Genomic DNA, 72,089 nt, shown 5'->3' with positions numbered 1-72,089 from the left:
AATCAAATCCGAAAGAACTCTCTCGGTTTTCAAGTCTGAACGAACACATTCGGACATGACTCAAATATAATAAAATTTGAAGGAACTCTCTCGGTTCTCAAGTCCGAACGAACCCATTCGGCTTTGATTCCAAAGCACTCAATTCCGAAGGAATTCTTTTAGCTTTAATTCAAGCAGCAATCAAGTCCGTGTAGGTCCATTCGACCTTGTTTCAAAGGACAAATAATTCCGAATGAGTCCATTCGGTCTTCTACTTTAACTTATTTCACAGGACCTTATTCGGTTTTAATAAAAAAAACAACTTCAGCTTGGTTCTTATTAAGAAGATTGTATTCAACTTAAAGGGTTTACGTAAACTATGGATTCAGCAACTCGAAAATACGCAACATGGTTACGGAATGCAAGCAAAAAATTACTTTTCATTACTCAAAGCAAAAGATACAAAAAAGGCTCTATCGGCCTATTAAACCCTACACTATTCAAATTCTACGAAATATACATAAAGGCTATCATTCATCAGGGTGAGTGGGGGCATCCTTTTGAGTTTCCGGCTCGTCCTCTTGCTCGTGGGTAGGCCCTTCATGATCATCCTCGGCTTCGTCATCCGAGGCACCTTGAGTCTCTTCTCCCTCAGGAGCATCATCCGGTTCATCACTATCTGGAAAAGCTCCTGCAGGCATTTCGGAAAACGACATGAAAGACCCTTGGTAAAAGTCTTTGGTCATGTCGAACTCAAAGTCCTCGCGAAAACGACCGAAGTACTTTGCTTGCCGAAGAGCGTGGCGAAATCCGGCCTCATGCTGCGCCACAATGTGCTCTTTAGCCTCCTCTTTGACCCTATCCAGTTCGACCTGAGCCTCTTCTGCTCGGGGGTTCTCTTCGTTTATTGCCTTTTGAAAGTCCAGCCGAAGTGTGTCATTGTTGCGCCTTTGCACATCTAGTTCGACGGCAAGCTGGCGGTTCCTAGCTAGAGCTTCCTCGACCGTTGTCATGGCCTCGGTTGGTTCCTTATCGACCTCTTCGAGTCTTTGCCGCAGTTGCATTAACTCACCGAGAGGCCCCATGGCAAGTTGCTGAACCAACGCCAGCGAATGAGATTGCAACTCGCAATAGTACTTCCATTTGGACACCGCATCGACCTTGCTCAAAAACTCTCGTCCCTGCTCCGAAATAGCTTCCGGACGAACCAGTGAGTCGGATGACACACCCTCACTCCAAAAATTCCGAGACGTTAGCCCAGGGGGTACACAAATCACCGTTCCCCCTGGTGAAGTCACAGTATGTTTCGACTTCTTTGTCTTTTCGGGCCTCTCCTCAGCATTCTTCCTTTTGTGGCTCCCCTCGGCCGCCCCCTTTCCTTTCTTCCCCTTCTTATGCTTGCGAGTCGGCAAAGGAGGACTCCGATTATCCTGTTCGGGCCGAGGAGATGGAGCAACGGATGAACTACCCATAACCCTGGAAGCCTTCACCTGTTGCACCCGACTGGCAAGGAGGTCACGGATGTTGAACTCGTTCGCACCACTCTTCACCATGATTCCTGCATGAATAACCAAGTGAACATCAATATGAATTTAGCTTAAGGCCGAAACTAGAAAGTCACTCACCTATCAAATCATAATCCCATCGGGATGAATCGACCAAGTTAATCAGCGACCTCGTCGGCAAACGTCGAGGAAGTTGAAGCAAAAATTGGACGTTTTGTTGCTCTTCGGCTGTGAGAAGCTCGTCCGGCACGTCATCGTATGGCCGAGGGGCACGTGTCCAGTACAACGGAAACAAACTCCTGTCGTCAACACCAAAGAAGAAACGTCATCCGTTCGACCGAACGGTCACTCGGAAGAACCCAGCCTTGAAGTTCTTATAGGACGAAGTAAAGCTATCCAAAAGTTGCCGAGTCCCCGCTCGGTTAAGAGATACCCACTTCGCCAAATCCGACGGCCGAGACGAATAAAAGTAAAGAAAAAGCAAGGGAGAGGGCCTAATATTTACACATCGGCATAGATGTTTGAACCCCTGAAGCTGGGCCCAGCTATTCGGATGAAGCTGGGTCGGCGCCACATTCAAAACCTGAAGAACTCCCATCGTAAACTCATCAAATGGTAGTGTCACTTTCAAGTCTCTCAAAAGGCAGTCATACATATAGAAAGACGCCATTCTCTCGGCTTGCTTGTCTAAGCAGACCATGTCGGGATCAGGGAAAGCGTTGTTTCGGCACGCTCGAACCCCGATTGGGTACGGCTCCTCTTTCGCGTCAAAACGTAAACATTTCGTGTACTCCAGTAGGTTGGTAATCATTGTGGTATCTCGGTAACGCGAGTAATATGAAGTCACCTCTCCGTTCACCCATTCATACTCCGGCACTTCGGAAGGCCCATATCTTTGCCGATTTGAGACACGCCTAATCCTAATCGGCACCCCCTCACTTCTGCTGGTCGAGGCCTTTTCGGATGCGCTCATGCTCTCGGTAGATCGTCCATCTTCACTCGGCGAATGCCCCGAATCACTGGATGATGACCCCTCGGATGATGACGACCGAACCTCACTAGCCGAAGAGCTTTCACATGAAGTAGCCATAGAAGTAGACTTACCAACAATACGAATTCACAATGGTCACTCGGCGCGCGCAATTCAATCTTCAAACTTGCTCGGGAAACACGATTTGGCTGAGAGCGATATGCGTGAAAGACCCCACCACTCATCGCTATATATAGTAGAGGAAAAAAGGCGGGAAAAATTCAAAAATTTGAAAAGTGTAACTGCCTAATCTTCAAGATCCAACGATAGAGATCGCCCCAACCTTTCGACCACCCCATCACTTAACCTCACATCTATACCCTTGCAAAAGGTCTCCCTTCCACAAGGCTAGGGGGCAAGTGTACTAGCAAGGTTATTCGGCCACTCGGCCACCTGGTAGCCGACACCCAATCGACACCCGAATGGCCGAACCAGGTGGCCGAATAGCTACTAGATGATCCATAGATCCAGATTCCCACTAATAAAGAGTTAAGGACTCCCCCTAATCAAGGATTAAGAGTTAATCACACTAATAAGCCGATTAGAGGCGTATTACCTAATCTGGTAATCCTGTTGCGGGGCCCATGGGAATCCGGGCCCATAAATGTCAGTATAAATAGCTCATGTCACGAGGTAACGTCACTATTCATTAATTACCCTAGATATTCGTGCTTTTCCTGACTTGAGCGTTGGAGTGCCTTTTGCAGGTACCAACCCCTTTACCGGAATATTTGATCGGAGTACTCGTTCGGCCCTCAGACTACGAGAAGACTACTGATATATCCTTTCGACATGTACAAATATTATATAGACTAATGAATGAATTTATTTAATAAAATATTTATATCTTTTAGCATCCAAACTGATTAGAAAAACAATCAAACAAGTATAAAAAGGTCGACATTTGAATATTTTAAGATATTTAAGATGACTATACTAGTATATGTTAAGTTATTTGATTTATCATTTTCAGACCTTTTTGTTCTGGCTATAGTATTAATTTGATTTATTAATAGTTTTGGGAATCCTTTTTGCTTTGGCAAAAGGTGGACATTTGAATATTTTAATATATTTAGGATGAGTATACTAGTATATCATAATTTTTTTGTTTTGACGTGGGAAAGAAAAAGCATTTCATTCCACCAAAGAAAGAGGCAATAGCCTGTGTCAGGTAGTAGCAAATTAGAAATTTCATGAGGGTGCTCCTCAATCCAAACTTTCTCGTCTTCAAAACTGAAAGCTTACTGTGCAAGTATATATATGCGTGCAACAGTATTGGCACTTCGCCAAAGCAAAAGAAGTGTTGGTGTAACCACCGCATGGTGGGTCCTTAGATTGTACAGTTTAATAACTACGAACAAAAAATATAAATTTATTATCTAGGGTTAACATATAAATACTATCACTACAATAAAATTGTCATATAGTGACACACACCTAATAGTGACATTATACATATCACTAAAAATTTCTTTTACCCACACAATATAACTATAATATATGCTGGTATATTATTAAAAAGTGTGGGTATATAAACTATAGTGACACACAAAATATGTTGTTAAATCTTATTTAAAATCAACACTAAAATTATGTGTAACTATATGTCAAATAAACATATACCTACATATATTATATCTATAGTGATACTTTTTGTATGTCACTATATGTAACATTTTTTGTAGTATCTAAATATATATACAATAATATATATATATATATATATATATATATATATATATATATATATTATCAACAACTAAAAATTTCTTAATTGGATTACAATTATAAATATACAAGCATATATAGATATAATAATTCAATAATGTAAGTATAAATTTAGGTTATCGATTAAGTAACAACTACAAAAAATATGTTACATAGGATAGTTTAAAAATCGATATTGGCATCCTCTATCATGGCCCACAAGACGAACTTCTCTTTCGGCCTATACTTGTCTTGCTCCTATGTCAAGTTTAATCATCATAATTCAACCATAAGAAAACATGCATGCAAGCATAAGCTAGCATTCAAAAATAATTGACAAGTATAAAAAGAATTAAACTAACTATATTATAACTCCATTAATTCAACATTCAACCACATGCTTACAACTCAACAAGATGGTAACACACTCAATTTATGGCACAACTACACAACCTATTAACTTAGCGTATGAGTACCACAACATGTTGGAATTTAAGTGTGAAGTGAGTCTCACATCGATTAGAGTTAGGCATGTTAAATAGTATATAAGTGAAAGGGACTCACATACCTAATACCTTAAGATTTTGAGTTATGCTGTGGTGTCAAGCTCACTTATGTGGTCTACTTACTACCTATTGGCATGGTATCCAACGTAAAACACCCCAACACACAATTATTTAATGCAACATATTAATCAACATAGTAGTACGCAACACAACTCATTTGACAACTTAGCAACTATATCAACATAGCACAAGAACAACACAACATATAAATCATTGAGTGCACAATATAACAACTGTGTTATCACGCATTCAACTAAGAAATTATAACACATGTGAGCATTCTAAGTGGTTTGATCATACCAAACCAACTTAACAACACAATTTTTTACAATTTGATATAAATCACAACATAACATAGTTTCTCAGATTTTGCTAGCTAAACTAGGAAAGTCTAATATTTTTGTCAAGGTAGAACGATTTAGGTGTGAGTCTACCATGACCTTAGCATGTATAACTAAATCTTATATGGGATTAGCTCGTTGACTACCCTTCAAATACTACACCCCTTCCATTACTTAGTTAGAAATTTTGGCCCCTGACCTTGTACTTTACTCAGCTTGGTCACCTTGCATATGTATGGTTAAACCTTGCCCCACATAGATTTATCTTGGTCGCTTTATACATATATGACTTAACATATCCCTCAAACAGGTCAACGTTTGGTTGCTTATAGATAATAGGGCCCAACCTCGACTCCATACCACATTAACTAAGGTCTTAGAGGAGACTTAACACTCCACTTCATAAGTCAACTTCTTAAGAATAGTTTTTAACAACTAGGTTCATAGAACACCACAATTTCATATCCTCATAATGAGATATTAAACTTTTAAAACAGCATATCCTCTAGTCTTTTAGTTAATCAACACAACCCAACACCATGCATTAAGCATTTTCAATACAATTATTCTCTACACTACCAAGATTCAACTTCACTACATTTCAACAACTTACAACTTTGCACAATTTAATCATCAATATACATCATCCTAAATCAATTTATAAAGAATTACAATCATAAAACAACATTAAACATGTGAGCATTTCTGCAACACTTAGCCAATTTATCAATACATTTTTCATTTAGCATCTCGCGTCTGGCACCTGGTGTCATTGAGGCAAAAAGCCTCTAACTCGACCATGCCCAATGCCAAACTATTGACACTCGATGTGAATAAAGTAGAGAGTCTTAGTGTCAATCACAGTAACGTGACTAAACCCACATCCAACCTTATTTTAGGTAGAAACCCTTTGCTTGACTCGCATTCAAAGTCATAACACTAGCACTTGGCAATGTAAGCAGAGAGCTTTTGTTTTGATCACACCTTGTGTCACTCAATTGAAGCATCCACACCCAATGTCACTCAACCCACACATAATGTGATCAAGTTAGAGAATTCTCCTCTAATTCGTGCTCAATGCTACCAATTGTGCCTAACAAGAGTGAGGCAGAGAACCTCTCTAGCTTGCATCACAACTGGCACCTTGAAGTTGTGCTCGATATGATGGTGATTCCTACACTTGATAGAATCACGAATTTGGCTCTTCACACCTGAAAATCAGGAGAATCAACCATGCAATGCCATATTCTACAACTACACAACACAACCATCTCATTTCCAACCAAAAGCACAACATGCAACCAATAATTAATCAAAATCGTCAATTCACTTCAACATGCTATAAGAACCACAAAACCCTAGCCTAAACATTCAATCTCAAAATACAACCAATACAGCCACAATTTAGAGAAATTCAGGTAGTATAAAACATCATAAATTGTCAATGAGTTAAGTTTTATCTTCCCTTACCTCTAAAATTAGCTAGAAAAGAGGTAGAAGAGAAAAATGAGATCCATCGGGAAAACTCCGCACCACCACGCTACAAATTCGAATTCTCAACTCCATAAGCCTTGAATCATTACTATGCTCTTCATTGAATTTGGGGAAGGATTCTAGCTGTTTATAAAAGTCCATAAGAGGAAAGGGATCTCTCTATCTCTAGAGTTCTTCTCTCTAGATTTTCTCTCTAATCTTTCTAAGAATTGAACTTATGAAATCCACTTCTTAAGAAAGACCTATATACCTTTCCCCAACAGGTCAAACTTGATACATTATGTCACTAAATATCACATCATTTAAGTGATTACAGATCATCAAACAACATTTAAATTTAACGATCAACAAATATCAAATATATGAAAAATAACCAAAATTTTATATTTTAAAAAATAGGACGACTAAATGTCTCTATTTTAAAGTAGAGAAAGTAAAACTACGAATCAACGAAAATAAAGGAACTAAAAATATAATTTAATCCTTTTTTTTTTCTTCGAGTAGGTCGAAAACCTGCAAATAACACCTATTAAGCCAAAAAATATATTATGAATGCTTTTCTTCTTTTTGTATTTCTTATTTTCATTAAGTATTATATTTTTAATTTTTACTATTTTTATTATTATGTAATTTATGTTGTATTTTTATTTTTATTCCCCAACATAGTATAGCCAGGAATAGACCTCTGTTAAGTCTCAATTATACTTCTTTTTAGATAGGACTTATTGAACAATTCCACTCATCCCATCCACTCTTGCAATATAATTGTTCTCTTTTGATTAATTTTTATGCAGATATAGCTAACCCAAAAATCATCGGACAATACCCTTATACACCTCATTTTTTGTGCAGGTATTGAGTTAAAGAGTTGAGGTTGAAGATCCATTGGATTGGAAATTGAAAGAGCTAAGGAGCAGGAGAAGCATCATTGTGCCGAGCACAGATTACCCGTGCCGGACTTGAGAAACACAGAGAGCATCACCTCTACACTTCAACATTGCGCTAGGCGCAAGAGCATTCGCCCCGAGCATGCTTCAAAACAGAGAGCATTCAAAACTCTCTAGAAGATATTGCACCGGGCATGATTCGAGACAAAGAGTAATTACCTCTCTTGAAGACCCTGCACCGGGCGCGAAGTATAACGCGTTGGGCGTGTAAACCCTATCCTGTCTCACCTAGCTCGTATTTGATCAAATCTTCGAGGCTCATTCCCTCATTCACACATTGGGCGACTTCTAGGAGTTGTGGAAGGGATTCCCGGTGCTTGGGACTGTTCGTGTGTGGGTCTTTCCTTCGGTTCTTCCATCTCTCTTCCATCTCTATTTTTGTTTCACCCTCATTGTTTTGAGCGATTTTATCCATTATTTTGTAGGGTTAGATGTAACCAACTTAACTCTTATGTAATCTTCACGAATGATATATATATATATATATATATGTTGTTTCATTCATTGTTGTGTTATGTTTCTATTTTTCATGCTTGCTTTGGATTAATTCTCCTTTGCTTGATATAGAGTCCATTGGGTATTGGAAAATAACCTTTGAAACTAGCTCTGAAACAAATGCCTAGTAGGAAATGTATCTAGGAATGGAGCTTGCACTAGTAGAAAAATAGTCTTTTACGTCACTATTTTCTCGTCGGTCAAAACAAAATACGACGTAAAAAAGACGCGGTGGCATTTTTGTAGTTTTTGTGAACTTTTTTATGTCGGACTTAATAAGGTCGGACGTAAAATGTAAAATCTACGTCGGAACTACTTGATGTGCGATGTAAATTTTACATTTTACGTCAGACTTGATTATACCCGACGTAAAAAAGGTTTCACCTTCTTTAAATAACATGCTAAGCTGGTAGCTAGGATTCTCTCCGCTGAAGCGTTCGAAAAAATTTTCAGATCTACGCCTTTTGGAGCTCTGGTAGCTACGTTTGTGAGAACGTACGTTTCCTTTTCCCTTTTTTTTATGTATTTTTCGTTTCCTTTTCCTGTTTCCATCTTCACGTTCTTTTCTTCATTTTTTTAATATTATTATTTTAAATTTGCTGGTGGTGAGTTAAATGTGATTTCATAGATGGAGAGAACCAACCTACCCGCGTTACCTAAATGTCAGTAGCATGTTGGCGTGGAGCTGGCTCGATTTGCACTCTCTCCTTTCTTCTGCACCTGGAATGGCCCTTTTTGCAAGCAGAACGGCCTGTTCTCCTTGCAGAACGGTCTGTTCTCCTTGCAGAACGGGTCGTTCTGCTTGGAGAACGGGCCGTTCTCCTTGCAGAACGGCCCGTGCTCCTTGCAGAACGGGTCGTTCTGCTGCACTCGTTATTTTTTTTTTAATTTTTTTGCTACTTTTTTACGTTGGACTTTACAATGCCGACGTAAATTTACGTCGAACCTTATAATGCCGACGTAAATTTACGTCACCCGTTTCAACGTCGGTAACTTTTCCGACGTAAAAAGCTCAAAATAACCGACGTGGAATACCTCTTTTGTACTAGTGTTGGCCCATTAGTAGTCTTAAACCCTAACTCGTAATGTAGGTGTATGTATTGGATACTCAAGGAATTGATATTCATTACTTGCACCTAGGCTCTTGCTCTAAGGGATTAGGTTTGAGTAAACTTATAGGTTAACTAGGCAATGAATGTAACAAGAGAATAATGATTCATCAGTGTGAAGTTTGGTGATATCTGGCCCCACAATCTTACAAACTCACAACACCTTTTCTGTACCTTCCACACACACAATTTATATTGTAGTTTTGAAATTCCAATAGTCATAATCTTAATTTCAAATGCATGACAAACTATGAAAAAATGGAATTATTCTTTAGTCTTAAATAGTCATTAAATGCTTGTTTTACCTAACTAGTCCCTGTGGATATGATTTAAATTTACTACTTGAACGGTTGGTATACTTGCCGTGTTTGAGTCCGTTGTTAGAGTTAAAACGATTTATGATGAGAACAAAAGTTAATTTCAACAAAAATCTCAACAAGTTTTTGGCGCCGTTGTTGGGGACTAGCTAGTAAGACAATTTAGTATTTATAGCTATTTGTGACTTTTACTTTAGCAATTCATTCTTCGAGCTGACTTGTGCACTCTAGCCTTCTATTTCTTTGTATGCAAGACACTATTTGAACTAGAGGGATCAAATCTCTCGAGTCATTGCGAGTGATCCAATGGCTTTAGGGTTTAGGCGCATAGGGTAATACAACAAAATTAATCAAAGTTGGCGCATAGGGTAGGTGTGTTTTGTGTGTTTTCTGGCACTGTCCGCATGTAGGGAGCGGGCTTGAACGTGTAGGGAGCATGTTGCAAACAAAATGCATGGGGTACGTGCATTTTGTGGAAAACTGACATGCAGAGATTGAGGCACGTAGATTGACATGTAGAGATTGAGACACTGACCCTAAACTGGCACGCAGCAGGTGGTGCAAGGGGCCCCTGCGACTTTTGTATATGCAGGTGGCGCCCATGGCCCCTACGCCTTGCGTTCACCAGGCTCCATAAATAGGGGTCTCGCCCTCCCCTACACTCTCCCTTTATTCCCTACCCCTTCGGCTGCCTCCCCGTTGAGGTTCTCTCTCCCTAATGGTAAGGTTATAACGTATATATTAATTTTAAAGATGTAAATAGTTATTAAATAATATATATATATATATATATGTTTATTATGATTATTGTGTTTTATTTTGCAGGTTGTTGGAAAATATTTATTCAAGTAAGTGTATACTTTTATTTAATTTTAATACATTGTATATTTGAAATTTAAGTAATATGTATATTTAAAGTAAATATAAATTGGTAGAATAAAAAAGTTAATAAAGTAAATTTAAAAATACATATGTTGTTAATTTAATAAATTTCATATTTTTAAATTTTAATAATTATTTCAAAATTTATAGGTTATTATCTATACATATTTTAAACAAATATTAATTATTATTTTTTATTACAATATACAATAAAATTTAAACAATATAAATTTAAAACTTACTTGATACCAAATTACAAAATAATATACACAAATAATATATCTGTTTTTTAACTTGCATAATAACAAACAAATTAATCTAAAACATAATTAAATAAATAACAAATTGTATACTACAAATTTTAAGTACTTACCAACAACAAAAATTAAAACCAATTTTACAATGAAACACAGAATACCATATGAATTTATAGAGGGAAACCACATAGAAGAATGAAAGAAGGGCTAAGAGAACGAGGACGAAGTGTGCAAGAAAAAACCTGTTGTGAAATGATGGTTTATCAAAACTCAAGGGCCCACTATGTCATTTATTCACTTCCGGTCAAGGGCGCTTGTACAATTTATTCACTTCGGGTCAAAGGCTGCCAAAAAGCCACTAAAAAGGGGATATAGATGGCGCATAGGGGGGATGCGTCATCTCATTCCACAACTCAAATAAACATGGTGCATGGGTGGGGGAGTCATCTTCACCTATTTTGTCTTATTAGAGAACTCCTTCCCCCATGCTCCTTCTTCACACTAAGTATGGTAATCTAACCCGACCTCGTGGGTATTCACCTAAACTCGCCCTGATTTGGACGGGAAAACCCGTGTTTATCAGGTTTGAGTTTTTTCCGATTGATAAAATTGGGGGCGAAGGCGGGGACGTGGATGTTAATACCTGCCCCTGCCCTCGTACCCGCCCTCGTCCTCCTTAATAATATAATTAAAAAATTATTTATATATATAAACCAAAATTAGAAACTTTTATATGTAAAAATTTGTATTATCTTACTTTTCTTTTATTTTTTTTAAATTTTTTTCATATTTATTAGAAGAAAAAAACAAGAAAAAAAAAGGAGCAGGGGTGGGGGCAGGGCGAGGAAACCCAAACCTTGTCGGGGACGAGGATGGGTACCCAAATTTTATCCCTAGTGAGTATCGAGGGCGAGGATGGGTGCAGTTTAAATCTGCGAGGGCGAGGGCGGGGAACATAAAATCTACCCCCGTCCCGCCCCTTTGTCATGCCTACTTCACACTTTCATTCCACAAAACACACACGTGGCGCATGGGTGGGAGGAGCCATCTTTACCTATTTTGTTCTATTAAAAAACTCCTCCCCCCATGCTCCATATGGCAGAAAAAACCTATATCGATAATTTTTTTTTTTTATTTTGTGTATTTTTTTTATTTATTTATGCGAAAAAGCCCTCTTCCCCTTATACAATCCTCTTCACTACCTTCTCCCCTACTTCCCATGTAATTGTATCCATTTTAGAATCTGTTAACACCGATCCAACCCTTTTTTTTTAAGTCCAACAACTACCCCAATTTGACGGACCTCAGTCACCGACCATGGGAACCCTTCTAATCACTGCTTCCAGCTTTGAATTTCATCCATAATGCGTCATAAATGCTCCAATTGCATCATTTCAAGAATTAACGCTTAAGGCGCCACCCTATTATGATTAGTCCCTTACCTTCCATCCTCTTCTCAAATCCATCATGCACCATTCCTCTCCATCTTGTTTGTTTTTCCTCACCAGCAAGATAAATTCTTGCCTAGAAGCCTCAAGAGTCAAGACCCATATCAAGTTCTCTAAGTTAAAAATTAGGGAACTTTGGCTCACTTCCAAAGCATTTGTAAGCAACTGAAATTGAGTTGCTTTGTCTCAAGCCACTTCAAGCACTCATGCTCATCAATAGATGCCTTTTTTTTTCTCTATTTTCTTTCTCTTTTGTGTTGTTGTTGCAAAGAGATAAGGGCTAATGTGTCATGTTTTTCTTCATGGCACATTTTCTTATGTTGAGATAAAAACAAAATCTCACATTATTAAAACAGAAAAAGAGCATGAATTTATAAACATTACAATATTTCCATCCATATGAAGTCATTATAGTAAATGTTACAAGTAAATTCATAAAAATTTAAATCGAAAATATCATATTAATGTATAGATGTGTATAAATTCCTAGTAAACAACTAAAAATTATGTTCCTCTTAAAAAGTATATCTCTACAAAAACAAATATAAAACATTCCAACCCATCACCCTTAAATGATCAGCATACACCTTCTCAAGTTCGTAGAAGCTATATTAACAACCACCCCATAGCTCCTCAACTCTAATTTCGTTGCTTCTGCCATCAATTTGGCTAGGCATGTTGGCTCTTTACTCTTGTTAAAGGAGGCATATGCATCCATGTCATCGTAATCTCACCTGGAAGATTAGGAATTCCAAATTCGACAGCAGAATTAGTTACCCATGGGATGAAAGCATCAACAACAACAAAATGTGGACGTTGGTTGAGGAATAGTTGCTCAAGTGGGTGTTGTAGCAAAGCAGATGCCATGCAGAAGGGTTGAAACAAATGTACGGGGAAGGGATTGAGTCAGTATTTTCACAGCCATGAGGTAAACCAACTTGTGCGCAAGGGGACTCGATGACTTGGATGTGGATTCTATTCACTTTTCCAATGGTTTTGGAGATGAACGGTGCGTTGATGGGTGTGGTGATTACAGTGGCCTTCAGACCCCTTTCAACAAATAATTTCGCGATGTCTACCAATAGTATCATGTGACCCTGAGCAAAGAAGGGGAAGGAAAATATGTGCAAACTCCCATATCCACTACTCTTTTTCTCTTTACTGGAATAAGGAGGAAATTAAATAGTAACACAGACACACAGAAAGGCTTAAACATGGGGTTTCTCCACACAATAGTTTTGTTATTTTATCTATAAACAATAAAGGAAATTTGCTTAAAATTGATATTAAAAAAATTAACTTTTGCGCATTAGAGTTTTCACACACATATCTTCACATTAATATGATATTATTATTCACTTTAGACATAAGTTCTCATATATTATTTTTAATCATCATTCAAACGATCCTTTATTAATTGAGACATTTGTATATTTATAAATGCATGTTTCTCTTCTTATTTTAACGGACCTCGTCTTATTCTAAGAATGAGAGATTCTTATTGTATTTATATAACAAAATCTATTCAAATTTTTATCTATTTTTACATGATTTAACTATATGTTAGCATGTGTAATATAGATTAAATATTTCTTATATATGATTAAAAATAAATATTATACTTGAATATATAAATAATATTTAAAATTTTCATAAATACATATTTTAATGGTATAAATTAAATTTTAAATTTTTAATAAATAATTTATATTATAGTATAAGATTATTTTTTTACTTATTAATAATTTATTTTAAAATATTAATATTTAATTTATAAATAATAATAATAAATAACGTTTGTATTTAATATATAAGAGTTAATCATAGATATTATTCATTACATATAATTCATTAAATATGAAATTATGTGCAATATATTAGGTGTTTCTGGTACTGTTTTAAAAATTAAAAAAAAAATGAAATTTACTTTATTAATTCACATAATATAAAATTTTACTGATTATTGAAATGAAATTTAAATTTAAATTTAGAAAAATATCAATATTTAAAATCATTTTCTTTAAGTGTAACATCTAAGATATTAGACCTATATTTTCTTCTGAAGTTTGTTATACTTTTTGAGAGGAAAGCATGTGTGAAACACGATGGAATGTTTTTTGTGTTGGAAGTGTTTGTAATAATTAATTGAATTGAATGGATAAAATGGAATGATAAGAAATAAGCCAATGGTCCTCCAATCTAAACCCTCAAAACATCACAAACATCGAACAGCTAATTAATTGTTGGGGACACGTCTGAAGTGAATCAACAAGCGTGTTGTCTTTTTGTTATCTACAAAAATACTATATGATTATTAGACTAACATAATTCTTCTTTTCCCATTCAACAAAGTGTTTTCTATAATTGAATGGACCCACCATTGCTGACAATACAAAAAAATTAGAATATTTATCTATCACATTTCTAATTTCTTCATTCAGCTTAGCAAAATCTCCATTTACCGCTAGTTTAGTTCTATTTTACTGTTCATGGCCACTCTGATTCAACATTATTAGGCTAACATGATTCTTATTTTCGTATACAACAAAGTGTTTTATTAAATAAATATATATTTATATATATTATATTTATAATTAGTGACACTTTTTTATATTACTGTAAATAATATTTTTTTAATGATGAAAATAAATATTTTTATTTTTATATTTTTGAGAATAAAAAAAATTACTTAAAACTGTTAGTCAAGTAGCCTTGTATAACTTAAGAGGGGGTGAATTAAGTTATCTAATTTTTCTTCTCTTTATAAGTTTTTCTAACTTCTTTTTTATAAAAGCAATATCATAAACAAATTGTATGTAATGATGCAAAAACTTCACAACAAAATTAAAAGTATAGGGAAAGAGAATTGCAAACTTGATTTTATACTGGTTCGGCCAACCTTGCCTACATCCAGTCCTCAAATCTCCCACTTGAGATTTTTCACTAAGCTTGTAACCTTTACAAGACTCAAATTCTACAATACCTAGGAATTCCCTTTCCTCGTGTTGAGAATCACAAACTGCCAAGGAGAACAACACTTTCTCCTTTACAAATCAATAGATGAGATGAATGAAGTAGAACAACTCTCTTTGAAGAGTGGATTTTACACTTGTTGATCTAGTAGAACTCTTTAGATAATATTTGCAAATGATTTTGGCCAAGTGATTGTAAAGATAATTTTTCACAATTGAGTTTGTAACCTTTTTCTAAAAAATTATTGGTATTTATAGATGATTGTTTCATAGGTCATGACTTTTCATGAAGAGTTGTGACTTTCTAAAATTTTTCAGAAAATAGGCTCTGGTAATCGATTACAAGACTTGGTAATCGATTACAACGGTTTAATTTCAAAATGTTTGAAACGTTGTAAAATTTAAATTCAAATTTCATATTTTTTATCTTATGGCAATCGATTACATGGAATTGGTAATCGATTACCAGAGCACGTTTTAATAAGTAAATTTTGAATCATATGAGTTTCATTCTCTGGTAATCGATTACATGTACTGGTAATCGATTACCAGACTGTTAAAAACAATAATTACCTTATTAAAACTTAAAATATAGAAAATCTTTATTTTCAAAACCTTATTAATATAAAAGATTATATTTGGGTTTTCTTGAAATTCTTTATTTTAAATGGCCAAGAATCTTATGCAATATTTCTAAAGATTTATTTTTACATATAAAGCTAGGTTGACAAGACTTATCTAAAATACTTTGAGATTTTTGTTTCTTGATCACCTTGCTTTAACTTGACCTCTTGTTTTCTACAACTTCTTTGGCATCATCAAAATCCTTTACATACGTTCTTCTACATTCTCCCCTTTTTTGATGATGACAACATACTGTAGATGGAAAGAAACATAAAACAATGTATATCGATCACTCTCCCTTAGTCTCCCACTTAATAAATCATTGTTTGATGTTAAATTTTATATTATAAAAAATTTTGACTTTAAATAGACACTTGTAGTGATCAGGTTAAATTGTTCAATTCAAAATATCCAATATTTGATCAGGACCCTTTTTCTTCTTTCCTTTCCTCTCCCCCTTTGGCAACATCAAAAGGAATGAGACAATATATAAAAAAGAAATAGAATAAGATAAACAAACACCATTCAGAACAGAAGTGAAATATGTCCCAATAGCTAAATAATCAGAGTCAAAGGTGCATAATTATCCTAGATTAGCAAAATATGTCCTAATCAAAAAGTTCAGAAATTGATTAAAAATAGTTCAAAACATAAGATAAACTAAAAGAGCAACTAACAGAATCACAGTCAACTAGCTACTCGGAAGGGCGCCTAAGAGATTTTACTTCCTCCTCAAGATGAGTCATGCGAGTGTCAAGAGAATCAAAACGTTCACCGACATAAAAACGAAGATCTCGAATTTCATTGAGAACATCCGAGAGAAGTGCTGATGAAGGATCTTGAGGAGGTGGTGACGGAGTTCGATTATCAGTGTCAACTGCTTGAAAATCCCGCTTGCGGACCCAGGTGTTTTCTAGTGTTTTCTTGTACCCAAAAGAAGCAATTGCAGATGCCCCAATCTCAAAGAACCTCTTAATTGGAACCCATGTTTCATCTTCCAAAGGAACATTAAAATGTTTCAAAATAGTAGTTACAAAATGTGGGTATGGAAGAGAAGCATTAACCCGCAAGGCCTTTTTCATACGACTCCTAATCAGATGAGCCCAGCTAAACTCCCGGCCAGTGATTAGAGCACATATCAAGATTAAGTCCTCCTCTGAAGCCTGTGCAAGGTTAGTCGTGCGGGGAAGCAGGACCCGAACAATTATATAATGCATGATGCGATAATCAAATTTCATTGATCCAGCCAATAATCGTCCAGTCATGTCAGCATCATCCACACAAATCATACTTCGGGCATTGGGGTGGGAATATTCTGGTTTCCATGTATCCGAAATTGTTCCCTCAAACAGAGTACCCTGATCTTTTAATTTTGATAAATCACGGAACAGAGACTGATTTATCACTATTGGAATTTTTTTAACCTCGCTGTGAAGAACCCCATTCTTGATTTTCAAATTACTGTAAAAAGACCCTGACTAATTCTAGATAAACCGGGTTCTTCATAGACATAAAATCCACCAACCCAGAATTTTTAAAAATCATATAACACTCAAATGATTCACCCTCAAAAAAATCAATATTGATATACTTGGGATCAACAATATGTCGCTCAAAAAATAACTGGTAGTACCTATCTCGTTGTTCGTCTGAGGAGAACAGAGCGAGAGCACGTCCAGTGTATGGAGTTGGATTTGTAGGAGTAGGGGCATCGTCGGAGGGAGGCTGTTGATGGCGGCCGGCGGTGGTTGAACGAAAAGAATCCTTACGACGTTTGGATGATTCCGCCATTTGAGTGATTGTTTTGTAAAATCGAATCGGTAGAATTGAAGAGAGTTGAAAATGATGAAGAATGGAACAAACGGGACTCGATTTGGTTAAGATTTGAGGAAGATATGGTGATTTGGAAATGGTTAGGGCGCGGAGGTTTTGGGAGGTTTTACGTGAGGAAGAAGATGAACTGCACACTTTTAAGTGCAGATGTGTCATGTAATCGATTACATGTATATGGTAATCGATTACATGTTTCCAGATTTGTGCATTTTTGCTACTAGTAATCGATTACATTTCATGGTAATCGATTACCTTTTTCCCAGAAAGTGAATCACGCTCTGGTAATCGATTACACAACGTTGTAATGGATTACACGTGTGCCAGAACAAGCAAATACGCTCTGATAATCGATTACTTGACCATGTAATCGATTACAATTGTTCAAATTTTCAAAAATTTATATATTCCCTCTGGTAATCGATTACCTGACCCTGTAATCGATTACAATTCTTAAAATTGTGTCTATTTACTATAGAGTCAAAAAGTAATGTGAAAATAGTCTAGAATCCCCAATTCTTGTCTAATTGAAAAGAAGTTTTCTTTTGGTAAGGGCTTTGTGAATATATCATCTAATTGATTCTTGGTTTCAACAAATTCTAGAACACAATCTCCTTTTTGAACATGATCCCTAAGAAAATGATGTCTTATCTCAATATGCTTTGTTCTAGAATGAAGAACTGGATTTTTAGAGAGATTGATAGCACTAGTATTATCACACTTAATTGGAATATGATCTAATGATAAACCATAATCAGATAGTTGTTGTTTCATCCATAGTATTTGTGCACAACAACTTTCAGCAGCAATATATTCTACTTCAGCAGTAGATAAAGCAACACTATTTTTCTTTTTACTATGCCATGATACTAAAGCGGATCCAATAAAATGCCATGTTCCACTAGTACTCTTTCTATCAGTTTTACACCCAACAAAATTAGAATCGGAGTAGCCTACTAGATTGAAAGGCATGTTTTTAGGATACCATAGACCTAGATTTGTGGTTCCTAACAGATATCTCATAATTCTTTTAACAGCACTCAAATGAGATTCTTTAGGGTTAGATTGGTATCTAGCACATAAACAAACACTGAACATAATATCAGGTCTACTTGCAGATAAATATAAGAGATATCCAATCATACCTCTATATTTCTTTACGTCTATGGATTTTCCCACTTCATCTTTGTCAAGGTAGCAAGTAGTGCTCATTGGTGTTGCCATTGATTTAGCATTCTTCATTCCAAACCTTTTGAGCAATTCTTTACAGTATTTTCTTTGATTAATAAAAATTCCATTTTTGGTTTGCCTTATTTGTAGTCCAAGAAAAAAATTTAGTTCTCCCATCATGGACATTTCAAATTCACTTTGCATATCATTTGAAAATTCCTTACACAAGTAGTCATTAGTAGCTCCAAAAATAATATCATCAACATAGATTTGCACTAAAAGGATGTCATTCATTTTTCTTTTGATAAAAAGTGTAGTATCAACTTTTCCCCTTGTAAATTCTTTCTCCAAAATAAATTTACTAAGTCTTTCATACCATGCCCTAGGAGCTTGTTTTAATCCATAAAGAGCCTTTTTCAATTTAAAGACATGGTTTGGAAATTCCGAGTTCTCAAAACCGGGGGGTTGTTCTACATAAACTTCTTCTTGAATAAAACCATTTAGAAAAGCACTTTTAACATCCATTTGGTATAATTTGAAGTCCATTATTGATGCATAGGCAAGTAACATCCTAATGGCTTCTAGTCTTGCTACTGGTGCATATGTTTCTTCATAATCTATACCTTCTTCTTGATTATAACCTTTAGCAACTAATCTAGCTTTATTTCTTATGACTAAACCATGTTCATCAAGTTTGTTTCTAAAAATCCATTTTATTCCTATAATGGGATGATTAGTGGGTCTATTTACCAAATCCCATACTTGATTTCTCTCAAATTGATTTAATTCTTCTTGCATAGCATTAATCCAATGTTCATCATTTAAAGCTTCATCAATATTTTTAACTTCTATTTCAGAAACAAAAGACATATTGTTGCATGCTTCTTTTAGAGAGTTTCTAGTAATTACCCCTTTTGTTATATCTCCAATGATATTTTCCAGAGGATGATTTCTTGAAATTCTCCACTCTCTTTGAGAATTGATGATTGTTTGACCTTCTTGGATTGTTGAATCCTTTTTTTCTTTATCTTTGTCATCCTTGTGAGTTTGCTCATTAATATGAGTATCTTCAAAGCTTTCTACAATTTCATCAATAACATCTCTTCTTGGACAAACAAGGTTAGTTTCATCAAATACAACATGTATTGATTCCTCAATAGTCATAGTTCTTTTGTTGTATATTCTAAATGATTTGCTATTTAGAGAGTATCCAAGAAATATCCCCTCATCAGATTTAGCATCAAATTTTCCTAGGTTATCTTTTCCATTATTAAGTACAAAACATTTGCATCCAAAAATATGAAGATGTGAAATATTAGGTTTTCTTCCATTGAATAACTCATAAGGAGTTTTCTTAAGAATAGGTCTAATCAAGGCTCTATTCATAGTATAGCATGCAGTGTTGACAGCTTCAGCCCAAAAATATTTGGGAAGTTTTGAATCATTAAGCATTGTTCTTGCTAATTCTTCTAATGATCTATTCTTTCTTTCTACTACTCCATTTTGTTGTGGAGTTCTAGGTGCAGAAAAGTTATGTTCAATTCCATTTTCTTCACAAAATAAATCAAAATCTTTATTTTCAAACTCTTTTCCATGATCACTTCTAATGGATACAATCTTAAGGTTTTTCTTATTTTGAATTAGTTTAGCAAATTTTCTAAAGACACCAAATGTATCACTTTTATTAGCAAGAAATAAGGTCCAAGTGTACCTAGAGAAATCATCTACTAAGACAAGGCCATAGTAACTTCCACCAAAGCTCATAGTTCTAGAAGGTCCAAATAAGTCCATATGCAAGAGTTCTAAGGGTCTTGTGGTTGTAACAATATTCTTTGGTTTGAAAGATACTTTTACTTGTTTTCCTTTTTGGCAAGCATCACATAATTTATTTTTCTCAAATTTAATTTTTGGTAATCCTATTACTAAATCTTTTGAGATTAATTTATTTAAGTGTTTCATGTTTATGTGAGCAATCCTTTTATGCCATAACCAAGATTCATCATTTTTACTCATGAGGCATTGAGAATGATTAGGATTATTTTCTATTTTTATTTTATAAACATTGTTAATTCTAAATCCCACTATCTTAACTTTTTTATCAGTTTTGTGTTCAATTAGACATTTTTGTGAATCGAAGGATACTGAAAAACCTTTATCACAAAGTTGGCTAACACTTAATAGACTATGTTTAAGACCTTCTACAAGTAAAACATTTTCTTTGGAGGTTGAGAAATTTGTACCAATTTTTTCAATGCCAAGTATTTTTTCTCTATTGTTGTCTCCATAGGTTACATGTCCACTTCTTTTAGGAGTGAAGTCAATAAATTTTGAAGCATCTCCTATCATGTGCTTGGAACACCCACTATCAATGTACCAAGTTTGGTTGCTAGAATCCTTCAAGACAAATAAAGGATTGATTTAGGTACCCAAGTTTTCTTTGGGTCCTTAATGTTAGTATTAACAAAAGAACCTTTTGGAATCCACACCATATTCTTGAGATTGTTAAAATTCTTTCTAATATAGCAATTTGAAGAATTATGACCTTTCTTCCCACAATAAAAACATGTTATGAAAGGAAAACTAGTAACTTGAGTGGGAACAAAGAAATTTTTGTACTTCTGTTGTTTTTGAGGATTATATCCTAATCCTGTCTTATCAAACACACATTTTTGCTTTCCTAATATTATATCTAAATTATTTCTTCCATTTGTAAATTTTGCAAGAGTGTTTCTTAAATTACTAATTTCTTCCTTAAATTTATTGCAAGTTGAACATGGATGATTTGCTTTTTTAGTATCTAACTTAGTTTTAATTTCATGTTTTTCATTTTTAGAATTAATCATCTTAATTTCAGTTTTGAGATTATCTAATTCATTATTTAATTTTGAAATCTCGTTTTCTAATTTTGAAATTGTTTTCTTATAAGATGATACTAATTTTGCAAGTTTAAATGACTCTTTATGTAAATCATTGAATGCATCTTGAAGTTCATCAAATGAGATTGAGATATCATTGTTAGAAGATGTTACCTCTTCTTTGCTTTCGTAGTCATTGGTCATAAGTCGCAAATTTACAACTTCATTTTCAGAGTCACTTGTAGAATCTGTGTCATTTTCTTCCCAAGTGATATAGGCTTTCTTCCCCTTCTTTTCTTTGAAACTTTTCTTATTAGATTTTTCCATCCTTCTTTTATAGATTGGACATTCTAATATCAAATGTCCTGGTTGATTACATTCATAGCATTTTGGGGTTGAAGAAGAGTCTTCTCCTTTTTTCTTATTGTTGAAGTTGAATCTTTTTCGGTTTCCTTTGTTTCTAAGGAATTTGTTGAATCTCTTTATAAAGAGGTTGAAATCCTCATCATCCTCTAGATCATCTTCCTCCATATTTTCTTCTTTCTTATCTTCTTGTTGAATAGATGATGATGTTTTGAGTGCTATCCCTTTCTTTCTTTTATCACTTTCCTCATTTTGATTTAGTCTCATTAATTCCATTTCATGTTCTTGAAGTTTTCCGAACAATGAGGCAAGAGACATGGTTGTCAGATCTTTTGATTCAGCAATTGCAGTCACTTTCGGTTGCCATTCCCTACTTAAACATCTCAAAACTTTGTTAATAAGATCTTCATTAGGAAACACTTTTCCTAGAGATGCAAGATGATTAACTATATGTGTAAATCTCTTTTGCATGTCTTGTATGCTTTCATTTTGATTCATTCTAAATAATTCATATTCATGAGTGAGAGTGTTTATCCTAGATCTTTTCACATCATTAGTACCTTCATGTGTTACTTCAAGTGTATCCCACATTTCTTTAACATTTTTACAATTTGAAATTCTAAAATATTCATCAATTCCTAAAGCAGAAGTGATTATATTTTTGGCTTTTAAGTTATATTGAACCTTTCTTCTATCATTTTCACTCCATTGATCTTTGGGCAAATTTTTTATTTCATGACCTACTACAATAGTGGGAATGAAATGACCATTTTCAATAGCATCCCATATGTTTAAGTCTATGGCTTCTATAAAAATTTGCATCCTAGATTTCCAATAATGATACCCTTCCCCATTGAATATAGGAGGTCTATTAATAGGGTTTCCTTCAGGAAATAACAAATTTGATGAGGCCATTTCAAATCTTGAAGCTTTTAAGCCTTATACAAGAAACCTGCTCTTGATACCACTTGTTAGTCAAGTAGCCTCGTGTAACTTAAGAGGGGGGTGAATTAAGTTATCTAATTTTTCTTCTCTTTATAAGTTTTTCTAACTTCTTTCTTATAAAAGCAATATCATAAACAAATTGTATGTAATGAAGCAAAAACTTCACAACAAAATTAAAAGTATAGGGAAAGAGAATTGCAAACTTGATTTTATATACTGGTTCAGCCAACCTTGCCTACATCCAGTCCTCAAGTCTCCCACTTGAGATTTTTCACTATGCTTGTAACCTTTACAAGACTCAAATTCTACAATACCTAGGAATTCCCTTTCCTCGTGTTGAGAATCACAAACCGCCAAGGAGAACAACACTTTCTCCTTTACAAATCAATAGATGAGATGAATGAAGTAGAACAACTCTCTTTGAAGAGTGGATTTTACACTTGTTGATCTAGTAGAACTCTTTAGATAATATTTGCAAATGATTTTGGCCAAGTGATTGTAAAGATAATTTTTTACAATTGAGTTCGTAACCTTTTTCGGAAAAATTATTGGTATTTATAGATGATTGTTTCATAGGTCATGACTTTTCATGAAGAGTTGTGACTTTCTAAAATTTTTCAGAAAATAGGCTCTGGTAATCGATTACAAGACTTGGTAATCGATTACAACGGTTTAATTTAAAAATGTTTGAAACGTTGTAAAATTTAAATTCAAATTTCAAAATTTTTATCTTCTGGTAATCGATTACATGGAATTGGTAATCGATTACCAGAGCATGTTTTAATAAGTAAATTTTGAATCATATGAGTTTCATTCTCTGGTAATCGATTACATGTACTGGTAATCGATTACCAGACTGTTAAAAACAATAATTACCTTATTAAAACTTAAAATATAGAAAACCTTTATTTTCAAAACCTTATTAATATAAAAGATTATATTTGGGTTTTCTTGAAATTCTTTATTTTAAATGGCCAAGAATCTTATGCAATATTTCTAAAGATTTATTTTTACATATAAAGCTAGGTTGACAAGACTTATCTAAAATACTTTGAGATTTTTGTTTCTTGATCACCTTGCTTTAACTTGACCTCTTGTTTTCTACAACTTCTTCGGCATCATCAAAATCCTTTACATACGTTCTTCTACAAAAACAAATGTATCCTTACACTAGCAAGTTATGAAATAATTTCTCAACTGACAAAATTTATCCAGCAGATGTCTCCTACAATTCCTATTTTTTTCTTGTATTTATTATTTTCTACTTTATACAAGACTTCTACATGTTATTTCTATAATAGAATGAATAAGGTTAGGAAAAGAAAAGTTGAAATACAGGGCCACTCTAATGTAATTTTTGAACTTATGCTATACCCAATCATGGAGTCACAGATAATAAAGGTTTACTTTATTTCGTTCGGGTTCTCGTATACCTTCACTTTAATCGTGAAATTTATGTCTCAATACTCTATACTAGACTAATCCCTAATTAATGGTTTTGAAAATAAGTTTATGGAGTCGCCACCAATATTTTACTCAAAATATTTGAAAAAGAAAATGTTTTCGAAAGTCCAATAATGGCCTTGATAACCAAAATTAGGTTCAGAGATCAGTTACGTGTAGGGAAGGTATTAAGCACCCCTACAACACCCTTAATCGGTACCCGCATGATGAAGTTAGCATAGCAAGAATTAATAAGTTAAATATTTAATCCACTTTATTAATGATTATTTACATGCTTGAAATTTAAATTACACAATTGACTGTAAAATGTCTACATGATTACTTTTATTATAACAATGTTTATCAAAGATAAGAAATAAAAGGTAGAGAAGAAGATTGATTGAAATAGCTGTTGAACGAGCTCTATTGAATCTTCAAATATTGAGATCTTTAGATGCTTTGTGGCAACCTTTCACACTACAACATGCCTCACAAATCTCAAGAAATACAATAGGAGGGAGAGAGAAAGAATTTTCAAGCTCAAAGGAGTCATACGAAATTTCCCGGCCCTGAGAATTGTGCCCAAGTCATCTATTTATAGACATCAAAACTGACCAGAATGGCTCGTTCCAGAATTGGAACGGCCCGTTCTGGGTTTGAATTTTATTCATAAAAACCTGTGTTGAAACGACCCATCCCAAACTAGGGTTTTAGGCCTTTTTAGTAATTTGAAACGGCCCGTTCTAGTTTAGGAACAACCTGTTTCGAGTTGGGAACAGCCTATTCCAGTTCTGAAACAGCCCGTTCTAGGCTACTAAAATCAGCTTGTTTGGGCTTCAAGCTTCCTTGGTGTTGCCTCCATACTTTGGAAACTCCTCATCTTCATAGTAGACGTCTATTTCATTGCTTTTGTTGATCCGGACAAAATTGGGTGTCTATAATTGCAATTAAAAATGTGTAAAATTATAATTTTGTTATGCAATTAAAGTTTGAGTTTACTAAAACTAACTTGTTTAATCATATTAGATAATAATAATCTCATTCATCAAAGTTTCATATCTTATGTCTATAAAATATGCTATTGAGGGAAAAGCAAAGGATTTTTTTATTTTATTTTATCCATAACAAAGGACATATTCTTAAAGAAAGAGTTTTATGTTTTGAAAGTTGAAACTATCGTATAAGTAGTTTCTTTTTATGCTAACCAATCAGTTGTTATAAAATCTATTATCAGCAACAAAATAGACCGAAGGAAATCTTGTCTCGGTCGAGTATTATTTGATATGTTGAATTATACAATAACAACAAATTATAATTGCTTTGTGCTAAAAAAAAATAATCATACATATTTGTATAAGTAAATACATTTGTATGAGTCTTATTTTATGATTAAGATATTTTGACTGAGATTAATGATTATCGTTGATGGATGAATATGAAAAGTAATAGATGTATTGAGTTGAGTATGACTTTAAATGATGAAAGTATATGTTGTAAATGGATGAGATATATTCTTACTTCTCGTGTTTGTTGTGTGTGTTTGGGATGATTACTATTTTCAAGAGTAAAGCAAGTATAAGAGGATGAGTATGGTATAAAAGCCTAGTGCTTCATTGGCCATTTTCGAATCCTTATATGACAATGTGACATTGAGACTCAGAGTTTATGGTTTTCTAGTTGTTAGAGTTATTTTATGTATGATGTTTCATGTTTTAATGTTGGGGTTTGTACAAAAGGTAGTTTGTGCCTTATTTTGGATTTATAATGACATTTATTCATCTTTTTATTAAAGAATTTTTATTAAGAGAATTGTGAACCTTTTTACTTAAAGAGTTATGTTCAAAGGATTTTTATAATACCTTGGAAATTTTGTTGTTTATTTTAAAAATATTTATTTAAAATAATTTGAGGTAGAAGGGTATCACATATTGGCTAACAAAGACCAACACAATCAAATTAATTAGAAACATTTTAATGTCCAACACATCACTGATGAATAGCTGACAACATAACCATAACAATGTCAAATTTTAATTTTTTGTTAGAGTGACCTTTAGACACTACGACAAAAGTGGGAATAGATAACGTCATTTAGATAACACTTAAGTGTTGTGTATAAAAACATGAGACATTAAGAGAACATTTAGTTAAATAAGTGTTATAATAAGATTCTATATAAAGAGTGCATATAAAAAAAAAGATGTTATCTTTTGTTTATTTTATTTTATTTATTAAAAAAATATTATAACGTTTTTTTCAAAAAGGTGCTCTCTAAAGAAAATAAATCATGAGTGCTTGTGTTTAGAAGTGTCTTCTATAACATTTTATATAAAGAACATTTAAGAAAAAAGATGTTAATGTTATCTTTTGTTTATTTAGTTTAATTTAATTTAATATTTAAAAAATATTTGTTATTTAATTTAATTTATTTTAAAAAAAAATATTATAGTGCTTATTCAAAAAGGTGTTTTCTAAGGAAAATTAATAGAGAGTGCTTGTTGATAGAAATGTCTTCTATTAGTTTATATAGAAGTCACTTTTCCAAAAGCTTTGTGCATTCATATATATAAAAGAATCAAGATTTTCCTTTGTGCTAGTTCACATTTGTATTCACTCTCCTACTATTCTTTTTTCTTTGTGCCCATGTTAGCATTCAATATCCCACTGTTGAGTCCCCTTTCATCCTTGACTTTCATTGTTGAGTCCCCTTCATTGTTGTTTGTAAATTGTTTGTGTGTCTCATGCTCTGTAACCTTCGTTGCATTCACGACGTTGCAAGGGATCATTCACTCATTCTATCTTCATGACATTGCCTCAATCATTCACTATTACAAAGGGAATGTTCTACGTCATCAATTCTGCATCAATTTTACTAAAACTGATGTAGAAAACAAATGTTGTGGCATTTTTGTAATTAAGTATTTAATATAAAGAATATTTACATCGATTTTAAGTGGAAACGATGTAAATATTAAATGTTCTACATCGGTTTTAAGTGGAACCGATGTAGTATTAAAAGCACGGTGGCATTTTTGTGAATAAGCCTAAAACATAAAGAGATCTACATCGGTTCACTTAGTGACCGATGTAATATTGAGAAGCCTTTGCTAACCCCACACGCGCATGAGTCCTTGTCCCTGAAGCCCTTGCCCCTAAATCCCTTGCTCTTGAATATTGAGAAACCTTTGCTCACCCCGCGCGCGCATGAGCCCTTGCCCCTGAAGCCCTTGCCCCTGAATCCGTTGCTCCTGAATAACCTTCTTTAAGCATCATCTAAAACCTTCTTTTTTGATTTGCTTACCTCGCGTGCCCATGAGCCCTTGCCCCTGAATCCCTTGCCCCTGAATAACCCTCTCTAAGCATCATCTGAAACCTTATTGTTTTATTTTTGGATATAAAGTTTGTTTCGTGCAACCCCTTTCCCTCGAAGAAGCCTCTCTGGAAGTATCAGAAACCTCATTGTGTTGCTTTCGAATAGTAGGTTTGTCTCACCTGGTCATAACTTTCTGATGAATGTTTAAGGTTTGATTGGGTTTAGGGTGTTTTGTATGAATATTTATTTATTTTGTACGAATGTTTTTATGCACTTTCTTCTTATTGTTATCCAAAGAAAAGTTTAATTTTATTTATTTATTAGTTATACCCGATGATGTCTAATTTCATTTCGTTTTTTATCTTTGTGGATTTTTCGATTGATACTTGGATCAGGGTGTGTATGGGTCAGTGGTATTACGGGTTCAATTGCATACAATTGGTGTTGACAGACCAAGAAAACTAGTGTTAAGATCATTCATGCAAGGTTAGTCACAATTACTGATATTTTGGATTTTTGATTTTTTATGCATTCATTATTGACCCAAGTAGCCTTCCTTTTGATTATTTTAGAAAGGATGCAAATTGTGAAACCTGTGTTCTAGGTTTTCTTTCTAAGAAATAGTTGAGTTTTCCAATTTTGATGTGGTTCTGTGTTCACATGCACTTTGTTTTCACTTTGGATATCTTTCTATAATGGGTGGTTCTATCTTGGGAGGTGCTAAAAAGTCAGGTGTTTGACTTCTATTTGGCATAAAGCACATCGTGTTTTCATGGGAGGGTACTGAGTCAACAATCACCTGTATTTTAGTGACTCTAGATGAAGTAGTAGAGAACTTTTTTTTTGTGTGTTGAAAATCATGATTATTTATCTTAAATTAGAATATTGGGAATTCTCTAAAACTCCAAAATTCTGGCCTAGAAATTGACTGGTATGTATCCAAAAAGCTGAAACAGACAGAAAGGTTGTTTCTATAAGAATGAACCTCTGGACAGTATTGTTTTTGCTTAGAATGACTTATTTGGTGCCATAAGCCTTCATGAAAATATTTTTCTTCACATTATTTATAAGTATAGAATCACAGTGTAAAACAATTTTAATTTTCTTGAGCTATTATGCAAAATGTGTTTAATATTGAGCATAAGTTCGAACAGCTCATCCAAACATGTCTAAGGGGACATAAAAGATAAATAAAACAAAGTAAAAGACCAAAAAGATTGCAATTTTTGCATGTAGAAGTTACACAAGCAAATGAAAATTGCACACTATGGAGATGCAATAGATGAAAATTGAGTACCTTCTCAGGTTGGGTCTCCATATGTCCTGGATGAAAAAGAAAAACCAAAACCAAATCAAAGATTATGTAATTGAAAACCTAGCAAGAGCTCCTATAACCACTGACCTATAAAAGCTAGTGAGAGGTAGAGATTGGCAGATGGCTCGCACAAAAAATTCTGGAGAGATGACTTCTGAGTCTGCTAATCAAATTGCAGAAAAAATTGTAAGTATTTTCTTATAAAAATAATCTCTTTATGTATTTGAAGATTTATTGTAGATTTTTTTATTTACGGATATATTATAAACAAAATTTGTTTATTGTAGAATGTGTTGGAGGAGCAAGAATCACAAGGTTCATTTATTCCTGAAGGCCGTCAAGATATATTAAATACTGCCCTTGGACGATCAGAGCATCCTGGTCGTGTTCGTACAGCTGGGATTGGTGCTACGATATTGTTAATTACTTTGGACCATTATCACAGGGGTCATCCTTATCTAGATTAAGCCCACAGGATCTTGAAGCCCTCACACAACAAATATATGTACGGGTCACACAAACTTTAATGGCAAAGTACCCGAATATGTGTATTGCACAATCACAGGATGTTCCTCCAGTTGAGGTAGATCATGGTATCGTGGCCCGTGTTAGCACTAAAGGCAGTTGTCCAACTCCTTCACGTGCTATTGCTGCTGGTAATCCCTTCGGGGATGAGCTTCATGCTGATATCTCCAATCAGTGTGAGTTATGCATTGATGGGATTCCTCCCCTTGCAGTGGCCATTGGTAGAGTTTGTGATGGGAGTTCAACTATACACCACGTGCCTTTGACAAATGATTTGGTCAAGGTGGTCATTGAGGAAGTTCGAGATTCTAATGCTTGAGTTCCCATACCTACTTTAGAGGTTCAGCTGGTTGGGCAGGCCCTACAAATTTTCATTGCATGCCAGACATCTTGTCAGACCTATTTCAACCACGATATATATTTTTTCCTATTTTTTCATTATTACTAACTTTAATTACGAATACATATTGCTTATTCATATTAATGTTTGATGTTTGATTTATTATATAGGATATTGATCGAGCAAATAAACGAGTTCAACCTATTGATAAGTCAGAACCCAATGGTGATCCTATCACTGGGTTACGTGAGGCATCAAAGTCCTTACTTTATGAACAACCATTTCAAGTGACTTGACTAACTAATATAAAGACTATTTAACATATTTATATTATAAGTTTGCTACTTACCCAAGTTGTCAATTTCAGGTGATATGTCCTGCAAGTCTATTTAGGATCAGCGATAATGATTTTACGTTGTATATTTCATTTCAAGATATATATGAATTATTACAACGTCAAGCAATGCTTAACATCTCAATTATACAATTATGGATGTTGTAAGTACACAATTGTTAGTACCATTATCTATTTAATTATGATTCCTTCATTATTAATTTTTTCTTTTGTATGTATTTTAGATATTTGAATCATAAAATTGAAGACCTCAATTATGGTGACTTGTATGGATTTCTTGAGCCCAATCAATTCAAAAATCTGGGAAAGAAAAAGTGGAGTCTCAAAATTATATCAATGAAAGGATACAAAATTCACCAAAGCAAATTTACTTTGCTCCTTATGTTGATCAGTAAGTGCATCTTTGTGAACTCCATTTAATTTGTATATTTATGTATCTATTGTATAACTAATTGTGCCTAAATGTAGAAATCATTGGCAGTTATTGGTTCTCTGTCCTGCAAAGAATGTCGTTGTTTGGTTTTTTTCTTTGCATCATAAGCCAAATGTTCAAATAAAAAATTTAATTAAAAGGTAAAATTTAGTTTGTAACAGGTATTTATTTTATACTCTGTTATAAATTTTAACCATGTAACTTACATTCATTTATTTTCTGTAGTGTTATGGATTTCTATAATGTCATGGGGGGTAGATCTACAACACAACCAAAGAACCTAGATTGGATTTATCCCATGGTAATTGATTTGTAACCTCAATATGCCTAAAATGTTTTTTTATTAGCTTAATTTAAAAATTACTTATACAACTCAATCTAATATTCATTTTAGAGTAATCGACAACAAGGAGGTTACGAATGTGGATATTATGTGATGAATTGGATGTTAGACATAATTGAAGGGAAAGTAACAAATGATTAGATTAAGGTAATATAATTCTTTTACTTTTACTATCATTAACTAATTTATTTACATGATTTTTATGTAACTAATATATTATACTGTATGTTACAACTTTTTGATGATGTTGCACTATTGTCGGAAACCAAATTGGAAGATATTCGGAGTCAATGGGCAACCTTCTTTTTAGAAAAATTTAGAAATAAAGCATGATTTTTAGTTTAATTAGGATTGTTTACAATATATCTCAAAAATAATTTTGTGCCTTTATTTTTTAGTTTCTATAAGTCTGTCACTGCCTTCTTCAGGCTGGGATGGGTGTTGAAAACTCTACCTTGTATTGATTTATAAACAAAGATCTTGCATTGTGTCCTAATATATGAGACTTTGTTGTTTTTAATCTTTTTTGCAGTTTGGAGAAGAAAATGATTTTCTTATTCATTGATTTACAACGAGTTACAATTAGGGTGTAAATAGACATAATTGGTTAGAGATAGTCTAGCCAATCTGATTACAAAATAAATTAAAGGCAAGAAAATCACGTATCAATTCAGATCATAATCAAATTTGATTATAAAAGAAAAATGAAAGATAAAATTTGATTCCATGATCAAATCATATCAGAGTCAGATTTAATGTATTTTATCCATTCTTCTAGCCAACTATTCAAATCTGAAAAAATTATAACTACATCTACATTTTTTATACTTGTTATTCTAACTAGTTTATCAACAGTTCACTGTTTTTGATTGATTAATTGTACATAGCCCCTGTGGGATGAGATTATTATCGTTGTCTAGTTGTATCTAGTGATCTTTTTTATGCCATTATGATAATTATTATTAAATCAATTTGATGAATCTATTATTTATGTTACAGTTACAGGGGTAACCAGAAAGAATCTAAAAAAATAAATGAAGCTTTTTTTTTAAATGCAATCTACATCGGTTGCTAGTAGAACTAATGTAGATTTGTGTACACATCTACATCGGTTGTTAGTATAACCGATGTAGATTTGTGCTAAAATCTACATCGGTTTTACTTACAACCAATGTAGATTTGTACGCCAATCTACATCGGTTGTCAGCAAAATCGATGTAGATTTTGCACAAATCTACATAAGTTTCAAAATCGATGTAGAAGTGTTTGTATTTCTAAGTCGCTCTATTCGACATCGGTTTTAGAACTGATGTAGATTACCTTGCAGAACCGATGTAGATAATACATCCTATAGTAGTGATTGTGTCTCTCATTGTCATCATTGATATTCATTGATCTTTCACTCATTTTACCCTTTATTCTAGATTATTATTAAGTTTTTTCTTTTTTTTATTCCAGATTATTATTAAGTTTCTTCTCTTTTTTTCTTCTTTATTGGATATTCTTTTCCATTAATGCTTAGTTTTATTCCAAATTTTTGGATGATTGGTGTGTGAGAACATAATTTATATATATATGAATAAAAGAGAATCTCTTTCTGATGCTTGAAACCAATCATAAGAACTAAACTTTCTTTTATCATATTGCATTTTGTTTTGTTTAGAAATAAAATCTTTACTTTGAGCATTATTTGATTCACATTATTATACTTTATGAAACATGGAATAAGGTTAAAGGAAAACAAGAAAGGAACAATGAAAATGAAGCTAGTGAGGGAAAGGTTTTTACCCTGCACAAAATCTTTCTTGACCTCAATCTAGTCTTGTAAAAGGGCCTTCGAGATTTTGTAGTTGTTGCTAGTGCCACACTTTTCCCTGATAATATATTATCTTTTCCTGGCAAAAACATATTTCTACCTAGTGATCATGGATAATGAGTTTTACTAGTTAGATACAAAACATATCCAACGTGAGTTTCTTTCCTCTAGTTCTACTAGTAATGTTCAAGAAGGAAAATTTCTTTCCTCTAGTTCTAGGAATACTCTCGAGGAGCAGGTTTGGAAATTCTATTTAATCTTTCTGTGTTGCAAATATATCTGGAAAATTCCCTTATTTATTATGTAAGATTACATGTTTGTTTTTATCCGTGGAACTGTGTGCATTTGAAGAAAGTAAATTCATATATCAATGCTTTTAATAATTGATAATTCCAACTAAAGGTTAGGCTTAGTGATAGAACTAGTGAAGAACGGTTGTTGATTCTTCATAGCTCCACCTGAAACGACCTTGCTCCTTGAGGTTGCACTCTTTGAAGATGGTGGAATCACCTTGGAGAAGCCTCCAATGGTGGAGAAGCATCCAAAGAGGTTCAGTTACCTCTTGAAAAGGTAAAGAAGCTTGAGCAACCAAGCTTCAAGGTTGAAAAACCTTTGAGAGAGAACTAGGAGGGTGTTCTCCACGGAATAGAGACTCTTGAATTGAGAGAGAATTATGAATTCTATTTCTCAAAATATGTCAAAAGTGAACACAAGAGTTGAAATTACAAATTTATAGAGGGAGGTGGCTTGAGGAGCAAGCTAACCTTAATCATGGTTCACTAGGAACCATGGTGAGGTTAGTTGGCCGTCCAAGTGAGTTTAGAAACTTGTGGAGAAAGCTTCTCACTTAGCTTGTTTGGGAAGCAAGCTAAGGCGAAGCTTGTAGCACAAGCTTCTCAACTCCTTGAAGGTTAGAGAAGAAATTCGGCCAAAGAGAGGGATAGGAAAGCTAGGCGGCCAAGCTCACTTTTGCTCACTTGAATTGTTTAAAAAATGTTTGATTTGGTTTAGTTAAGTTCATCTAATGATGATGAGACCTAGCTAAATCAAATCTATGAAAAATTAGGAGCAAAATGAGTCTAATATGTAAAATTTTGCTTATGCCCAATTACTAGTCACACCCTCAAGTATTGCTAAATGACACCTCACTTCTACTACTGAAAAAATAGAAAATGAAAGTACTTCAAGATGAGGTTAAATGGAGTTAAAGTCTCCAAGTAACCTACCCTAGAAACAATATACAATGACTAATAAAATGCAATACAATGCCTCACAAATACAAAGGCAAAAAGTAAGAAACTATGTACAATTTATATACAAACATATGGAACTTCCAAATCATCTCATTTCTCTTTATTCTTTTAATGTATCACTTCTTGGATTCCTTGGCCTTGGCATGGTTCTATCATTTAGTATCTCTTATAGTTGCAATTTCGCACATCATCTATGTGTTTTGTTTGTGCTAACTTGTCTATTAAAAACATTGGTTATCTAATGTTTAACACTTTTTTTTCACAAGTGTACACTGCAGACTACCAAATCATTACTAAAGGGTTTATACAAAAAATTATTCCTTGATTTGGTCGCAAAATAATGCTTTCTGACTTTTTAAGCATTTAACTGAGCTTTAGTTTTTAATATGTTCAATTTTGTACTTTATGCATGACCTATTTAATAGTCGCATATTTGCTTACTCTTTTCTTTCATCTTCATGGTTATTTATTTAGAATATTGTAAATGGGATATAGGAAATATTTAGAAATTTTTTAATAAGATTATCTTATATATTACACGTATGCATTGATGTACATAGATATGTATGAATTTTTCCTCTTAAATTTTTATTTTTATTTTATATTCTAAATTTTAATAATAATAAAGCAAACTATTTTTTTAATCATAAAAATTAAAACTATCTCATGATACTTGTGCATGAGCATACATGGCTAGGTGCAGCTACAGTTTCTATAGGTTTTTTGCAGACAAATTGGAATGCATGCAAGGGCTCAATTATTTAGATGAAATTGCGTAGCAACTATGTTAAGAACTGACAACACAACACTCTCGTAATGAAGCTATCAAAGGGTAGGTAGACATTGAGATGTCAAAAGAAGCAATCATACATATATATATATATATATATATATAAACACATCTCATTCTTGTCAGCTTCTCGGCACACCTTCTCCCACTCCCACTTAAGGGCCTTTGAGCCTCAACATAATCCCCATTTCCATAACTTACTATGTTCTTATGAGATTCCAAGAAGCGAACGAGCAAACCCTCATCAACATACTTGAAAGCATACTCAAGAACTTTGTTTAAAACCCAATTTGAATACTCATCTACAACCATGGTGGATTCAATGTTCAAGTTGGGTATCACCATTAAGTTCGAATTGTCCTTGGGAGGAACTACTCTACTAGGACCAATCGATATGTTCTCAGCCTAAGTGTCTTCAAGAGCCCAAGTTGTCTCTCCATCACGTGTAAGCCTAGTACGGTTTGTCCTAATGGGAGATATCAAGGAACTAGAGGTTAAAGGGGTAGGAGAAGAAGATGGGTCTGAGGACCTAGATGAGGAATCCAAGGATATAATGTTAACTTCCATCCACCTAGGAAAGGAGACTTTACAGATATTGAATTGTTTGAACTCATAAAAGAAGAAGGAGCGATGAGTACCTAGTAATCACTGAGCTACTAAAGGAGAATGAAAGAAGTTAAGTGAGCTCTCAAATTGACTTGAAGGCATAGAAAGTACGTAATTTCAAGTGAGAGTTAAGGAACCCTATTTATAAGCATAAGGGTTCCGAGAAATGAAGCATTGCAATCATTCTGAACTGTTAGATCTCTATAGGAAAAATGGATTAGAAGAGGGTGACTCTTCACATCCTCGTGTCCTTTCAAAACTAGGGTTCCAGAAACTTCCATGATAACTGTAACACAATCATTACTTTCCCACTAAAATGATCTTGACATTAGTATCTCCCAAAATGGTGGCGTGGTATAGAACCTAAACATTTTCAAAATTTGAAAAGAGAAACAATATTTTCCTGCCAAAGATAACTGTACAAATGAAGTGAACTTTTCTCTTTAAAATTGAAGACTTGGGAGACTTATGTACCGAAGATGCCTTGACTCCAAGGATAAGTACCAAGAGAAGAAAATTGAGTACTTATAGAGCATACATTCAAATAATAATATCCAACATGTCGAGAAGGTGTCACTGCACAATCGAATTGTTGGCTTGCTGGGACTCACTTCTTTTTGTGTCTAATATGACAAAGTAATGTCTAACCGTGTTACACGATAATTAAATTTTTTAAATGCTCTTTAATGCTTCCAAGTAGGGGTGGGCAAAATGAACCGAACTGAATTTATAAAAACTATACTGAACTTAAAAATAGTTCTTATGAACTGAACTAAACTAAATATTAGTTCAGACTAACTGAACTGAACTATTTTTTTGTGTCATTGAACTGAACTGAACTATACTATAAAAACTTGAACTGAACTGCAATTTAAACTGCACTGAACTGTTGTGATATTTTGAATTGAACAATTTTGACTCATTGATCTATCAAAATAAGACACATTTGCCAATATTACTTTATTTTCCATTTTATTTAAATTTTTCAAAAAATATATATATATAATTAAGTCAAACAAATTCATTGAATTTTAAGCCTAAAAATAAGTAGTCCAACATAGCTCAATTGATCCGTTAGATTCGACAAAATTGATACAATTTTTTTTGGATCACTTTTTTTTTTTTAAGTTTTGGTTATTAGACTATCGAGTTAATCCATTAAGACATAACATGTTAGACACATTTAATTTTTATCCTTTTATAAAAATAGTTCAATTTTTATAATTCAGTTCAGTTTTATAGTTCAATACAGTTAACTATCCAACAGTTCAGTTCAGTTCAGTTTTTTTTTTAAACAGTTCAGTTCAGTTTTTTTGCAAACAGTTCAATTTTTTATAGTACAGTACAGTTCAGTTCACCACCAGTTCAGTTCAGTTCAGTTTTTTTTGCACACCCCTACTTCCAAGCGAACGATGACAAATCCTTTACTATATATATATATATATAAATAAAGGAGGGTTTAAACGACACCGGTATAACTTTTACTAAATATTACACCACTTAATAATTTTATATTAAATATGAATTTTATAAATTCAACCGTTAGATTGAAAGTTTTTTACTCTTAGATCATATATACAAAATTTATATATTAATCCAAGATGATTTGATAGTTCATTTTTATAAAACAAAATTGACATAATATATACATTTCAAGATATAATAAAACATGAACATTTTGATTACTTTCAAGTTGTTGTTCAATTTTAATCTAACGACTGAATTTACAAAATTCAAAATTAATATAAAGTTATTGAGCGGTATAATACTTAGTAAAAATTACACTGATGTTATTATAACTCTCCTCTCTCTCTATATATATATATATATATATATTATATATATATATATATATATATATATATATATATATTTTCATGCATTTCACCTTTAAAACAAAAATTAATATGAGACAATTATATATAGTTCTAAATATTTGTTAACTTAAGCATCAAAGTATTTTTTTTTTTTTTTGCAATTATAACTACCTATTCCAAAATGATTACCTGTGAGGATTATCAAGAAGGATGAGTACTTATTCTCGATAAGTATATCATTTATTATGTTTAGGTTTTAAATTTCCTTTTAATATTGAAAACTGACAGTGAGATTTTAACTTTTCATGTAAACTACTCTGATTTGCTTACTACCATGCCAGCTAAATGAATTTTTTAAGGTTTTTAGATTAAGATATGCCTAGTCTACTTTTATACTATTCTGTTTATTTATTGGTTAATATAGTTTTTCTTTTATTTGAACTCTTCCTCGACTTCCTTTTATTGACCATAAAGACAATTAAAAAAATTAAAAGAAACAAAGACACTAATTTATAGTCATATTAATGTTTTACCGATATCTTTTGTCCGTAAACTAAGTAATCAGTGGAAAGTCGTTAATTTATGATATTCTTATCCAACTTCAATCGATTTCCTAATCCAATTCAACCGTTTTGGTCTTAGGTTAGATTAGACCTATTCCAGAACTTGTTCCAAATAATAGTTCATGTCACGAACAAAAAGTTAATTATCCTTCACAATCACAAGAGAATTATTCTACAGTATCAGACAAAAATTACGAATTTTATTTGTAAACTAGTTTACAACGCATAACATATTTTCTTTTATAACTAAAAATTATAATATACAAACACTTTTAAATGTATAAGTCATATTATATTTAAAATTTATAATAAATAAATATTTTAATTATATAAATTAATTTAAATTTATGATACATAATAATATTGTGATGTTTATTTTTAATTATTGATAATTTGTTCGAAAACATTAAAACTTGATTTAAAAATAAAAATTTATAAACTAAAAAGTAATTTAGAGGTTAAAAAGTTTTTTAAGAAAATATCTTTGTTAAATTTTTATAACGACTCGATAAGTCACCATACTTACTATAACTTAGCTACTATGCAGTGGAAAGATAAACCAAACATCAACTACTCTAGAGTTATTATGCAAATTGATATATGTATAAGGTGAAAAACTTAAAAGTTGTTCCTATACACATATATACCATCTGCACAAAGTATATAACTATATATATAAATAGTCCTACTCATCGGTTAAGCAAATATACAAGACCAAACTACATCAAAGTAGCCTCAACCAAAAGAGTCACCACCAGCATGACTCACCACCAAAAAATCCAAACAACCTACTAATCTTACTTTGCTCTCATACCAAGTATGACATTACAATTCTAACCATAAGGAAAAAAGAATAAGCTTGTGAAACAAAAAAAAAAAACATAAATATACATCAGCTTATAACAATATAACATAAACAACCTAATCAACATCTTATGCAACTCTACATATCAATTTTCAACTTATAAACAACATCTCAATAACTTACAACACCACAACAAATCTTAACAACATCATCAACATAGACAAACAATAAGCAACAATTGCATCATCACGCATATCTATTATGGAGATCTCCTATAATAAAGGTGAGCAATTTAAGTAGTTAGATTGTATCAAACCATAGCATTTGACTTATCGCAATCAAATCAAGTATAGACAACTCTAATCCTCGTAGAGAACAACTTATTTTGATTTATCAGGTTTCGTCACTTAAACTAGGAAGTCTAGTACTTTGTCAAGATAAAATAATTTGGATATGAGTCTATCACAACATTAACTTGCAACATTAAACCACCTATGCGATTAGCACACCAACTACTCCCCAAATACCACATTCCTCCAATACTCAGTTAGGGACTAAGTCCCCGACCTTGTACTTTATTCAATTGGTAGCTTTATACATGTATGTCTCAATCCTGCCTACATATAGATACCACATAAAACCTTGAGAAGACAACTTAAAAACAACTAGTTATTCAAAAGCCAACTTGTCTATTAAGGGGTTTCAACTAAAGCTCTTAGAGTACTGCAACTTATATCTGCACAACGGATATTTTAATTTTTAAAATAATTTTTTACTTTACTTTAGTTTCTATGTATCTTATTAAAGACATGCATGCACACCACATGCCTAACGACTTAATCAACTATAATATCGTACAACTTATACAACTTCATCATCTATCAACGTGCATCTTAAAACATCAACATCTTACAACTTAATTAGCTTCATCAATTCTTATCATAGACAACTTTAAACATCATCATATATCATCATCCAATTAAAAAATTCATCATACTTTAACATGTAAAAAACTTAGAACATCATCCTTCTTTTCAACATATCATGTTTGACGTCATTCTAAGCACGCCTAACGCTATTGAGATAAAGATGTTCCTGTCTTACCCATGCCTAGCATCAATCCTCTTGTGCCCAATTTGGGGGAGGTAGAGAACATTTGAGTCTCCCACGCTTGGCATGATAAACCCCGCGCCTAGCCTCAATCAGACAAAGAGTTTCTACCTAACTCATTCCTAGTGCCACTCAACCTACGCCTAACATCATTTAGGTAGTGATCCACTAGCTTAATCACGTTGGAAACCACACCTCTAGGACTCAACGTCACTAAGTTAGAGAGTTCTCGAGTTCTCATATCCATTGTTACTTATTCCATCCCTTGTGTGACTAAGTCAAAACATTCCTCACTAATCCATGCTAAATGCTGCCAATCCCGTCTCTGACGTGATAAGGGTAGAAAGTCCCCTAACTTGAGCCATGCTTGACGCAATGAACACACATCTAGCACGATGCTCATTCTACACACAACAAAATTACCAAATGGCTCAAAACCTGCAATCCAACCAGCCAAAACAACATGCAACACAATGTACAAGATATGTACACCATAAAAAACACCAAACCAACTCAAGATACAACATGCAACTATCCAACACCAAATCCACCAATCTACTAAAGAAACTCCATTTTCAATAGCATCTCTCAACAACAATTAAATTCACAATCTTCACCAATTCAGCCATGAAAGTGACAAATTTCAACAACAATAAGCATTTAAGATAGCAAATCAAATCACAAAGCTTCTCATACCCCAACCCTAAGTACAAGAGGAGGGGGAAGAAAAGAAAGAACTGTAGGTCGCCATACGACTCCCACCAACTAAGATTCTTAGCTACGGGCCTTGAATCTTCAACTTAGCCAAGGAAATTAGTTGTAGGAAGAAAGAAGCAAAAGGGTTTTGAGTGGAAAAGTGGAAGAAGAAAGACTTGGGTTTTGGAGAGCTTCTCTTTAACTTCATTTTAGATTTTCTTAAAACTTGAACTTATGAGGACCTTGTCTTAAGAAAAACCTTATATACCCTTCCTAGAGTTGAACCAACTTAACCCTGACTCAACTATTGCTTTAGTTTTTGAGTGCCCTTTTCGGCAACAACCTCAATCGGCCTCTTTTATGCATGCTTATGCTGACAAGCCTCCTCGTGGCCCTTCCCCTTCCCCTTGTCTTTCTTTTCTCCTTGGGGAAGCTCAATATTCACTAAAGGAGGGATCAATGCACCACTTGGTGCCCCTGGTGTAAGCACTCCACCTTCAATGGCTTGTCACACTTAGTTTCCAAAAAGATTTTGAATATCTAAGTTGTCATTGTCGCTGCTCACATGATTCCTGCCAAAGAAAACAATCAAAATCAATCATAAAAAACCCACACAAGATTCATAAAAGAAAGGACATCATACTAGTTAAATAACACATTATCTCTGGTGATTTTGGCAGTCTAACCAAGGGACAATAGGGCAATCACCTAGGTAAGTTTTCAAGAAAGGTTAGGTTCATTTTCTCCTTAGCCTAAAGGTACGAGGTTAACACCAAATCATACTTTCGGGGGACTCGGTATAGTACAAGGAGAACAAAGGCTTGCCGCTAATGTAAAAAAAAAATTATTTCTCGTGCTTGGCTGAATCATTATTTTTTAAAAAAATTGACCTTAAAGTTCTTATACAATAAGGTATACGACTCCAATAAACATGTCTCGATCTTTCGAAAGAGTGAGATCCACTTGGTTTTGTTGGAAGGGGATGAATAATAAAAGTAAATAAATAACAGGGTTGTCAACCTCATGTTAAGAAACAAGCATAAATGTCGAAACACTTGCATCACAACCCAATTATTTGGATGCAACTGTGTCAATGCAATATTTAATATCCAAAGCACAATCATAAAAAAAAACTCATTGAATGACAAAGTTATTCTGAGGTCTTGGAATAAATAGTCCTACACATTGAAAAACAAATGATATTTATAGTTCCCTTGACCCAAAAATATGAAATGCGGGTTCAATCCACCGTCATTCCGACACGACTGAAGAATAATCGAAAACGATTCCTTAGTAGTTCTGAATTTGATGAACTTCTCGGATGTCTATAGAAGCCTTATCGATTCCTTATCATTGTACCAGGAGTAAATGTTGGTGACTTCTCCATCTACCCACTCCTAACCATGAATGGTTATAGGCAAATATTTTTGACTCGTCGCTACACGTGCCATTCAACGAGGAAGACCATCCAAAACGATGACGAACGACTCACCAACTTTGTTCACCCTCTACTTGACTATTTGTACTACTTTGTCATTTCCTAGAACATTCGAGATCGAAGTAGAGTCACTATACAGAGTTAACAATGACAACAAGTTCATATCAATTTAAGACAACAAACCACTCGAAACTCACAAACCTCAACCACGTCCCCATGAAAATTGAAAATTGAAACATACCTTGTTGAAAGTTTACTTGGCTCTAATCTCGGCTAGTTAGAGCAAATCTAAAGAACGTGAGGACGACTTTAGTTCACCTCCTATTTATAGTTATCATCGTGTGGAACCCTAATCGACATGACCTTTCCCAACTATTGGATTAAATTAAATCTAAGGGCTCACAAAATGTGACTCTTCAACTCTCAAAATACAACATCTCAAAATTAAGGGTCACATCTGTTACACTTTTTAAGAACAAAATTATCATCCACTTATCCTTTTTTACCATTTTCATTGCTTCGCTCCTTAAGACTAATTAGGGGCTTATATATCAAACAAACACCAAAGGACATGTCTCCATCTCCTCTTCGGACACTTTGGCCATCGAGATGGTCGATAACAACGCTAATCAAAGAATGTAATACACTACTATCATATTCTCAACCAACTCAACAGTTGAGATAGTTGAAATGATCATGCTACACAGTGTAGCAAAAACAACACTACAATTGATATTAAGAAACTACATTGTTGTCTCGGTCTCAACAATTCCAATGCTTGATATGGCTTATGTCCTTACGCTACATGGATTTGTTGTTATGAAACGATATCATCAACAACATAAGTAGCCAAAACAATGTAGTAGGTTTATCCTTATACCCACATCTAGTCTAGGAAGGCCTTGACATTCTCGACTGCCAAGCAAGCCGAGATGGTGAGATCGTTAGGTCATAAGAGCACACTACAAGTTATCTAACTAATAAAAGAAGCAAACAAGATTAAGAGGTTAATATGTCATTAGCAATTACATTACCTAATTGGTAATTAAGAAACAAATCCTACCAAACTCAAGCTTATTATGATCTGTATAAATAACTATCTAAAATGAGGTAAAACTATTGTTCATTTATTGTTATCCTAGATACTTGAGTTTGTTTTGACTTAAATATCAAAGTGTCTTTTACAAGTATTCCTTCCTTTGAAATTATCGATAAATCAAAAAATTCAGAATTTGATATTAGAAATTTACCATTATTCCTTGAATAGATAAACTTTTAATGTGAATATAATAATAATAAATATTTAAGAGGGTCCAACATTGTTATTTCTGGCAATTTTCAAAGAAAAACAACAAACCCTTAGGACAAACACACACGTATGGGTGGTATAAGTTAAAAGCATAATAAACAAAACAAATAACATTTCAAAGCTCATTGTTTAGTTTAGTGGCATTCTGAATTAATTATAAATAATGGTTTCCAACTAACCCAAAGCCTAGCTCCCACCCCTCTACTTTATCGCTCCGCCTGCAACACTGCAAAGACCTACATTTGTAAATAAGAAATGAATAAAGCCATTGTTATATTTATTATTAAATTAAATCATTATAATATGAAACTTGTTTTCTTTTTCTTTTGTTTTATTGGTTATTTAAATGGTTGAGGGTTGTCTTAGTAAGACGACAATATGATGGCTTTACAGGTTGGCAAAAGACCTTGCATCCTTACCCTTTTTCTTTCTTTCTTCGTGCATTATTTCCAGCTAGCAACCAAAATCATCATAAAATAAGCAAAATATCATAGAAAAAACAAAAGAGATGTTTATATTGGCTACTCACAGCGGCAAATCTAACCAGGAGCATCAGAAATTGTAAGAAAATTATATATATGTTTACAACTTACAAGTATTCGTTTATTATAAGAGATAATTTTATTGAAATTAAGCAAGACAAATATGATTTTTTTTCTCTCTAAGTATGTAAGACAATTATATACTCAATTTTTTTCCTTGAAACAGCTAATTAACTTAGAATATACTCATGTTAGACGATGATCCACACACTTCAACTATTTATAAAACCTTGGGTTACTCTCTAAAATTCGATGGTATTTATTTTTATCTTTTAAATTTAAAATTAATATTTTTAATTTTTTAATTAAAAACTTATTTTAATCTCTTAAAAATATTATAACATCACAACTAGTAAACAAATTAAATTAATCTTATAATATCAATTGAATTTAGTGTGATATTTTTATTAATAATAATACTAATAAATAAATTTTATCTAACAAATTTAGTAATAGGTGAATTTTATAAAACAGTTTCACTATGAATATTTGAAGAAAAGAAATAATTTTTTTAATTAAGATAAAAAATTAAATTTGAGAAAACAAAATCAAATTTAACTCATAAAATATATGTATATAAATTATCGGTCTATATTAAATATCATTAATTTTTAAAAGTGACCAAAATTCAATAAATATATACATTATGCATTATTAAATATTATAAAAACAAAAAGGAATATAACTCCACTTAACAAATCTTATAATTTGTTACTATTTATTAATATATATTTTTAATATATATAATATCTAATAATGTGATGTATATATTTTTTAAACTTTAGTCATTTTGAATAACATAAAAAGAAAAATATATAAAAGATAATAATATTTAATATATGTAAGAAATTTGTATACCTAGAAATTAAAAATCTATTTAAACCTTATATTATAAATTAATCAAAATATCATTATAAAATTTTGTTTTTTCTTTATATTATTATAACCATTCTGAAATAAATTGTCAAATGATTGGCATCATAGCACTTGAAAATTTCAAGAAAATTAACTTATATAACTAAACAAAATTCTAATTTCAAACATGAACAAACTCGAATCGTGAAAGTTAAAATTAAAAGCAGTATAAGTCATTAGAGTTTTATAAACTCGGCTGCAATAACACTTAAAAAAAATATGAACGGAAAACAAGAGCAACATAAAAATTAAATAAATAATATATTACCTTAAGTAAAAATAAAAATAAAAATAAAAAAGGTACATTTTTTTACAGCAAAATAGAGAAATCAACAACAGCCACACATATAAATCACAAACTTCACGTTATCTTTCAGTAAAATAAGATATTTTGTACCCAAATATCTTACGGCGAGGGTAGAAAAAGTAAAGTTCAAATATCTATTTGATCTTTATTACACAGTTTCATAAAATTTTAATTTTTAATTCTCATACTTAGATTATTTTATTTTAATTTTTATGCATATTGTTTTTCTTTTTCTTTTAATCACTATTGCTTATTTATTATAAAATAAAAAAATAAAGTTTATAAAATTATGAAGACTAAAAACTAATGTATATAAAAATTTAAAATGAAATGCTTTTAATTATTGAGATTAAAATAATAAAATTCATAATATTATACAAAAAAATTCAAATAAATATTTAAGCCATAAGTAATGAGTATTTATAATGAAAAAAAAATTAGAAAATAAACCGGTAGTAGATTTTCTTAATTATTTTTTTTTTGAGTTGGAAAATGAAAAGAAACCAAAGAGAAAGATGTCAGAAAATGGTTGGGAAAATATTGTGAATTTATGAAGTTCATAGCAAAAGATAGGATAATATTAAAAATGTTAAATCTATTTTAACATTACTAGTTTCCATAAGAAGAAAATATTCAGACCTGTGTTCCACGTTGCTGTCACGCGGCTCCGCCGCTGCCTATAGCTACTACATTGCCAAATCTTAATATTCAACAAATAATTAATTTTACTTTTTTTTTAGGGGAAATAATTAATTTTACTTAAACGCTAACTATTTAAAAACGTTCATGACATTTTTTTTTATCACCTATTAATTTATTTTACGAATAACATTTCATTCATAAATTTTTTTATTAATAAATTATCAATCAAAATTTCAGATCTAGTTAGATTTTATGAGTAGGAGTATTTAACACCTATAGGTAGTAGTGAAACTGAAAATTTCTTAAAAAGAATTAAAATATATTTAAAAAAAATGAGAAATAGAAGTTAGTTGTATTACACTTCATAATATTCGAAACCCAACTGTATCCTCTCGTTTCCTTTCTCTCTCCGTCATTATCCTTCCTTAATTTCAATTTCAATCCTCCGAGATTCTCGCTTCCCCGTTAACCCTCTCAGGAATGAAAGAACCAATTATTTAAGTATTTTATTTAACTAATAAAACTACCAAAATGCATTTTCTTTTCCATTTATTTAATTACCTGGTAATAATTTAAGAAACCGCAATCGCAACACATTAATATTGCTACGACAGCGTTTTGGTTTTGGTACGTGTCTATACTTGATAAGTCTCCTCACACACTTTATTAGACTCTCTCTGACTTCACACAAACCGCAACCTCAGAAGCCGCAATGGCCACCGGCGACCACACGCCGGAGCTCCTCTGTCTCGTCCACGACATCGCCGGAATGTGCGCCGGCTCCTCCTCCGTCGCCGCCGTCTTCCGCAAGGACTGCACCGATCTCGTTCGCCGGATCTCCCTCCTCACTCACTTGTTCGAGGAGATTCAGGAACTCAACGACGTTGTCGATTCCGATTCCGCTTCCGCTTCCTCGTCGTCTTCGTCTTCTTCTTCTTCTTCTTCCGCTTCCGCTTCTGCTTCTTCCTGGTCCTCCGATCTCGTCCTCGCTCTTCACTCCGCTCGGCGCTTGCTTTCCGTCGCTAGAAACTTCCGCTCCAATTGTTCCTCTGTGAGTTTCTCGATCCGTTAAAACGCCACCGTTTCGAGAGGGTTCTACTTTCTAAGTTCTAAGTTATAACCTCCAGCTCCGACGTCGTTTTGCTCGGTTTTTCTGTAATTTAGATCTGTAGTTCACTCGCCTGAAACTGCCGTTATCATTGTGCTTGGTGAAGTTTCGCTGCATTACTTTATGTATAACCTAAACGGCATCGTATTGAAAAAGAAAAACATCTTTAATTTGGTGGAATATAGTTAGTGTTGATCAAGCTCAGAATGAAGCTCCATTGTTATTTGTGAGGATAGATTTGTAGTTTTTTTAGGATTCGAAACTTTGCTTAGGTATGTTGTGCAGATGGGTTTGGTGCGTTCAATTGAACCGCAATTTAGGAACTGAAATGCTTTTCCAATTAGGTTACTCGTTGCGTTCTTTATGTTGTTTCGTTGGCTGGGATTGTTCTTCTGTTTGGTGTTTTTGTGTGTTTTATGATGTATTGTTCAAATAGAGATGCTTTTGCAGTTGTCAAATAATTTGAGTTGGAATCTCACGAGGGTTGAATTTTAATGTGTATGTGTAAAAGGATGTCTGTGTGCGTCTCTGAAATTTGATGTATCTTGATTTAAGGATGGAGCTGCCAAGACCATTGTCTTCCAATTTCAGTGTGTCACGTGGAAATTGGAGAAACTGTTGAGCAATTTGCCGTATGACAGTTTGGACATCTCGGAGGAAGTCAAAGAACAGGTAGAATTTGGATAAATGGTGTTTTTTTTTTTTAGTGTTGTTAATTTTATCTACAGTTTGCTTGAGTGAATTTGCTGATATTATCTGCTTTTGTAGGTGGATTTGGTGAGAGCACAATTGAGACGAGCCACGGAAAAATACGGGTATATGATTTCAAAGATGCCTTCTCATGAGTTATCCCAGCCGCTGGCTGAAGAAATTAGTCAGGTTCTTGGCAAATCTGTGAATGGATTGTACAAACAACATAGCTGTCCGGAAAATTTATCAGAACTAGACAGCATTCCTGAAAACAATGGGCAGAAAAGTTGCAGCACACATCGGGCCGGATCTCGCTTGGAAAGAGCAAGGAGCATCCCTGCTTCTTCGGAAGTTTCCTTAATGAATGCCACTGATCCTGAGAGTCAAGAAATTTCTGAGACAAAGAATCTACCTGAGGTTAAAAAGCCTGAAGCAATTGTGATTCCTGAAGATTTCCTCTGCCCTATATCCTTGGAGCTAATGAGGGATCCTGTTATTGTGGCGACCGGTCAGGTAAGTTCATCTGAGATGTTGCATCAACACAAGAAACATTCCTGCAAATTTTCTCGCTCTTCTAAATTTCCTGCCTTTTGTTATTCTGCAGACATATGAAAGATCCTACATACAGAGATGGATAGATTGTGGAAATACAACATGTCCAAAAACTCAGCAGAAGCTCCAACATTTGACCCTTACGCCAAATTATGTTTTAAGGAGCCTTATTTCTCAGTGGTGTATAGAACACAACATTGAGCAGCCAACAGGACTAACTAATGGAAAACTAAAGAAGAGTGATGGATCGTTCAGAGATGTTACAGGTGACATAGCAGCAATTGAAGCTCTAGTCCGGAAGCTCTCCAGCCGGTCTGTTGAGGAGCGTAGAGCAGCTGTTACTGAAATTCGATCTCTATCCAAACGAAGTACTGACAATAGGATACTAATTGCTGAGGCTGGAGCAATTCCAGTTCTAGTCAACCTTTTAACTTCAGAAGATGTATTGACGCAAGACAATGCAGTTACTTCAATTCTCAACCTTTCCATATATGAAAATAACAAGGGACTCATAATGCTTGCTGGTGCCATTCCATCCATTGTCCAAGTTCTCCGAGCTGGAACCATGGAAGCAAGAGAAAATGCAGCAGCAACCCTTTTCAGCTTGTCACTTGCAGATGAGAACAAAATAATAATTGGGGCTTCAGGAGCTATACCCGCTTTGGTAGAATTGCTCCAAAATGGGAGCCCAAGAGGAAAGAAGGATGCAGCAACAGCTTTGTTCAATTTATGCATTTATCAAGGGAACAAGGGAAGGGCCATTAGGGCAGGGATCATCACAGCTTTGTTGAAGATGCTTACAGATTCAAGCAAATCAATGGTTGATGAGGCCCTAACAATAATGTCAGTTCTAGCCAGCCACCAAGAGGCAAAAGTTGCTATTGTAAAAGCCAGCACTATACCAGTTTTGATAGATCTTTTGAGGACAGGATTGCCTCGCAATAAAGAGAATGCAGCTGCTATTCTACTTGCTTTGTGCAAGAGGGATGCCGACAATCTAGCTTGTATAAGTAGACTTGGTGCTGTCATACCTCTCACTGAACTTGCGCGAAATGGTACAGAGAGGGCCAAAAGGAAGGCGACTTCATTATTGGAGCATCTTCGGAAGTTGCAGCAACTTTGAATGGTGTAGTTCTGCAAAGAACTTTAAGTTTCTTATCTTCTCTCATTATTTGACATAATTTACCACACTGCGGTTTGCAAACTGATCATACGAGGGTGAAATAAGAAAAGTCAGCCTCATTGATTCAGTTATTCTTTACTTGGTTTGTTCTTTTTTAACCCATGTATGAGCGTGTAAAGAAATCAATTGATATATTGTTTCCTTATTAAATTCTTACAGAAGTTTCCGTTTTCCTGTTATTTGACCTGTCGGCCTGTTGAAATTGTTAACTGTATGATGAGCATCTAGCCCTTGTGCTACTGACTGTAACTAAATCTGGACCGTGCCAGAATTATGGCTCTGTTTGAATCTCAATAAATGTATTCAGTTTTAACATTGGTTCTCCCCAGAAAGATAAATCGACATCATTTTTTTTTTCCACTTTTCCCCTAATCAAATCATGAAAGTGGAATATGGAAAGAAAAGGAGAAGGAAGTTTATATGAATACATTAATTCAGATAATATTTTCCTGCAATGCTTGTTTCGAGTAATTAGGCAATCTAATGGACCAAACACCATGAGAACAGAGTTCAGTGACTAATCCCCAACACTGCAGGTAGCAATTAAGCTCTATCACTTGACATATGAACAATTGAAAGTACCTAAAAATTATCCAAATTGCCATTATATAATCCGAACTATCTGTAGTTTTAAGAGCCGCCACTCGTTTCCATATGCAACATGCATACTGATGTTTGTACTGGTCAAGGATAGTGTTGTCTAGAATCAGCTACCGGATTGGCCAAAAATGAGTAAGCATGTGTTTGATTTCACCTTGAGTCATCCAAAATTGTGTTGAAATATAAGCTATAGCGATTTAAGGTACGTGTTTACATGTCTTGTCTTATGTTGGAAAGTTGATTCTGAGTCTAGAAATATTTTGAACTGAACAACTTTAGGTAGTTTTTGAGTTGAATAAAAAAAATTCATACGGAGTATTGTCATCCAGACAGGGTGACTGAAGCTCCCTTCTTCCTCATGAGTTCATAAATTTAATTCCTTTACAATCTTTGGAGCACAGGACGATGAGGCATCAAGCAATTTAATCTGTATTTTTTTTCTTATTAACTTCTTAAAAATATGTAAATAAGTCAATTTTAACTTATGAAAAAATTTATTTAATTTTTTTCCTCTTAAAAATACTTTTAAGAAATTTATCCAAACAAAGTCTATAACCGTTCATGCCGTTGCTCTAAGCCATTTAGGTTGCTTTTCATGATTTTATGCTAGGATTACACCCTTGCACAATTCTTCTATGACTTGTTTTCCATTCTTGGGTTCGTGCTATTCTTTGATCCTTCAAGGTGCAATCATTGAGTTTACTCTCTCTGAACCATTGAGATTTGATGGGGAATTAAAAAAGGAATCATCCTTGAAATGAAGTGATGGGGTCAACACGAGATCTGGCATAGAACATCTGGCGCATTTACTTCAACTAGAAGTCATCTTTGAATCAATCAGCAAGGAAGCAACTGGATCCAGTTTATCAGGAAAAGTCCACAATATAGGAGTGGTATCCAATCATGGAAGATATTCAGATTCCTTCTCCAAGCCTATGCAAATAAATTTTAAAATTAGTCTCTACAATTATGCTTATTAATCCTTTTAGTTCCTAAAATTATAAAAGTAAAATTAGTCCTTAATTTAACAACTTTAATCTCTAATGTCAAAGATCAGTCAATTTAACCCCCTTTATATTTTGACAACTATTAGTTATTTTGACTCTTAACTTTGGTGTGCATCACTTATTTTAGTTTATAACATTGGTGATCCGGGATTAAATTCATGGCTATTAAATTTAAGGACTGATTGATTTACTAATATTAGATATCAAATTGATGAATGGTATTAATTTTATTGAAAAATGTTAACCGGTGTCTTTAATAAGACATTGGTTAAAAAATTAAAAATAAATTTGTATTGATAAGTATAACAACAAATTCTTCATGTAACTTTATTGTACATTTTAATATAAAAGAATCATATTGTAATTCCTTAACCAGATCTTAAGAAGACCCCAATTTTACAAATAAAATTGATTAACAGTTATAAAAATCATAACTAGATTTACCTTTTTATGGTAATGAAAGACTAAATAACCGATGCTTATAATTTGTCTTGAACTGATATGTATTTATCACTCCACTTATTCATTGCCAGTTTGCCTTGGATTATGCCGACAACCATTTTAAGTTGCAAGATCGAAGGCTATGTTGCCTAAGATCTACCTGGTTCCTTGATGGATCTTCCACCGGTTAAGGTGTCAGAGCCCTTGTAATTTGCTTACTGTTTTCACCTTGCTACAAAAGGTTCTATTCATTTATTTTATCAACTAGTCACAACGTGCATGATCTTGCAATGATGGATAGCACATAATAACCTTTGAATAAAATATTATCTTCAATTGACTCTATGTCTAATATTATATTATTTACTTTTATTACTAAGAGTACTTTAAACTTGAAGAATGGAGATCAATTATTTTTCAACTTAAACAAAGGAAATCGATTATATTTTATAAAATAAAATGAACTAAACACAGATATATTCTTAGATAAAAACCATATACTTGAAACATAAGATCAACATTTTACAAATGAAAAAAAAAAAAAAAAACAAGCATCTGAATCAGCATTCAACATATGCAAAACAATGTTTCTTTGGGTATATGCATTTAGGATGACTTTGCACGTGTAGCATTCCCTATGCTAGATGCTAGCTAACAGTGTTGATGTAATCCTTAGGTCGGCAACGGCAATTGAGCTGCAATTTACCACATTTCTTCACCGACCACTCGAAGAAATCATGAAACTGAGACGAACTTGCCTGGAAATGATGAAACAAGAGAAATAAAAAAGTGCTACCGCACAAAATTTAAGGTGTTTTCACGCTTGAATTGAAACTTGAAAATTTTCGTATATCGCGTAAAGGGCAGTCACATCGAACACTTCCCTTCACCGATTTGCGAATTTTTTTAGTAAATAAAATTTTTAAAAAATAAAATTACAAAAATACCATCGGTTACACTTTACACAATACTCAGAATTCGGTTCTCCGGGAACCGAATTCTGAACTTCAAAATTATTTTTTTTTTGGGGATCAGAATTCTTGTTTTCAAATTATTTCTTTTATGCGTTTGTGGCCTAGTGTGCACGAATCTTGGAAGTGAAACGAGCTGTTCCGGAAGCAGAACGGCCCATTTTGCTTAAGCACATAGAGTGTTATTTTTGAAATTGGAACGGGTGAAGAACGGGCTGTTTCAATTTCAAAAGTAACATCCGGAACGGCTCGTTCCACTTCCAAGATTCTCTTAGACTGGACCACAAACGCAAAAAAAAAAAAAAAAAATTAAAAACAACTCAGAATTCAGTTCCCCAATAACTGAATTCTGATCACAAAAAAAAAAAACTGAAACTCAGAATTCGGTTTCCGGAAAATCGAATTCTCAGTGTGAACAGTAATCAGTGTTAGTTGTGTAAATAAAGTGTAACAGATACTATTTTGGTAATTTTTTTTTTTAAAAAATTCTATTTACGTTAAAAATTCCCCATTTGCGGCCTTTTATTTTTAGTTTTTTTTTCTCTCTTATAAATAAAAAAAAAATCTAATTTTATATATATTAAAAATTTAATTAAAGAATAAAAAAAATAAATATTTTAAAAAATTATTAAATAAAATGAAAGTAGTTAATATTTATTTATTTTCGAGAATAAAAAGTGTATCATCGTATCTTTTCTCGCTTATAATAATAAAACAGGAGAGTACTATGCAAGTCCCGTGGAAGCCAACTAGCAATACAAAGTTAAAAATCAATTTAAGAATTTTATTTTAATATTTTTATGTGAAAAATAAGACAATACCAGTATTTGTTTAAAAAAATAGAGAGATAATATTATATACCCGCTTATTATCTAAAAATATTATTAAAAAAATTGTATCATTTAAAATTGATCACACAAGGCATTAACTTTGGGTACAAATAGGTTTAAGAGTCCTAATTTTTAAGGTAATGTTGGGAGTCATTTTTAGTTTAAAGTTTTAATATATATTTTTACATTAAAATCAGTTTTTAGTATTTGATTTTGTCGTTTTAGTTTAATTGTTTTGGATTTTAAGAAATTGTTATCAATTTTGCAAGTTTTCTTTTTAGTATTTGATTTTTAGTTTAAAGTTTAATAAAAAGATATGTGACTATGATGAAATTGCGACAATTTGAAGTGGGAACAGATTGAAATGAATATATATATATAGAGAGAGAGTTAATCACTTATACATTTTCAGTGTAAAATTTTTTTACACTGGCAATCAATTAGATTTTTTAATTGTGTCATGTCTCTATAAACACATTTACTTTTAACAGTGACATAACACAATTAAAAGATCTAATTGGTTGTCAGTGTAAAAAAACTTTATACTGATAATGTATAGGTGATTAACTCATATATATATATATATATATATATATATATATATATATATATATATTACAAGTTTTACCGTTTAATTGATGATTAATGGGTGGGTAAAAGTCTAACTCAATAAAAAGTAATGTACAATAAAAATAAAACCTTACTACTTGCAAAAATTTTAAATCTTAAACCCTAAACAAGTATTACCCATAAAATAGAGGAAAAAGAGATAATACAAACTCATACAAGACACAACGATTTTTAATTGAAAAAAAACTCTTGATGTAAAGATAAAAATCATAAATCATCTAGAATAAAGAAAACTTCCACTATGATCAACAAAAGAATATAAAAGAGTCTCTAATGGATGCACTAAATAATGTTTATAATCTGTCAAAACAAACCAAGCACAATTACTCACAAATGAGAAATAAGATGAAAAATTCCCAAAACAAAGTTGCTAAGATAAACATTGTTTCTCTCACTTTAGACCTTTTTTCGGCAATCCAACAATTGAAAATAAAGAACCGCCTCTAAAGAACCTTCAATTTATTCTATCTACATGCCAGCTTCATCCAATGATGAACAAACTTAGGGTTATAATCTAAAAAGTGCTACCTAGTGGAAATGCAAAAATGCACAATGGTTTTCTCTCTTCTCTTCTCTATGTGTTTGTTGCCACTCTCTCAAGAATGAGTCTTACTCTTAATACTAATCTAACACCTCTCACTTGGTTAAGTGAGACATAATGGATTTACACATTTGAATTTATTCTCCACATAGGAAGGGGACTCAAAACTCAACAAATCTCTTCCCACAACTATTTCGTTCAAGTTTCACCCCATGCACACAAGCAAGCAAGACTAAGGCTCCCAAACCTAGTTGTCTCCAAAGTCATGAATCCCCAATCTTTTACACAATAAGGATTTTCCTCGATAGCGTATTTGACATCATACCTATCACAAAACACATTATGCATATGATAAATGTCACACAAGACTCAATGCATATTCATATTAATCATATTCATAATTCTCAAGTCACAATAATCACATCCCAACTAGACAATTTCACCTAGACTTTTACACTGTTAAGTGTTGAGATTTTCGTTGAAACTACTTTTGTTATTATCGTAAATCATTTTAATTTTCTCAACGGATTCAAACACGACAAGTATACCGATCGTTCAAGTAGTAAATTATATCATATCCATAGGGACTAGTAGGTAAAATCAGAATTTATTGACTATTCGTGACTAAAGAATGATTCCAATTTCATAGATTGTCATGCAAATTTGAATTAAAGGTTATGACTATTAGAATGTTAAACTATAAAACTATTTGTTTTGTGTGTGGAAGGGTAGAAATGGTATTATGGTTTTGTAAGATTGTGGGGTTAGAAATCACTGAACGTCACACTAATGAATCTTTAATCTCTTGTTACATTCATTGCCTAGTCAACCCATAAGTTTACTCAAACCTAATCTCTTAGAGCAAGAGCCTAAGTGCGGATAGTGAATATCAATTTCTTGAGTATGCAATACCTACACCCGCATTACGGGTTAGGGTTTAAGACTACTAATGGGCCAAGTTCCATTCCTAGATACATTTCCCACTAGGTATTTGTTTCAGAGCTAGTTCAAAAGGCTATTTTTCAATACCCAATGGACTCTATATCAAGCAAAGGAGGATCAATCCAAAGCAAGCATTAAGAATAGAAACATAACACAACAATGAATGAAACAACATATATATATATATATCATTAAAAATGTAAAAATTACATAAGAGTTTCATTGGTTACATCTAACCCCACAAAATAATGGGTAGAACCACTCAAAATAATGAGGGTAAACAAAAATTGAGATGGAAGAGAGATGGAAGAACCGAAGGAAAGACCCACACACGAACGGTCTCAAGCACCGGGAATCCCTTCCTCAGCCCCTAGAAGTCGCCCAATGTGTGAATGAGGAGAAAATCCTTGAAGACTTGCTTAAATACAAGCTGGGGGAGTCAAATTAGGGTTACCACGCCCGGCGCATTATGCTTTGCTCCCAGCGCAAGGCCTTCTAGAGAGTTTTGTTACCCTCTACCTCAAGACACGCCCGGGGCAATTACTTTTAAGCCGGGCACAATGTCTTCCAGAGAGTTTGAGTTTCTCTCTGTCTCGAGCACGTCCGGCGCACCTCCTTGCGCCCGATGCAGTTATGAATTGTATAAGTGTGACTCTCTGTTCTTCTCAAGCCCGGCGTGGGTAGTCTTGCGCCCGACGCAATTACTCTTCTTTTGCTCCTGAGCTCCTTTAATTTCCAATCCAATGGGTCTTCAACTTTCAACTCTTCACTCAATACCTGCACAAAAAATAAGGTGTATCAAGGTATTGTTAGATGAAATTGGGTTAGCTATATCTACACAAAAATTGAATCAAAAAGAGAACAATTATGTTGCAAGGGTGCATAGGATGGGTGGAATTGTTCAATAAGTCTTGTCTAAAAAGAAGTATAATTGAGACTCAACATTAAGTTAGACTTAGACTTCACATTACATGATCATCACATTTCCTACACACAACAGGCCACATTATTATCACACACAAGCACATCACATCACCATCACATATACCTCAATTAGCAAATCTTGATATTTAAGATCAAATCTTAACCTACTCACTCAACTCATCACTAAATCATTCTCATATCACTATTAATATTATAAATCATGATCCTAAGCCATACCACTAAAATACTCCAAGTAGAATCAAACACTAAAAAGGTAAAGTCATTCATAAGATTAGACACGTAAAGGGTAAAACAATTCACTATCACTACTCAAATCGTATTTTCGTAACTTAATCTTTTATGACTTCGTGTGGTCCAAACATGATATCTAGAGTTATATACATGTTATTAAGTTGTTATTAATTTTTTTTAGAAATATAAGACAATTATCTAAAATTTCTATGTTAACCTCAAGAGTTAATTTTTTTCATCTAATATTTTTAAAAATTACAAAATTCTATCATTTCAACCTAAATGTGACACCTTGACTTTCACTTACTAATAATTTGATCATAACTTTAGTTATGAACCTCCTTTTTTGGTGATTTCAATGGAATTTTTTTGAAATCTAACATTTAGAGCTACAACTTTCATGAAGACCATAAAAGTCAATTCAAACTTTAATAGAGTACATGGTTGTACATAAATTCAACAAGGGTGTGTTTACTTAAGCACAAGTGTGCTTCATAAGAAGCACATTCATGCTATATATCAAAACAAGTTCCAAAACCATTATAAATCTTGTATGAAGCACGAGTTCAACCTAATTAAACTCTCTTTTCTTGCACCAATTCAAAATTAAATCCTAAACCTATAGAATTAAACCATCAAATACATACTCTTTCATACAAAGATTAAGTGTTACTTACTAATTCAGTTTACTTTGTCCTTAGGGTTCCTATATGAATCCACAAGAACTCATAGATTCACAATTATATTTGTATAGATTAAAAACATGAATATTTATCAATTAATGTAATTAATTTGTCCTACTCTTTAATTCTTATTCATATTTAATTTTCTTATAATTTTTTTTGTATTAATCCTTAGGACTTCCTCGAGAACCCATAAGTAGTCGTCATTAATAGAAACATTCCCACATATTAGAAACATAATCATCATATAATATCACAATAAAAACATGAGAGAATCACATGTACCATAAGCTTATAGTCATAATCAAAATTTTAGGATTACTCCCTCATGAATCAATCACTAACAAACAAAATTGAGGGTCAATCTTGTTATCCTACAAATAACTAACTCCCTGAAGCAAGGTTCTAACTTTTCCCTTACCTTGATGGATGTCAAATGTTGGCTGTAGATCTTCAAGATTGTTTTTAGCTGCCTCTTGCTCTCCTTTCTCTTCAGATCATAATAGAGTGAGCATTAATATGTATGTGATGCAACCTTAGTCTTGCTAGTCTATATATAAAGGGAATACTAAACCCTAACTCACGCATAACTCATCGGTAAAAGTCTGTTAATCCACTGTTGGTTACTTCTCTCTTGAAATTCAAATAATTATCTATAATAATTAAACTATAAAATATTTCTTTTTATCAAATAACACTCATAATTATAAAATAACTCAATTAATTATTTAAAACTTTTATAGATAAATACATAAGACAATATCTCTTCAAATAAAATAATTTGAAATCTTTATTTTTCTTATCAAAAAACATTCTCACCTATTTAATTTCTCAATTAATCAAAATATATTAAAACAATTACAATATATTTATATCTCTAATAATTAATATAATAAATAATTTCACAAATCTTTCTTTAATTAATAAAAATACTCATAATTATTTAAAAAGTCTTTAATGTAATTATAGAACATATTTAACTAATTAAAATATTCTTTTAATGATTTTAGAAAATTTAAGATGTTACGTCATTCCTAAACCGTTTCAAGTTAATACATGTTTAACTATAAAATTCTTAAATAATGAGCTACCAAAAAGTATATACATCTTATTGGTATAGACATTATAAATTAAAATCATCAACTATATAATCTCACTCATCTAAAGCTTTTAGATCCTTCATATTTTGATGTGTTAAAGAATTTACATAAAACAAAAAAAAGTCAATATCCGTCCGCATCTTTCATTGATTTAATGTTCTTCATACATTAATTTGAATTACTTTAAGGTACGATTGTTTTTAGAATAATATTGACTATTTTTATAAATAGTTATAAGTATAATATCATACTTTCATTTTATTTTTTATTGTTCCAATGATTTGTACAAAGGAAGAAAGATGACATTTTTATTTTTTTATTATTTTTAATACAACTTTTGAAAATAAAGAACAAACTAAAAATAAAAACAACCACATAGTTATAATTATTTACAAAACAATAAATAAAATAGAAAATATTTATTAAATTATACATGTTAATATTATTACTTTATAATCATTCGTGTTTTTATTAAAATCTAACAATTTAGGGGTTCACATATAAATATGAATACAAATCCATCAAGTCATCTATTATTAGAAGACAATTTTTGTTCTTAACAGTTAATTTGTTGTGTTGATGATAGACCATACATAACATAAAACTATCTTCTTTCTTCTACACCAACTATAATGCTTTCCACAAGAATGATCGATAAACTTACTAGTATTTACTAGACCAACTCTAATACATAAAATTATATAAACCTTACTAGAAAAATGTCATTTTCTTGCAAATTTTTCTGCAAAAAAAATATTCGCAGAAATTTTTTGTGAATTTTCTTACAATAATAATTTCACAAAAAAATTTTACGAATTTATTTGCAAAAAATAATTTACAGATATTTCTTACAATTTTTTTTTGAAAAAAAATCTACAAGAAATTTTTGCAAATTTTGCTGCAATTTTAATGATCATAGAAATTTTTTTCCTTGGTAAAAATTTGCAAAAAATATTGTAAGAATTTTATTTTGTTTCTTGTATAGTTTCTTGCAAAAATAAATTCGCAAGTAATGTTTATTAAATGGTAAAAAAAATTTGCAGATAACTTTTCCTGCCGATTTTCCTACCAATTTTAATCTGCAACAAAATAAATTCGCAAGTAATGTTTATTAAATGGTAGAAAAATTTTGCAGATAACTTTTCCTGCCGATTTTCCTACCAATTTTAATCTGCAACAAAATAAAAAATATATTTAAATTTATAAGTTTAATATTTTTAAAAAACTTCAAGTCTCACATTGATTGAAAATAAAACAATTAAATAGTATATAAGTTGTGGTAACACTTACCTTACAAGTTGATTTATATGGTTGAGTGTTAGGCTTATAATCATCAATATTAGAATTTAAAAAATTATGTATCACATGTTGGAGGTGTGGAAACAAATGCTTCGGATGAATTCATTGTGAGCATTTGAAAGAATTATTGATAGAATTTATAGTATTTTTTTTTTTTGTAAAAAATATTCCTGCAGAATTTCTTGCCAAAAAATTCGCAAGAAACTTTCTTGCAAATTATTTTTTGCAAGAAACTTTCCTGCAAATTTTTTTTGCAAGAAATTTCGCAGAAAAATTTCTTGCGAAAACATATTATCCATGAAGGTATTATCTACAAATAAAATTTCGCAGAAAATTTTGTAGAAACGACGTTTCCTGCGAACTTTTATGAAAAATTCGCAAGAAAAGTCGCATGTAATAAGAGAAATTCTAGTAGTGAAATCCTTTTATTGATTTATTCGTTAAGATATAATTATATATTAATATAAATTTTTTAGTTAAATTTTATGAAAATTAAAAAATGTAATATTTTATAATATATTATAATATAAAAAATATGAAAATTTTAATTTTAAATTTAATTTCACATTTGTATTAACTATTTTCAATTATATTGAAGTAACACATTTAATAAATATATTATATTGACGATATGATACTTATCCATATTCGCATGCGACGTTTCCTGCGAACTTTTATGAAAAATTCGCAAGAAAAGTCGCATGTAATAAGAGAAATTCTAGTAGTGAAATCCTTTTATTGATTTATTCGTTAAGATATAATTATATATTAATATAAATTTTTTAGTTAAATTTTATGAAAATTAAAAAATGTAATATTTTATAATATATTATAATATAAAAAATATGAAAATTTTAATTTTAAATTTAATTTCACATTTGTATTAACTATTTTCAATTATATTGAAGTAACACATTTAATAAATATATTATATTGACGATATGATACTTATCCATATTGTTTGATTTAATTATATACTTTGTATTGAATAAATATAATATTTATTTAAAAATATATACTTTGTTTTGTAAAATTTAAAAATAGAATTATATTTAATAAACACAAAAATTTAAATGATTAACCACGCATTTTAATTTGACTATATACAATATTTAAAAAATATATATTATTTTTTGTTATTTAAACATTAACAATAAATGGCATTAATATTTAAGCAACATTAAGTATTTTATTTGCATTAATATATATATATATATATATATATATATATATATATATTTAAAACGTTATTAAGTAGTCAACTTTAGATAATAATTATAGTACTTATCCAACATAATATATAACTAAACTGATATTATTAAATACTATATTTGAGTAATACAACATGTTTATAAAATATTAAATATAATAGATATAATGTATGTTTATCGAATATATTTATTTTAACACAAATATATCATGAATACATCTTGGAATTCATTTATTGATTTGGATAACAAGTGTCAAATCCACATTAGCTTTCTATTGGTTCATATATGTTTGGAGTATATGTTAACGTTACACATGCATGTCAAACTAAACACGGCATTTTGTTCATGAAAGGTGCATTAATGGGAGAGGGAACCTATGCCCTCAACTAAAGCATCAAATTTTTTGTCAGAAGATCCTCCTTCTTCCACTGTCAGCCTTGCCATCTGCCCAAGGACTTTTGCCCTATTTCTCATTGCTTCTGCTTCTTCCTCTACCATTTCCCTTTTCACAGCCTTTGCAATCGCATCCCACTTAACACTACCATTTGCTTCTATGTGACTCTATTTTTTAATACCAACAGATACAACAATTTTAAGCACATCAGTAAGCAACTTCTCATTGTAAAATTGCTTGGCATCCATAGGGAAAGTGACCATAGGCACCCCAGCAAGCACACCTTCCAATTTGAATTCCATCCACAATGAGTCACAAAAGATCCAATAGCTCATGTTCAAGAATTAGCACTTGAGGTGCCCAACCTCTTATTATTTAGTCATTTCTCTTCCATTCTTTTTCCAAACCCTTAATCAGGAAACATCGTTATTTTTTTTTGTGTTCAACCACTTTAAGCATTTGTGCTCATCAATAGATGGTTTTTCCCTTCTGTATCTTTTTCCTCATTATCCTTGTTGCAAAGAGACAAAGGGACTATAGGCCATGCTTTTATTCCATGTTCATTCCCATAATGATCTGCATAATCCTTCTCGAGTTCATAGAAGCTATTAAAATCCACCCTATAGGACGGAGCCAAGGGGGGACCTACGGGTGCCACGGCCCCCCCAACAATTTTAATTTTTTTTTATATACATATATATTACTTTAATTTTCATTTATTATAAATTATATATTATTTATTCTCGGCCCCCAGTATTGAAATCCTGGCTCCGTCCTCTTGAGATCCTTTTCAGTCATTTCTTTCCAAAATGATTTCACTTCATCTTAGTGATCAAATTGCCCACCTACAACCATGTCATTTTAATTTTATCTGGAGAGTTAGGAATAACGAATAACACTGAGCTAAATGAAGTGTTGTTGAGGCTCATAGAGGGCCATTGTTGTGGAAGCGCATAAAGAGAAAACACTAATGCCATGGAACACGAGCCTGAGAATTCCAAACTTGGCAGCAGAGTTAGTTGCCCATATGGGAGGAACATATCAGCAACAACACAATTTGGACGTTATTTGAAGTAATAGCTGCTCAAAGGAACTTGTAGCAAAGTAGTAGCATGAAGGAAGGCTAGAAATAAATCCAATGAAGGGATTGAGTTGAGATGTTCCCATCCTTGAGTTAAACCAACCTCCACGTTGGGAAACTTAGTGGTTTGGATTTGGATCTCTTTGTTTTGTTGAGTTTTGGCATTTTCTATAGCTTTAGAGAAGCTAGATGCGTTGAAGGGTGTGGTGATTATGGTTGTTCTCACACCCTTTGCATCAAAAAAAGTTTGACCATGTCGACAAATTTAAAAGGTATTATGTGGCCATGAGCCATGAAAGGGAAGAAAAATATGTGTAAAGGACCATAGTTATTGCCCATCTTTCCCACTTTGTTGTTGTAGGTAAATAAAATTAAGATTTTGCACAAAAAAAAAAAAAAAAAAAAAAAAAAGTAAAAGGGGACTTGGAATGGCTGCATGCTTATCAGAGGATGGAGAATTTATAAAACATTGATTTAGGCTACCGTTCATGCCTTTGCACATATCATTTTTTTATATTGATTTAATTATGCAATACTTTAATGTATAATGAGTATTATATAAAATAACATTGTACTCTCTTATTTCATTTTACTTGACATTTATATAGATTTTTAATATACTTTTTATATTTTATAGTAATTATATTTTGTCTCATCAATATTTCTTTTATCTTTCACTCAGTTCACAATTAAAAAGTTAAACATATAATAAGAAAAATGCATTTAATAATTTTTTGACTTTGTCAAATAACAATCAAAATAAACATGTTTATTATTAAAACATCAGATAAAATAGAATGAAAAGAATAATATGGTAGTATATTTAGCTATTTTAAAAATACATCATAATTTCATCACAATTATTATATAACTTAATATACCAGTATGAGCTATTTAAATTCAAATTACTTGTTGACCAATGATAAAGAAAGGAAGTATCTAATTATTTTCTATAAAAAAATTCATAACGATTTTTTAAAAGGAGAAGTGTGTAAATCAAAAATGTCTAAGGGCATCCATATTCAAATTCTTTGCTAGTCAATAATAAGAAGAAAAAAAATATTTATTTAATTATTTTCTAAATTTATTCATATAATAGATATTTCAAAAAAAAAATATGGAAAACAAATAAGTCAAGGCACATTGATCGATGAGGACATGGAATTCTATCACACATCCATTTTTTTTTAATGATTTAATGTTCTTCATACATTTGAAATACTTTAAAGGTATGTTTCAGAACAATATTGTCTATTTTTAAAAATAATTACCAGTATAATATCATGCTTTCATTTTATTTTTTATTCCAATGATTTGTACATAGGAAAAAAATGACATTTTTATTTTTTACATTATTTTTAATTCATTTTTTTAAAATACAGACCAAACTAAAAGAAAGAAAAAAACAAACGTTGTTAGTTATTTATAAAACAAGAAATAACAAAATATTTATTAAATTATACATGCTGTTACTTTAAACTCTTTCACATTTTTTGAAATTAATAATATTATTATGTATATTTGATATTCTCATATATAAAAAAATATATGTATAGACTAACTTTGAAAAGCCAATTGCTCCTTTTAGCAAATTCATCAAGTCATATAACATTAATAAAAGATATTCATTAGTAGAAGATATTCGTTCTTAATAGTTAACTCTCTCTTTTTTTTTACAGATGGTAATTGTAACACTCTTCATATTGGATATTTCTACAACTCTACTTCATGACACTTCTTACAGTGATACTTCACACAATTTCTTGTGAAGTGAATGTTAGACAATAATAAGGGGGTTAAATTGTTATATTCTTTAAAAATATGTTCTTTATGAAAATCTACCCTTCATAAAGTAAACTTTTTGAGTGTTCAAAAACTTAGTTTTCTTATAAAACTACCTTATGAGCAGTTCAGTTTTGAAACCAAATTATGCAGTAACTAAGGAGATAAAGTTAAAGAGATTGCATACTAAGGTCTTATATTAGTTCACCCCAAATTGGGTTATATCCAATCCCCACACAACCTTGTGAGATTTTTCACTAACACATCCACTATTTTTTAACTTACGACTTTAGCAACTTCTTGTTGATACAAATTCCTCAAAATATATAGCTACCTACTATATTAGTGATTTCCACTCAACCACTTATTGAGATTTCTCCCTCAACAACCTACTAGATACACAACCTCATAACCACCTGCTATGAGATCTTACAACCACCTAATTAACTTTTTTCCTTCCTTCCTACACCTTTGCAACTTAGATATAGGTAAGAAAGGCTTTTACAAATAATAAGTTTGTGTATCCTAGCACTCAACTATGGTTACAACAATTTCTCTTAATTATAGCTTCCACTAAGGAAGATTCACACTTTTATTTTTTCTATTACAAGATTAATAAAAATGTAGAAGTGGAGTTCTTTGCAAAAATAAAGTATGAAGCAAGGATTATAGCTTTCACTGCTTGTGTTTTGATTCCTCTTTTTGTTCTTACTTGCTTTTGAAATATAGTCTTGGTTGTTAAGTCAAACGAAGACGAAAGCAATTCCCACCAAGGTTTTGAATGAGACAAATATAATATGTATTGTTATTTCTAACAAGTGTGCTAGTATTTCATATATAAGTACAGGCAAGTTGATATGCATCAGGATGTGGGATAAAGACTGAGCAAACAAAAGAAACACATCAGACGAAGACAGTCACAAACACAGACACAAAAGAAATAAAAAAAAAGGACATGAGCAACCAAGATGATGGACAAAACTAAGTTAAAACATACCAGACGGAAACTCGAATATAGACGAAGATCAAGAAAAAGTGATTGCATCTGAAGACACAACAAGACAAACTACCTAGCATACATACTCTTAGAAGAGCACATGAAGACATCAAAACATAAGTATAAAGATAAAAAAAAAATGGGTGAGTGCTTATTCACAAATCAAAATTGCATGTGTCAAAGCAAGTACACCTACCAGTCAACAAAGGACAACACCTCCATCGCTGTAATATCAAGAAAGTACAGAGATATCTTAATGCCAGTCAGAAAAGCAAACATATAGTATAAAAGATCTCGTGAAGCGCAAATTCAGCAAGCAAACATTTAATGCAAAATCAAAGGCATTAAATGCAACAATCCATGAAGATTGTACAAACTAGATGGAAGAACCAGATGATGGCTAATCAAGCATAAAAACAAAGTCTGCTCACGAACGGAAAAGGACTACCACCAGAATGAGACACTGAAGTATCAGATGAAGCCTATGAGGAATAGTCAAGGCAAGACACGAGTCAAACAAGTCGAGACAGATAAAACAAGTGATGTAGGAAACCGAGCGTCAAGAGATGAGTAGTTGGAACACGAATATGCACCAGATGATCACAAAATATCTAGACAAAGTTGTGTCAAGTGCAACTGCTCTAAAGCACATATCTGACGTGGTATATGTCTATGGACAAAAGAAAGTCAATCGTACGTCAAGACCAAGAGCAGCACAGACTAAAAGATACTCTGGATGAAGACAAGTCTGTCTGCAATACTAACAAGACCATATAAGACACCAAAGCATCAACATCAAATACTCAGATGAAAAACAAGACAAAAGACGCATGAGATTAACAGACGCAGATGAAGACTGTCGCGCAAGCACTTATCAAATCTCAAAAGACTACTCAGAGCATCGTCCATGATCACAAAAAAGCCCTCAACATAAAATGTGCGATCTAAATGAAGGAACAAAGAAGAAGAGAAGCACGCAAAAGAAGAACATGCATGTGTCAGAAAAAGTGCATCATTTTTTCAGAAAAGGACAACGGCTATATTGTTGCATGACCAGAAAAAGATAAATAATTTCTAGGTCTTAGATAAATTCAAGCATTGCTGGCAATAGGACAAAGAAGAATACACGCAATGTCTAAGAACCGGAAGCAACATTTAATGCAAGACCAAACGCATTAAATGAAAGTATCAATGTAGTCATGAACGACTATATTAGCTTCAACGGACACTTACAACGGGCAAATTTTACAGGCCTATAAGTATGCAATAACATCAAACCGAAAAAGGTTGGCAAAAAGCAACGAAAGGATAATCATAGGCTTTGCCCTGGGCATTTGATGAAAAAGATTATATGAAGCCCACAAGACAGAGGGACTAGAGATGAACGTTCATAATCATATACACAATGTAAATTGCATTTTAATCTTTGTAGACTAAGGTGCTCAAAATGTCAGTCATGAACAAACCTTAGTGAGTGTTGTAAACCTATGTATCCTCTCTGTGAAAGTAATCCAAACACTCAAATACAAGCCTCCGTAGGACTAAGATAGTGAAACCTTAGAGAGTGTGGATTTTATATGTATCTTCTCTATGAGAGTAACCTAAACACTCAAACCAAACTTGTCTAGCCAACACATTGTAGAGCCTGAAGAGGCTAGGAAAAGAATATTTGTAAAGCCTGGAGGGGCTTGTCAAAGAATACTCACTGCTAGCCAGAAGTGGCTGATAAGAAAATACTAGCGCTGGTAAGTGAAGCTGGCGGGCCATGAGTGGTCAAGAATACTTGGAGAACCATAAGTGGTTTAAGAATACTAGCGTTGGTGAGTGAAACTAATGGGCCAGGAGTGGTCGAGAATACTTGGAGAACCAGAAGTGGTTTAAGAATACTAGCGTTAGTGAGTGAAGCTAACGGGCTAGGAGTGGTCGAGAATACTTGGAGAACTAGAAGTGGTTTAAGAATACTAGCATTGGTGAGTGAAGCTAACGGGCCAGGAGTGGTCGAGAATACTTGGAGAACCAAAAGTGGTTTAAGAATACTAGCGTTGGTGAGTGAAGCTAACGGGCCAGGAGTGGTCGAGAATACTTGGAGAACTAGAAGTGGTTTAAGAATACTAGCGCTGGTGAGTGAAGCTGGCGGGCCAGGAGTGGTCGAGAATACTCAGGGCTAGGAGTGGTCGAGAATACTCAGGTCCAAGAGTGGACGATAATACTTAATGTTCTTCATTTTGATACCTAGTGGAACCCTTCAGTTGAAGGAGACTGGATGTAGCTTAGTTGAGCGAACCAGTATAAAATGATTGCATTGCTTTTCCTACTTAACTAGGAACATTATTTTTTTATCTTTGTGAAAGACCTTGTCCGATATTTACATATTGTTAAAAACCATTTTTCAGACAAAGACACAATTTCGTTTAACAAATATAGTACACTGAAAAGCCTTATCTACTGCTTGTCTCTAAATGAAACTATTTTGAAAAGGAAAAGTGAAACAACTTCAATAATTATTATTAGAGATCATCTTCCTCAGCAGTCGATAAAGTTGTCAGACGCAATGACCTTATGTTATTTTGAGTAACCGTCTGATATTTGAAAGTGCATTAGACGAAGAACATTACTCTTGCGAAAACGTCTTTCAAAATTCCTTCGTACACACACACACATATTCAACCCCCCTTCTATGTGTTTTTTCGCTAACTTCATTGGTCATCCTTTTATAGCTTGGGGCTTACTTAGTTTTTAAACAATGTTAACATCAACTTGTACTTTACTTTTTAGTTTTGTCAGCAATTCCTTCAAAAGTTGTTATCTTATAAGCAACCTTCTCTACAAACCTTTTTAGTAGAGTCTTCAATACTAGTCTTTTGAGAAGATGAGTTTTAATTGAGACTTTCTAATGAATGTTTCAAAGAACTAGACTCTTGGGCTAAGTCTTCAAGGCATTTTCCTTGAGAGAAAATGTTCATCTTGAACTCCTTTGTTTAGTAGTCATTTTGTGCTCATCAAAACAGCTAAGACCATGATATTACATAAAAACTCAAGTAGTATTTATTGAAGCTTTTGAGATGTAATACCTTGTTAAGTTTCTGAGTACTGAACAAAATTAATTTGAAACACTTGAACAAAATTTGTTAGTACATCACATGAGAACTTTTCATTATTAAAACTTGAAACTAAGAGTTTGTCATTATTAAAACATGAATTAAGGTGAGATTCAAGACCTTGTCGGTAAAAACCCTTCATGAGTAGCAATTTCTGAGATGTCTGGTTATCTTTAATGATGGAATAACACTAAGGCCAAGAAGTCCAAGAGGTGATGTATTGAAGGAAGCAAAAGGAATGGGTTAGTGTTGAAAAACTATAGGAGGAGTGAGGCCACTTTTGGACCTTAGCTCCTAAGTTCTTATTAGCATAGCATTTATTTTTATTCCTATTTTGCCCTTATCTTTTATTCCAAATTTACCCTTGTACTTTGGGGTATTTTAGTCATAAAATTTATTTTACTTGTATTTCCAATTTTACCCTTGTATTTTGGGGTGTTTAGGACTTAGAATTTATTTTCCCTTGTATTTCCCATTTTACCCTTGTATTATGGGGTGCTCTAGATGATTAGGATTTTTAATTTTGGGCTAGGGTGTTAACTAGAAGGGTGACGCATTTTTTGGTGTTCATTGGATCTATTTTTGGTGTTAGAAAGGCTTAGGCCCAAGTGGAGGGCAAAGGTTGCATGGTCTTATCATGCACCTAGATATAGCCAATCTAAACCCAAAGATTTCATCCTTGGCCACCAAGTTGCATCTAGGGTTCATTTGCATTTCATTTGGAATGCATTTGCCTACTCCAAATGCAACCCTAGATGTCTCCCCTCCTATAAATACCCAACACCCCACACCTTGTAAATACTTTGGATTATATGAATTTGAGAGAGCATTTCTTTGCCTCAAATCCTATCCTTAGTCCCTAGGTTAACTTCGGCTAACCACCTTCATTCTCCACCCTTGGAGAGTGAAACCCTAGAGTGGCCTCCACCTTCACTTGGAGTGAGCCAACCTTTGAGCATCCATACACCATACACTTCCGCCAATCATCACCATATCACGCCTATCATCCTTTGTCCACCTTAACATTCCTTTCCCATACCTTTGGTGAGCCTAGATCAAGGGCAAGGTGCCCTTCACTCACTATCTTCAACCATGGAAGGAGGGACTCCATCATTTAAATCAACAACTTTCCTCATAAACCAACACAAGACTTGTTAGCATGCTTTGTCCTCACTCACACACTTTTTAAGAAACTTCCTAAAAGATCACTCATTCCTAAATTATTCTAAGTCAAGCACGCTTGACTATGAAGTTTTTTAGTGATAAGATATCAAAAAATAAACGTATCTTGTTGATATAAGTAGTACAAATTAATTCTTTTAAGTCATCTTTAACTGTACAATATTCTCAAACATGTAAAAATCTCTGGATCTCACTCTATAACACTGTGAGTTTTATGCTTTTATTGCAACCAAACAAAATAGTCAATTACAATAATCTATGAAATTAAAATTTGCAATTCCTAAAAGTTGCCCTAATACTACTCCCCTTTTTTTGTCAAAACCAAAAAGGTATTCTATTCCCCTTGGAGGGGGGGTTGTTCTCAAAAGATTCTGAAGAAAAATAATCAACTTCTCTAAAGGGAGGAGGAGGACCAGGAGTTGGTGGAAGGACTCTAGGGATGGCAATAGGCACACATTTTGTCACCAACCATTCTTCTAGTAGTAAAAGCCTATCAAGAAAATCATTGAGGCTATGCTACAACTTGTCTTGATTTGAAAAGATCAACTTGTGCTCTTTCTTTACAAGTCAAAGTTACTTCTCTGTATCAAAGAACCTCATTTCAACGAATTTGGACAATCCAAGATCTACTTTAGAAAGCTTGGAATTTCAACGGGCTTGGACTTTAGAAAATCTAATTGCTTATCATCATAAAAAATATGCTTAGTTTGAAGGACTAAACCACATATAGTAGGAATTGTTTCTTTCTTAACAAGATTAATCTATGAAGGTCCAACCTCATTTGCTGTTGGAGGATGTAATGGTGGAAAAGGAAGTGATAAAAACATATACATCCTCAACTAGATGACCTTGATTGAGTGATGTTCTGATAGCGAAATAAAAAATTGGTGAGTAAAACAAAAGATTAAGATTCTCAATGTTAAAGACAAAGTCTTTACTAGATGGTGGAGTTGATGGATCAAATATAATCACAAGGGTGAGTGGTAAAGTAATGCCTTCAATTTCCTCTAGATTAGCCACAACAAAAGGTGTCTTGTCAGGAGTAAAGTCTCTTGGAGCTTGGGTTTCAAAGACAATCTCACACATCTTGAGTTGTGTGAGAACATCAGCAATCAAAAAGTCAAATACTGGAGCAAGGTACTTAATTTCCTCTTTAGTAAAACTTGGTATAAGCACAATTATGATGGAATCACTATCAAACTCAGAGAAGAGTCTTGGTGTGGATTCCTAAGTAATGATGTGAATACGAAAAAACTCTTCATGTTGAGGCCCAAGACAAGTTGTTAGGGCAATAGCTAGAAGAATATCAAAGATCATTTTTTCATAAAAGGATTGAGAACCCTCTTGAGTAGTTGGGTCAACAGTAGATGGTGTGTTTGCTTTAAAAGACATGTCTTATGATTCTTCAATAGGATCAAAACATGGTGTGTAATTCTTACTTGCTTTGATCTTGAATTTCTTACCAAGTTTCAACCAATTAGCAATCCTCTCTAAGAGGTCAGGTTGAGGAGTTACCTTAGGAGTAGAATCTTCACCTTGAGAAGGTGATGGAGCAGATGCAGTTTGTTATTCCTTTATTTTCTTGTCCTTCTTGGACTTCTTCTCTAACTTTTTCTTCTTTTCAAATTTTTCAACTTCTTCATCAATGAACACATAGACTTTGTGCATCCTTAAGTGAGGCTTTAACTTCATCTATTTCAAATTATGTGCATTCCATTCATGCACATTATAGTCCATAGGTTCATCAATTACAGGCACTTTGAAGTGCTCAAACACCTTTACCAACAACATTCCATAAGGTATACAGGAAGTAACCTTGGTGGGTCTAGTTGCTTTAATCATAAATTATAATAGGAGATATGTAAAGTAAACCCAAATTTGCTTCCACATACATTAAATGATGAGAAAATCTTGGCTAGTGATTTCCTAAAAGGTGTCAATTCTAGGAAAAAGCAAGTGAAGACACATATTGTGGACAATCCTACCAAAAGATTTCAAGTTTTTTGCCTTAAATTCATGTTCATCAACATCTAGCACTTTCTTTAAGACTTTCTTTCTAGAGACATCTAAGGCCTCAAACCAATCATGCCACGACTGAATCCCATCAATTGGTAGTTTAAGAATCTCTCCTAAAGATTCTATAGTGAGTAGAGCATCAGTGCCCTTAAGATTTACAAAAATAATACTTGTTTCTTCATCTACTACAACATCAACAAAGAACCCTCGAACAAGTATTGGATAGATAGGCCTTTTAATTGTAAAGAATTTCTTCCAACCTTGTTTCTTCACAAAACATAGAATATTCCACCCAACTTGGTTGATATCCTTGAGATTGGTTGTTCGCTCATATACAACTCTTTTTGTCTTTCCAATATTTGTTGAAGTCATCAATTAAGTTCTTGTCATGGAAGATATCTGACTAATCTTCACGTTTCCTCTTTAAGGTAGATTTAGCTTTGTGTTTAGTGATTTTCTTTTCATGGGGAGCCAATAACTACCCCTATTGGTTTTGGTGGAGAATCAAGGATAAAAATTTCATCATCACTATTGGAGGGAGTTTTGAGTTCAAGAGGAGCAACCTCTTTCCCTTTCTCTTCAACAGTGAGTTTCTAAAGAAAGACATGATATGTGTTTCAGAACACAATCTAAAGAGTATGAATGAAAAAGATGAGAATGAGAGGAATCATGAAAAGTAGTTGGAAGAAGTTAAGAGAAGAGGGACGTTGAGAGCGGTTTAGAGTGGTTATTATTTGACTGCATTTTAATTTGAAAGAAAGGGGGAAACAAGTTTAATTGTGTTTGTAGCTCTGCATAAAGTAATTGTTGGAGTCTCAATGATAACATTTTTGTTATTGATTTCCTAGTGACCCTATTTCTTTTTTTAATTTTTTAATGTAATATATTTATGATGCATTCAAAGAAGGCATAGCCATTTAGAAAAGGAAATATGTACATTTAAAAACACATATCACACAATCAATTCACAAGCTATATCAATTAAGCATAGGATATATAAAGTATTGTATTTAACATCATTTAATATCAAATAAGCTTTGAATATTTAATTTTTCTTTAGTAA

At 32.7% G+C, this 72,089-nt stretch overlaps 2 protein-coding genes and 2 pseudogenes across 2 annotated transcripts; 1 reads left to right on the top strand and 3 right to left on the bottom strand.

Moving 5' to 3' along the window:
* Positions 1 to 20,787: 20,787 nt before the first annotated feature.
* Positions 20,788 to 22,806, bottom strand: LOC145956416 (uncharacterized). The gene is made up of 2 exons (XM_083072010.1): positions 21,607 to 22,806; positions 20,788 to 20,823 (listed from the first exon to the last, which is right to left on the bottom strand). The coding sequence occupies exons 1-2, from the start codon at positions 22,804 to 22,806 to the stop codon at positions 20,788 to 20,790; spliced, it is 1,236 nt and encodes a 411-aa protein (XP_082928136.1).
* Positions 22,807 to 46,147: 23,341 nt separating this feature from the next.
* Positions 46,148 to 49,224, top strand: LOC109818315 (U-box domain-containing protein 11). The gene is made up of 4 exons (XM_020383757.3): positions 46,148 to 46,563; positions 47,176 to 47,292; positions 47,389 to 47,823; positions 47,915 to 49,224. Exons 1-4 carry the CDS (start codon positions 46,225 to 46,227, stop codon positions 48,983 to 48,985), a joined length of 1,962 nt encoding a protein of 653 aa, XP_020239346.2. The 5' UTR covers positions 46,148 to 46,224; the 3' UTR covers positions 48,986 to 49,224.
* Positions 49,225 to 60,571: 11,347 nt separating this feature from the next.
* LOC109818311 (scopoletin glucosyltransferase-like) lies at positions 60,572 to 61,531 on the bottom strand (annotated as a pseudogene).
* Positions 61,532 to 61,534: 3 nt separating this feature from the next.
* On the bottom strand, positions 61,535 to 62,290 carry LOC145956588 (scopoletin glucosyltransferase-like; annotated as a pseudogene).
* Between the last annotated feature and the right edge of the window lie 9,799 nt (positions 62,291 to 72,089).

The sequence above is a fragment of the Cajanus cajan genome, chromosome 3, assembly GCF_000230855.2.
Source record: "Cajanus cajan strain Asha chromosome 3, NIPB_CcT2T_4, whole genome shotgun sequence".
NCBI lineage: Eukaryota > Viridiplantae > Streptophyta > Magnoliopsida > Fabales > Fabaceae > Cajanus > Cajanus cajan.
Note: the sequence above shows the minus strand (reverse complement) of the source record. Positions and strands in the feature narration are given on the sequence as shown.

Bases quoted from the DNA above. Each gene is read 5' to 3' on its own strand.
- LOC145956416 (XM_083072010.1), bottom strand. From the start codon at position 22,806: ATGGCCTCATCAAATTTGTTATTTCCTGAAGGAAACCCTATTAATAGA. The intron at 20,824-21,606 runs GTATCATCTTAT...TTTGTGATAAAG, and splicing joins CATTTAAACTTGCAAAATTA to GTTTTTCAGTATCCTTCGAT.
- LOC109818315 (XM_020383757.3), top strand. From the start codon at position 46,225: ATGGCCACCGGCGACCACACGCCGGAGCTCCTCTGTCTCGTCCACGAC. The intron at 46,564-47,175 runs GTGAGTTTCTCG...TCTTGATTTAAG, and splicing joins TCCGCTCCAATTGTTCCTCT to GATGGAGCTGCCAAGACCAT. The intron at 47,293-47,388 runs GTAGAATTTGGA...CTGCTTTTGTAG, and splicing joins CGGAGGAAGTCAAAGAACAG to GTGGATTTGGTGAGAGCACA.